Source organism: Empidonax traillii, unplaced genomic scaffold (assembly GCF_003031625.1).
Source record: "Empidonax traillii isolate 1590-97213 ecotype Southwest subspecies unplaced genomic scaffold, ASM303162v1 scaffold769:size436185, whole genome shotgun sequence".
NCBI classification, from domain to species: Eukaryota; Metazoa; Chordata; class Aves; order Passeriformes; family Tyrannidae; genus Empidonax; species Empidonax traillii.
Window position 1 is genome coordinate 186,377 of NW_020955962.1, and position 53,592 is coordinate 239,968.

Sequence of the window (53,592 nt, forward strand, 5' to 3'; positions counted from 1 at the left end):
TCCCATAGAGCCACAATTCTACCAGTCCGTTTCCTTGCCTTGCATGACACCTCTCAGCTTTGCCAGACAAGTTTTCTGCAGAACTTGGGGGTTGATTCTTTCAGGAAACTTCCCCAATTCATCATTATGGGGCAGGTGAAGCAGGAAACCCGAACCAGAAAATAACTGTAAAGCGTTTACAGAAACCACCCCAGCCCCTTTCACCGTGAAAGACGTTTCTTGTCAAACCAGTCGATCAGGAATAATTATCTACGAAACTTCAGAAGGTTAAAAATTATGCCTTTCCTTGACTGTTTTATCACACAATTGATGGGTGGATGTTTGCTGCAGGTAAACAACGTGCGCCCTGTTTATAGGACACAGAGCAAATATTTCCCAGTGTGTTTATTCTGCAGCCCTTGCAACTGCACAGGCAGGAAGGGACTGCAGAATAAGGACACCCAGGCTCTGCTCCTCTCCAGCTGTTAGAGAAGATCCATCTTTTTTTGGAGGATCAATCCTGCCTTGGAGTAGCCAAGGATGGAGAAGGACGAGGCCATACACCTGCCTGCAAACAAACAGGAAAATTATCCTTTAGGGTTGGGAGAACCTTAATTATTTTGTTAATTAGCAAAAAAAAAAAAAAAAAAAAGGGGGTCATCAAAAGAATAATGAGTTTTCCACTCCAATCCCATAATGACAGGATGGGGAAAACATGGCTGTCATGGCTCAATGATTCTATCTCACTTCTTTCACCACCATCCCAGGTTTTAGTGTCTCTCTCTTTCCTGTCTCTAAGAGCTGTTTTCCTTTCTGTGCCACGCTCCTCTAGAATTTTTATGGCCATTCCAGCACCAGGAGGTCTCCTAGAACCACCCTAGAACTCCTTTGCTCCTGCTATTCCCAAACAAAACTAAAAGTACCAACAGTCCACGTGAATTGGTAACTTTGCGATTAATTTAATTCCAATCAGCCCCACCCTCTGAAATCCTGGGGGCTGACTCTGACCTGAATGTTGAAAACTGCTCCACGACCAACCCCCCCCCAGATATCACTGCTGACAATTCCGTGTCACTCCCAGCCCTGGCAGCTCGGGAGAGACTTTCTGTGGGGTCAGTGGCATTCCACAAATCCCTGGATTAACGAGGCAAGAATGGCAGGATTGCCCGGGGTCAAGACACACAAACAGTGCTGGAGACGCTCCCCAGCAGTGGGCCCAGACAGGGTCCCCCCTGCTCCATATGGTAGAGTGAGCGCCCAAATTTGATGTAATGAGCCCTGTCATAATGGGATCAACTCCAGAGGACGATCTCCTAACCCCCCTTATTCCCTTTTTTTTTTTTTTTTTCTTTAAGGAGCCAGGAAACCTCTCCTGGAGTAGATTGGGCTGTCACTTCTTGTAGGGCCACGAGATCCAGAGAAAAGCCCAGAGACCTGAGAAATGTTGCAGCACCATTGAGGAAAAGGAGGTGGCAGCTTTTTATTTATTTATTTTTCCGAGTCTGTTTGCCAACAGCTCCCTTGCAACCTTAGCTTAGCTTTAAAGCCTGCCTGTTTGTTTTGGTGGCAGCAATGCCTTCCAGCACTTGCAAGTCTTGGGAATTTTTTTTGTTCCTTTTAATTAGCACAGCCTTCTACCACCAGATCAGAGAACTGGGCTCCTTCCTCGTTGGGTTTGAGCTCCTGATGGCTGGAGGTGCAAAGAGAGCAGTTCCCAAGGGCCTGCTTCCCACGCTGGGCTCTGCTGCTCTTTCCATCCCTCTGGAATTCTCATCCAGGGGCACCTGAACCGTGTCCTACCTGAGGAAGCAGCACTGAGATCCAACACAGGCACAGGTTGCCCAGAGAAGCTGTGGCTGCCCCATCCCTGGGAGTGTCCAAGGCCAGGTTGGACGAGGCTTGGAGCACCCTGGGCTGGTGGAAGGTTTAAGGAGCTTTAATGTCCCTTTCAACCCAAACCATTCCAGGATTCCATAATTTTTTTGTTAAAAATATTCATGTTTGCATTTAACTCACGTGGGAAAATGCAATCTAAGAGGTAACACAAGCTGTTAAACTCTGCAGCTTGCTCTGTTTTACACTCAGAAGCCCTTGGGGATGGGGGAGAAGGAGAGTCAAGAGTGAGAACAAGGATTTGCACCCAAGGATATTTTCTTTTTTCCTTCTGGCACCTTGCTCTACAAAAGAAGGAAACGGGAGAAATGTTTAAAAGCCACTTAAGTGGTTTTTATGCATTTAAAGGTGTAAAACCAGTTTAATGTGAATGAGAGTGAAAGAACATGAGTCACTTCCAAATGTGAGGCCTTGTCTGCCTTTGAGAAATGTGTTACTTATTACTTTAAAACCTGTACTGTGTACTGAACTGGTTCTGGGAACAGAAACTGTTTCAAATGCAGTATCATAATCAGCAGTGAAGTAAAATTAAAAAAAAATATTAAAATTTAAAATTAAATTTAATTAAAAAAGAATTAAAATAAGGCCAGTTTAGGGAAAAAGAACTGACAGCTCTATGTAGTAAATTTGGATTATATTCAAACTATTCCTTCCCTTCATTCAGGAAGTGAAGCAGAAACATTCAGAAATATTTAGCTGAAAAAAAAAATAAAAATAAAAATAACAAAACAGAAAGAAATCCAAGCAGAGACTTTAAAAAAAAAATTAAAAAAAAGGTCAGTACTGACTTCATTTCACAAGAGGAGGAGGACAGAAGTTCTCAGACATTAAACACTGCAATGAATCAAAAATGTTTGAAAAGGTTTGCAACAACCAAAGCCAACAGATCCCCCCTGTTAAGGAAAGGCACTAATTGATAATGCAAACCAAAACCTCCCACCAAGGCCAAGGGCTCAGCTAGAAATGCTTAAGGATAAAGATATTGTGACAGCAGGAAATGTAGTTCTGCTGGAACTGTTATCTACCCAAAACACAAATGTTATTCAACCTGAAAGACAAGAGATTATTCAAATGAAGTCCCAGCTCCTCTTCAGGCTGCACAATTCACGAGTGAATATAAAGCAGAACCTCGAATATAAACCCGAACTTATCAGGTTGGGAGGGTTAATGAAATGTTGCCCAAGAGACAGAGTAGGAAACGGCTCTGACTTTGTGCAGGGCTGTTTTCACTGGGTGTTCATCAGCCCAGGGAGGGAGAAAGAACTGAGACCGTGGTTTGGGGCCAAGGGCTCAGCCTGACCCAGAAACTTCAGCAGCGACTGGAGCAGGAACCGTCCCTCGCTGCTCTGTGTCCAGGGGGAGGGAGGTGCATTCCAGTGCTGCCCACAGCGGGATAACTGCACTTGAACTTGACCTCTGTCTATGGGAAGAGGAAAAAAAAAAAACCAAAACCACCAAAACACACACACAAAAAAAAACATTTCCTGGGCTACATAAAACTGCGGAGCCGGAGATGTGTGTGAGCCCCGGATGTGGTTCTGAGCGCACAGCCCGTCAAATCACACTGCACAGAACCCCAGGGCTCTTCAATCAGTGCCTGAGGGGCAGATTGAGGCACCTCCAGGGCTCTCCTGCACCCCTGGACAGCAGGAATTGAAGTTATTAGTGATATCTGTGCTCAGTCTATCACACTGTGTGGGACACACATCACAAATACCAGAGAACGAAGTAAAAACTCCAAGCTGTGCCCACTGCCCTGGGGAGCCTGTTCAGTGCCCAAAAACCTTTCCCTGAGATCCAACCTGACCCTCCCCTGGCACAGCTCCAGCTCTTCCCTGGGTCCTGTCACTGCTCCCACAGAGCAGAGCTCAGAAGAGCAGCTCTTCAAACCCACCCCAGCCCATTTACTCCTCCAAGGGCACCTGCAGGGCCCCAACAAGCTGTGCTGCCGCAAACAGATCCCGTCTTGAGTTCCGCCTTTGGACTTGATTTTCGCCCTAGAACCAAATGCTACCAAAAGGAACACAAACAGGATATTCCCCAGGCAAAATTCTCTCAGATTCAAACTTGACAGCGAGGATTGTTTGCCAAGGGAATCTTATTCCCCCTGGTTTGGCAGCGCTTGCTGGAGTTACTAAACCTTATCCGTGTCCACCGCTCAGATGCACGTCCAGCAAATCCAGAAACAAATCATTTGTTTCTGGTATTAATTCCCTGTAAATAACCACGAAGCCAATGGGAACTTTCGTTAGGGAAGTTTCCTTAAGTTATGCTGGCAAAGCATCTGCCAGCAGGATGGAGCAGTCAGGAAATCCAGCGGGCTCCAAAGAGCAAAGCTGAGGAGGAAAGCAGCCGAAAAGTGAAGTGGTGTGGCAGGACCTGAAGGAAACTCCGCTCCAGGATCAGAAATCCATGTCAAGACTGCAGCACAGGACTGCAGATGCCACAGCAGTGAGGTAGGAATACCTGGCAAGGTTCACTGGCTGCCCTGTTCAAAGGGAAAAGACAGGAATGCCATGAGCTGCGTGCTTAAACCACTCCATTCCCATTATTAAAGCTTTCCCTTCCAAAAGCCTGGAGCATCCCTGTCAGCAGCAGCATCCAGCAGCAAACACTCCCGGGTTACAGAGCCTCATTTTACCACCCTGTGGGATAAAAGGAATAGGTAGAAAACCCCTGCAGACAGACACAGAGATGGCACTTCATAAAGTGCCCCAAATAACCCCCAAAAGCAAATATATTCATGAACCACCACTTCATTTTGGCTGAGCATCCTGCTGACCTGGGGCAAGGTCAGCACAAGGGCTACAAGCCCATTTAGCCGTCCCAAACCTTTCAGGAAAACACTGGCCCTTCGGATCCATCCCAAAAACAGCTTCAGCTTAATCCCTGCGAGGAACAAACAACTCCAGGGGCTCGTCCTGACAAACCGCTTCGGTTTTTAATAAACGCACACGAGGACACACCATTTATGGCGCTGAGAGAACACTTCCCAGATCGCACCGTTCGTTATTCCAGAGCCTTTCCCGGCTCATCCCAAGGGAAGGAGGGAGCGGGGATGAGGCGCCGTCCCAGCGCGCCCCCTCCTGGCGCAGCGCGGGCAGGACACCAAAAATGGGTCCAAATCGGTAAAAACGGCTCTGAATTTACCGGGGCCGAAGATTCTGCAGGAAACGGGCTGGAATGGATTTATTAACAGCACAGAGGATGCGCCGTGACCCGCTGTGCCTGGGCAGACCCTCCAGGCTGTCCCAGGGGGATTTAGGTGATTTATCCCATATTCCCGATGAACACACTGGCCACTCCTGTGGCCAAAACCCAACTTCCCCTCGCCAGAAAACACATGAGCTTTCCAAGGGATTAATCCCCAAAACCATCACACATCCCAGGAGATAAACACACATTTGGCACCTCAACCAACCACAGGAGGGTGATACCCTTCAAGCAGCAGAAGAATTACACAACTCGTGTTCATGGGTTATAAAAGCCCTTTTATAAAGCCATTTTTAAACAAAACCAAAAAGTTTACAAAAGAAAATAAAAGATACAGAAGAATGAGTTGCTTAATATATTCCAAAAAGGAGAAAAATAAAAGAGGGGACACAATTCCAACATGCTGAACAATAAAAGGGTTCTTTTTCCTCGTGGTTCTTTTTCTTTTTTTTTTTCTTTTTTTTTTTTTCCTTTTTTTAATACAAAATACAAGCGAAGGATACACATACTTAAAACAGAGCTCAGGAGCAGGTATGCAGTCCTGGGAACCCTTTCAATAAAAGCAAAGCAGGGTTTTGTTATTTTTGTTTTTTTTCTTTCTTTCTTTGCAGGTACATACAGAGACTGGAATATGTAAAATTAAGTAGCACAAAAGACCATCACACAATTCTACCAATGAATGTTGCATCTATAAATTCACGAACATGGGCGACAGTCATGTTCACTTCAACCCCTTGGAAAAAAACAAAAACCAAGAAGAAAGTGTGGGGTTCATTTTTTATTTTAAATAAAGCATTAACGTTACATTCAGACTTAACTCCTAGTACCATGCTTATCTCAGTGTTGTCAAGGTATTGCAAGAGTTGCCAACCCCACTGGGCCCAGAGGTGACTGTTTGCAGCTGCCCCTTTTCTGTCTGCTCTTGAGATCAACGACGACGACAAAAATAATTAAAAAGGATGGGGAGGGGAACTGCAAAGAGCCTGATTTTTAGAAAAGCTCAGCAGGGGATTGCAAATACTCAAGACAAATATTCATTGCATACCACAGAATGACGCCTTGCCCAAGGCCCTACCTGGAGTCTCCTCCTCTACCTTCCCGCTGATTTATTCAGGGGTTTTGCTGTGACGCGACGTTAGAACGGAAAATTAACGCAGCTCTTATTTACAACTTTAATTTCGTTAACAATTGCTTCTGCGGGAGAGGAAAACCAAAAAAAAAACAAACAAAACAAAAATAATTAAAAAGAAAAAAAAGTCAAACTCACAAAGCTCGTGAACACAAAGGGATCAGATGGCAGACGCTCCCAGGCGCGCACTCACACCCGCGGCACTCACACACCACAGACCTGGGGGGCTTTTACACACATTTAAGTCTGGCTTAAGCTGATTTGAGGGATTTCCTCCATCCCACCCGCTACCCTCCCCCCCTCCCCCCACACACCCCCTCCCAAAATATATATATAAAAAAACCCCCCTCGCCCCAATATACAAAGCATATGCACAAGGGTGGTTTGCAGTCACACTGAGCATGCTGGGCCGGCTGCAGGGGCAGGAAGGCTGAGTCGGGGCCGACAGTGGTTGAGACAGAGTCAGCACGTGGCAGGACTTGACTAGACTTAGAAAGAGTGGTGGGTTTTTAGTAGAAAGAGTTCAATGAAAAGACATTCAAATGCCAGTCAACTAGCGGAGTGGGGAGTCTGGGATGAGGGCACGCTTGGTTTGGGGGAGGTCTCGGAGGGCACGGTCTGATGCTCCTCAGAGCACTGAAGGAACAAAACAGTTACTGCTGCTTCCTATTCGATTAGAACTGCCATTTGAACCTCCCAAAACTGTAAGGAAAATACTCAAGAAGCTCAGGGAACGTTTTTTTTTTTCCTATTTGATCATATACATATAGAATATATAAATTTCCACATATAGATGTCACCACCCCCCTCCCCAAAACTAACATCTCCTCTATGCCAGCAACTACCTCGTGACAGTGTCCCTTTAAATATCCATCTGCTTCATTTTCACATCCTGCCTCCCCTCAACAGATGAACGTCCACTTCTCAACCCAATATTAAACTCTCGGATCAGTTTTGTAGGTTTTAAGAACCATGTGTTCAACAATATGATCTGTTATAAAAATAAACACTCCACAAACAAATTACATAAAGCAAAGCACCAGTTTCTACAGCTCAAAAGCTTCCAGCATGTTACAGTTTGCTTCCCTCCCCTCCTTAACCTGGGTGCCTCAGGGTCTATTGTACCTTTGTGACCATCACCAGTGGAGGGAAAAAAAAAAGGGAAAAAGGAAAAAACCAGGAATTCCAGCACATCTTCTGCCACTGTCCCTGGCTGTCCATCACCTCCTGTGCTGGCACAGGAGCTGAGCAGGCTCAGAACCATTACCTGGCTCTGGTGTCACCCAAGGTGTGCTGGGTTCTCTCCCCTCTCTCTCTCTCTTCTGCTCTGATGAAGTTAAAACAGAATTCAAAGCCTCTCAGCTGCCCCGTTTTTGTCAGGCTCTCCCCCACAGTCCACTCAGAAACCCGCTCAGCTCAGCGTGGTGGGCACTCTGATGCTGATCAGAAACTGCAGCAAATCACCTTCAATATGAAATTCCAACTGAAACTGCCACTTCTGACTGATCAAACCTTCTCCGAGGCAGGACTGTCGGCATGAACTGCAAAACTCAACGTGGTGGTGTGGATTTAGAACGTCCAAAAGAAATTATAGTACAAGTTATAAACTGCCATCTTTTAATGGTGAGATCAGGGCAGGACTCAAGACTTGACTAAACTTTGGAATAAATCCATTTACCTCTCTGCAGAGGCTCCAAAACTACAGCTGTGCAAGAGAAGATTTTCAAAGCCTCCCGTGAATGAAAACTTTCTGCTCCACAGAGAACCATCCGTGCTCCCAAAGAAAGGCACTTGCACAGCTTTCCTTGGAGAGATCAGAATGCTGAACACTAATTAATTAAGAAAGGACATGGAAAAACGTGAAGCTGCTGCTGCTGCTACTGGAAAATGGTGTGTGCTAAAATTAATAGAAAATCATAAAAATATGAATGTAAAAGGGCTGCGTTTTTAACAGAGCAGCCAAGAGACCATCAGGGCTTAGTGTTGGCATAAATCAGAACAAGAAGATTTAGAAAAAAGTTACAAAATCCCCAAAGCACGGGATTTGCATCGTGTTTGGGATGTGACGAACTCAGAAAATCAGCACCGTGGAACAGCCACGAGAAATGAGTGTGTGAGGGGAAAAACAAAGAACAGTCCTGTGAGACAAAGGGCCAAACTCGCCAGGCATAAAACAATCCAGTCCCAAAACCTGAGCTGAGATCAAAGGAAAGAGATTTTTTACAGCCTGAACTTTCCTTAACCGTGTCGGGGAAAATAAAAAGACCCCAAAAAATACGTATTTTAAGCAGAACTCAAAAAAATACACTCTTCTGAAAAGATCTATAGCGGGTGAAGAACCGGTTGTTTGACCACATGAACTGCAAATATAATCCTCGCACATTTCAATACCAACTAAGAACCCAATGGACAAGAAGAGCTTGAAACATGGTCTGGATTGGAGGGGAACAACTCTGAGAAGCAAACACTGTCAGCAGTGTTTGCTCCCCCCCCAAATTTTTAAAATATGGCCATTTAATTTTTCCCATATTCCCCAGGAAGTGCAGGACTTGGAGCAGAGGGAATGCAAGAGGCTCTGCTCTCCCAGAAATCAGGGCAGAGGCGCTGGGAGAGGAGAGGGGATTTACATTCACTTCTTTCTCGAGACTGGGGGCTTCGCTCCAGGCCTGGAGGCTGCTCTTGGAAAAGTGGAACCACTTCAAAAATGAAAGATTTACAATCGAAACAACGATCATCTTTATTGTAACGGCAACAGTAGTTTCATGAGAGTAAAGAACGTTAAGAGAACTTGAAATTTTTTATAAGCCAAGGTAAAGTAATTTACCAGCCTCAATAAAAAACCAGGGCTATGAACCACACAAGATAAACCACTCAGCTGTTGCATTAATATTCCACTCCCCAACCTGAGGCATCCTCAGGCTCCCTATGGGTTCAGCCAAGTGTCCTTCCTGATCATATTAGTGTATGACATCGAAGAGCTCTCTAAAATCCAAACAGGATTACGAACCTGGTAGCATGAGCTACCAGAAATCCAACTAATTAGCTGCCTTATGTTACACCTTCAAGAGGCTGGTTACAAAAGGTGTAGTTCTGTGACAAAAAAAAAAACAACCAAAAAAAAAAAATAAGATGCAAAGCTTGTCAGCTGGAAGATAACCGTGAGCAACGTACAGAAGCACAGAGGGTTTAAAGGGAACAAAAAAAAAAAAAAGAAAGAAAAATGGCAGGTCCAGTTTTCAAATATTTCCACCAACAAACATGGCAGCAACCTCTGTTATCAGGGTTTGAAAACCAAGGCTTGTGTAGTTTAATGGAGGTTTAAAAATAACAAAACAAAACAAAAAAATATCCCAACAAGAAAGGACGTGGCTGCTTTGATAAAAGCACATTAAAATGCCACCACACACATCTCGAGTGTCTTGCATTTAGAGGGGCCTCCTGCTCTCCTTCTAAAACACAGTCCTGCTTCCAACACTCCCCTTCCTCCCAGCTCCATCCCTCAGCAGTTCCCAGGCTCGGGGGGCTGGCCCAGCAGATTGTGTGGCTGTGGATGGAGTGGGCTGGGTTGTGGGGATGGTCACTGCCTGCTGTCCCACTCTGCAGCTTTTCTGAGGACAGATGGAGGGAGAGAAGAGAAACACTAAAGCCTGACTCATGGGATCCAAGACTGACCAGAGCACTACGGAATCCTTTGCTTCACATTTACAGACGGACATCCCTCGCCCCCAAACCCTAAAGAATTTCTTTTTTTACACTATCCATTTTTTTTTTTTCCTCCTTGGAAAAACACTCTGAACGACATTTTCCACAAGACCAAATGGAAACTGGTTTCAAAAGTTGTTTGTAATTTCTCTTCCTTATTCTGCCCATCTACAGCCAACCCTGAAGAAGTAAAGTGGAGTTCATGGATGTGGGAAGCTTGTAAGTTGTATATCTGGGTTTGTACAGAATGGGCTGCAATTTGCCTACAGCAGAACAGTTTTCTATCCAGCAAAGACAAAAAAAAAAAAAAATTAAAAATCTCCCATCCTAATTGGAGGGTCTTTTCTAAATCAAAGACACTGGACCATCTCCGGGTCTCTTGATTGCTTTCCATGAAAAACGTGCCTGAATCCAAGGAATACAGGTTTCCTCCCTGTATCTCCTTTTCCTCCACTGGAATTATATCAACTACATTTTTTTCTGAGAGTGAACTCATCTCAACAAAAGTCTGTTAAAGCATAGTTTTTTTTTTTTTTTTCTCTCCATATATTCAAATACAGAATAATAGTTTTAAAACAACTCTTACCAGCACTGGGAAAAATCTATTCTACTTAAGGATTTGTAAGTATGGTTTCCACATATCAGTCGTCAAACCTTATTGCTTCACAACTGCAATATCCCTTGGAAAAAAAAAAATATATTTAATGGTCTGTTAATTTGTCTCAAATGGCTTTCAGATTTGCTGGGGGAGGGAGAACGGAATGGCCAACAGAGAACATTGACTTCAAAATATTACTGTATAAGGGTTTCCTCTTATTAAAAAAGGATACACTGTATTAAACAGCTGAAAGTAAAGACAGCATTCAAAGCCCATGAGTCAAGCCACAGCCAAAACCGTGTTCTACCCCTAAAAGTATGTTTTTCTTTTCCTTTTTCTTTTTTTTTTTCCTCTTTTTTTTTTTTAACCAAAGATTTCCTCAACTGCCATTTAATCTTCACCAGAGGGTGCTTCATCTTCAGATCCCTCATCCCCTGACTTCTCTGGTGGAGGGCTGGCTGATTTTTTCTTTTCTGGGGGGCTTTCAGGCTCTTCATCCTCTTCTTTGGGGGATGGGGTCTTTTCTTTCGTTGCCTTGGAGGCTGTGGGGCGACCTCCCTTCCCTTTGCCTTTCACTGGACTGGGGGTCACTGAAACAAGAGAAAGCTTGTAAAACTCTCCATCAGCAAAGGCAGAAAATAACCTGCAAAGCTGAAGTGAAAATCAGCTCACAAGATTTTAAAGCTGTTTCATGGCAGGTCCTGACTAACTGTGACATCACGAATGAGCACCAGCTCTTGTCAAACCAGAACATACATTACCTATTAAACTTCAAACTTGCTGCAGAAATGCATGGAGTTCTCCTTTGGTTCAGATTTCCCCACCTTACCCCAGACTAAAAACACCACAGAGTCCCCCAAAAAGCCACAAATTGTATTATTTGGCTACAAGACAGAAAAAAATCCCAATGCAGCACCTCAACAGGGAAGCTTTTGAATACTATGCAGTTTTAACCAACAAGATGTAGATTAATTCAATCCCTTAAGTAAGAATTAAAGCCACCTTATTATTTCACATTACTGCTTTAAATCATGGCACTTTAGCCCTTCAGCATTTATGTGGGTGCCTGCTGACCCCAAGATTTCTACCAAGTCCTTTAACAGCAGAAAAAGAAAACAACCCAAGGCAAACTGAGCAGCTTTCTTTGCAGACTCACCTGTAGCCTTTAGCCTGGGCTTGGGCATTTTCTTTTCTTTCCTCTCTGGCTTGGATTTCTTGGAGACCTTCTTATTCTTCTTTTTTGAACTGCCATAATCACTGTCATCATCATCTTCCATGAGGAAGTCTTCATCACTTCCTGAATCTGCTGGAAGCATAAAGAAATTTAAGTTTTTTTTGAGGGCAAAGAGGAAATGGAGCAGAAGATGAGAGACCTGCCAGTGACACAGGACACAGACTGAGACCCTGTGAGCTCCCACTTATCTGCTGGGCTAAAACACCTGGCTTGGTTTTTAAATCATCTGAGAGTAGCATCATCAGTGCCTTAAAACCAGAGGGACAGCAAGAAGCAGTGAGAGCTTTATAACAATCCTTGTAGGGCTGCTTACAAGAAACATACATCTGCAAACTCTGAGCACAAATTCTAGGGGTGAAAAACCGAACCTTGGTCTGTTGGACAGTACAAAGTAAATTAGTAAGAAGGACAATTGATGCCTTTGGTGTCATGGTCAAAAAGCAAACTGTTCCTTCTGCTGCGTGGCCAGACACAAACTCACACCTGCTACTACTACACATCAGTTCATCACTGATGTGAACTCTTTACAATCCCATTTACTCACTCTCCTGGAACTGGGCCTCATCATCCTCCTGCTCTTCCTCCTCGCTTCCCACGTCATCCATGAGCATCTCCCGCTGTTTGGAAGCCGCTTTGGACGCCGCCTGTCGCTGCTGACGGACGTTTTTGTGATCCTCCTTCTCATCCTCGCTGTCCTCTGCAGCAAAAGGCACCAGGTTATGAGGGATGCACAACACAGACCCCCTGTCTTGAGTCTGCAAGTCATCAATAGGAGAGTAAATCAAGAACTCACTGATAACTGAGCTGTGAGGACAACACAGTCACATTCAACATAATAAATACCTTCCTGTAGTCACCCAACTGCCAGTAACCTCCTTTTTTTTTTTTTTATTTTTCTTTTTTCTTACCTGCAGGCCTTTTCCTGGATTTGGAGGCTGCTCTCTTATTCTTGTCTGGTTTAGCCTTTTTTCCTTTTTTGCTTTTTTGAGAGCTCTCATAGTCACTGTCAGCCTTGCCATCATCTGCTCCTATATCATCATCTTCGCTGCCAAAATCTTCATCTGGAAGGAAAAGGTACCAAGATGAAGTTTCTTGTATCACTCTGAAACGTGGATGGAAACTACAAGTCTATCCACCTGTGAAGACAAACTTTATAGTACCATCACATTACACCAAAAAAACCCCACCACATTATCCCAAAGCAGGGTGGGAGGTGACAGCAGGAGAGGCAGAATCCAACTTAAGGTAAGTGTATTAGAGCAGTGCTGCTTTTCTAGTCAGAACTGTGTCAAATCCTACTCCTGCAACTCCCACAAACTGGTTTTGAAGAGACTCTGCTTGTTCTGAAGATGTGTCGGTACAATGGAGTTACCTGCTGAGTGTGAATCGTCTTTCTTAGTCTTCACATCTTTGTCTTCTGAATCCTCACTGGAAATGAGAGAAAGACAAAGTCTGACTGCTGTTATAACTTTGCTTTCAGCCACTGTTGTGGGGAAAATAAGCATTTTTAAAGAGCAAACTGATGTCTAGGCTGGGAACATGCACTTTTCCTGGATATTATCATGTTATACTTCAGGCTTACTGTGGGGTATGTGCAGAACAACAAAAGTACCAAATGGCCCCTGCAGCATCCCACTTAACCTGTAAGGCCAGGAATGCCCTGAGCACACACTGCAAACACGGAAAATGAACTGCATCTCACCACCAACTCACCTGGACAATCATCCCGGCTGCCAACTTTTGTACCTGGGATCATATTCCTCCCTATTCCAACTGTCTGGCTCTGGAAAGCTATTTCAGTGATGGAGCACCAGTGACAGGTGCTTCACACATGATTTCTCTGTCTGCTCAGATAAGGAAGAACCAGCTCACTGTCTAAGCTGGTTATGCAAGTTCTGAGCCCGAGAGCTCCCAGTCTCACCCTGCAGACTCGAATTCCACCTGCAATCACTCCTCCTGCAAGGTCCCTCTCCCCACACACCCACAGGGACACGTTCCCAAGAGCTGAAGTGCTGCTTTTACCTGTCCTCCTGAGAGTTCTTCCCAGATCTCCTCTTATTTTTGGCCTCTCGGGGAGACGAGCGGATTTTCTTGGATGGGGGCCCTGAATCTCTTCCATAATCTTCATCTGGACGGGACAGTACAAAATGGGTTTGAATCAAACTCCTACTTGCCAGCAAACTGCCTTCCTCAGCTCTAACTTAAAACTGATCATTTCATGCACAACAAAAAGAGGTCCTTCAAAAAAAAAACAAAAAAACAAAACAACAAAAAAAATAAAACAAAAAAATAAACCAACCAAGCAAGATCACAAAGCTTCAAAGGAGATGTTACAGAAGCAAAGTCCTGCCTTAAACTTGTGATTGGCCTTTTCTGGTGCCAACAAGCACAATAAAAATGCTGTGTACGGTCAGGTCTGACACAGGGGTGTTAAGAAACATTAAAAAAAAAACCTCACCAGAGGACACAGAATCTCATTTTACACTAGTCAGTTATGATATAAAGCTATTAAAAATTAACATCCATACATATTTCTTCATGTTTTTAACAGCAAACACTATTTACTGTCCTCTGCTGGGGAAAAGGATGTCATTATACAGGAGTTTACAGCACAACTTTTTACAGCTCTGACACAATACCTTCTTAACAGAGCTGCAATTAAGAACTAAGCATATTTGTTTCATATTAATTATCAGTGTCATCTGATAAACAAACAGCAGGATTGTGCCTGTCTTCTAAGAACTCAAAACATATTCCATATGGCCCCCAGAAAACATTCTTCAACTCACACAGAACATAAAGATTATTATTTTTTTAGATGCCATTCCCCAAAATGCCTGATATTATGGGCCCAACCAGAGTCCACTAAAATAAATGGAAAACATATTTTCCTGCAGAAAAAAAGTGGCATTAGGGAGATCCAGGACATAACATAGACCAGGGAAGGAAGTTGCTGCCAAGAGCCTCAAGGCACTACAACAATACAAGCATTAAATAATAAGATTTCTATCACCATTGTTTGTTTAATACAAAACATATGAAAACCATTACATTTTCAAATACTTATTAACAGTTCGAGCTGTGAAGAGCAGGAACTCCTCAGAATTTGAATTAAAGGCAAACAATTAATATGCAAGGCAATCATGATGAACTGCTCTACCCAAGAATATGAGATTGTTAAGAAAAAAAAAAGTCATTTACCAGCATCATCTGATTCCTGAAACTGGGAGTAATCGACCACCTTCCTGTTCCTGGTAAAAAGCAGGAAAAAAAAAATTAGGAATACAATTAGAGGTGAGGAATCAAAAAATTATAGAGATACAAAAGCTTTCTTTAAGAAACAAGGAAGTGCCATATCCTCGCTTCCAGTGCTGGATTTGTAGCCCAAAAATATCCCAAGGAAACTCTCATAATCAGCCACCTACACCTCTGAAGGCAGAAGTGAAGACACAGTATATTCCAGCATTTTCCTAAGGAAATAATAGTAATAATTTTCCTAAGGAAATAATTGTAATAGTCTGGATTATAATCTCAGGAGTCTGAGAAAACTTTTTGGTAAGCACACAAATATGTGCTTCTGCTTCTCACAGCTCAATATACCCCACAAAAACATTCTCCTGGAATGTTTGTTTTCCTGTGTGATCCCCTGTTTCTAAAATCACTTTTAAGTTTTCACTGGGGCTTCTGGGAGTTTTCTCCAGGAGTTCCAGTGATCCTCCAGGAAGATGCCACAGCTGTGCCACTGGGCACAACAAGGAACCCAGGCACACAATTCACCCCAGCTGTGTTTGTAATGAATAAACCTGTATTTTTTTTACCTCCCGGGCACCTCCTCTGCTCTTTAACCAAGCTGAGAGTGGCACAGGTACCGAGGGATCATCAGCTGTGCAAATGCAATGGCCAATTCTACACAAAATTAGTTACCTACACAAGCAGCTATTACTGAAACCGAAACCTCACTGCTCAAGAAAATTAGATCTGCTTCTCTAACTTACTGAAAGCTCAAAAATTAAATGAAATGTAAGGAATTGGTGGGTTTTTTTCATCAGCACCTTGTCAATTGAGGCCCAACTGCTTTATTGACAAGACATAAGTGCCCTGTGATGCAGCTACTTGAGGGAACCAAGCCAGACCCATAAATGAATTATATGTGAGTTCACTGAGAATGTCTCAGCCAAACTCAGACTCCAAACCCTTCCTGTAACCGCTCACATGGAATGGGAGGAGGAGGCACAGCTGGAAAAAGGCCCCAGAGGTTCAAATACCACTCCCCTCCACAGTCACTTTTTTACAATCCTTTTGGCCCAAAGCCAGCGAGAAGTTTGATTTTGCAGGGATCATCCCATGAGCTCACTTGTACAGCTCGGGGAGTCAGGAAAGCACTGATGAAGAGCCCTCCCCAGCACCTCAGACCTGAGGAGATCTGCAGGGGGAAGGCAAGAGCAGCTCCATCCACACAGGGATCCACCCTTCCCCTCCCTCTGGGCAACTTCACACCCCGCTCCCAGAGCTGAGCTGCACCTTGGCATTAACAGCAGGCACTGCTGATAAGCCTGTTCAGCTGAAAGACACCCAAAGTCATCACTGCTCTGGCTGCTGATCCCTCTCCAATCAATCTGAAGTTGCCCTCCTGTACAGGCACCTTCAACTCGTGGCTCACAGCACCAGCCTTCAAAAGGGGAAACAGCGAAACTGGGTTCCAACCCTGCACTGAGACTCTTCAAACAATTATAAAGCAAAAAAACAAAGCCAATCCCTCAAATTAAAAATAAAATCAAACAGGTAAATAGCAGTGATTGGATTTCTCCAGGCTGAATCCCATCCAAGCCTCAGAGCACGTGTGAGTACAGCAGCACTGTGGTGCAGAGCAACTGCTCACTCACACAGCCAGAGCAGGGTAAAATACCAATTCAGGAGCACAGTTATTGGCAAGGCTTGTCATGGCTCATCATCCAGGGATTTACATTCCTATTCCAACAGGTAGTCCTCCTGAAGATTGCCTCCTGACCCACCTCACGTGGGAAAACACTGATTTTTATCCTGGTGAGCAGTTACATCAAACCAAACATCTTACTGAATAACTACCAACTATTACAGTTTTATTTTTTTCCTCCAAAGGCACAAATGGGGGAAAAAAAAAAAAAAAGGGGCAAAATTTCCACACATTCTGTTCCAGCAGCTTTGTAAAACAACGGTTTTGGACACCCCTAATCAAACAGGATGGAAATTGTAATACTGCCACCTTGCAAGTTGGTCATGCACAGTTCCATCTTGCTGCCTCCAGTCAGACACACGTTACATCAGGTACTGAAAATGCAACAGTACCAGCTAAAACATTAACAAAACCAGTGTCCCTATGGAAAACATCCTTTCTCCAAGCACTGCCCCCTGTGTTTTCAGCTGGGAGGTGAACCCTGCTCAGCTTTCCCTACCTGGTGAACAGGAGTTGTGGTATTTGAATCAAAAAAACCCCCAGAAATCACTATTTCAGAAGAAAACAGGAGAGAAGGCTGTTTCCTTGTGCCATCATCTTATTTTGCAAGGGCAAGGAGAGGGTGGAGGAGAGAAGGAATATTTGCACTGCTAAAAATCTGCCAGATCCCAACAAAAGCAGAGAGGCTCAGAGGGACAGAAACACCAGCCAACCTGCTCCTGCCCTTCTTCCTCACTTTATCCTCATCATTCAGCTCGTTTGGATCAACTGATGGTTTTATTTAGAACTGTCAACAGCACTTGATAATTACGAGTTTGCAACGAGGGACTGCAACGTTTCTTACACCAAGGAGATAAATCCACACTGTGCAAGTTCACTGCAAGAGCCAGGAAAAGAGATTGCTGGTGTTGTCAATGAAGAGGCTCTTTGCCACGAGCGAGATCCAGAAAGATGTTAAGGCAAGCAACCAGACATAAAAATAAACTCTTTGTTAAATCCAGTTAGACTGAGCATAAAAAGACAGGCTAGTGGACAGCTGGGGTGGGTATTGTTCAATCTGGCTTAAAATATGCACCGAAATTTAAAGGTAACTCCTTGCTAATTCAGCTTAACATTTAAAGTGCGTGTGTGAAGGAACTGGGGGACAAAAGGTACAGAGAGAGGTCTAAGAGCATAAGTTTTAATAACACTTCTGGAATAAACAGCAACTTATCCAGCAAGTCATCAACGTGTTGGGATGGAAGCACTTAGCAAAGCAATAAGTAATTTAAATACAGCTCAGAAATGCAGAGTAATTCTTGCAACCTCTACTTGATGCTGATCAGCCAGCCATTTGGAAATTATGGAAACCAATGTCAACATGTCAAAGGATCACTAAATGCCTCTAAAACTGAGCAGGAATTGTACAGCAGTACCTCATCTTCAGCTACTGAGGTCCCTAAAGCCTCAGTCACTGCAAGCCAACACATCAGAACAGACACTACAATCAGGGAGAAATATTATGGGTTTTTTTAAAGGGAATGCTTAGATCCCCAGGTATTTCTGCAGGCATTAAAATCCACAGATAAAGGCCAAGTCTGAAAAAAAAAAAATCCACAAGACATACTCCTGAAAAGCTAAAAGGAGCCTTCAAAAATCGAGTCACTGCTTTGAGTCTCGTCCTGCACCGAAGGGGAATGTCCAGGCCAAATGACAACCAGCAGGTGCAACAACCTCCCCTCTAACACCACACAGCAAGGGGAGTGAACCAGATTAAATGGTTACTGAGATCCTGTGCATCATTTAACCAACATAACCATCACACCAGGCATTTGTGAACAAAGCTACAGCCCCTCCCCTCACCCTCAGGGCTGGGGCAGCTCTGGCTCGGGGGGGGGCTTCACCTTCTGGTTCTCAAAGGTGTCCCCTTTGGGGCCAACATTATCAATAAATACTGCCATGAAAAGCACCTTTTGGTGCCTTTTTTTTTTTTTATACACAGAAAATAAAAATACCTGCAAGAAACACTTCTGGCTGTCACTTTTTAAGCCGCACAAAGCAGTGCTGGATTTGGGCCTTCCATGACCGTGGAGTTCCAATCCCCATCATGGTGACAATTATGGACCCAAAACACGTCACATGTGACTTGAAACCCCATCAAACAGTGAAATGATTTATGCAGCAACAGTTCAAGCAGCCTTGTGCCCGTTCTCTAGTGGAATCTAACTATAATTGAGCAGATTTTAATACAGAGGTGTTCTGGTGCAGAGCACGGGGAAGGAACCAAACCCCAGCAAGTGGAAGTGAGCAGTGAGGAAAACCAGAAACAAACTCCATTAAAAGTCAAAATTCTGACTTGAAACACATTAATTGATTGATGGTGTATATAAAAAAAGTGGTTTAAAGTATTTCATTTATTATATCCCTATAATATTTGATATTATAGGGATATAATATCACCACCAGCCCCAGCTGCTCTTTGCAGTTCTCAGCTGAGTTACCCACAGGAGGTTCAGTAATTTCAGGTTCCTTTATTTTTCACTTCTTGCCTTTTTCTAACAATAGTGCAAATACCATAAATATCCATCCAGGTGAAATTTAATTGTGTAGAAAGTACTTGGCACACGAAGCCTGTAAATACCAACACTTTATTACTACTCCTTAACAATTTTAAGGAACTGACTTCAACAACCAGTCCCAGTTTTAAGGCAGCATTCCATGACAAGTGCAGTAAAAACTGGGGATATATATGGTGGATTTTATTAACTTCACTGTTTTAGGGGCATATATATTCACTAGAAACCAGCAGACATCGTAAATTAATTCAAAGAACACTGACTAGAGGAAAACTTTCCCAACACTAAATCCTACTCTGATGAAGAGCCTTTCACCAGGATGCCATATCACCAACCACAAGCTGAGATGGCCAGAAAAAAAAAATCCATTTCAGAATGAATTTATTAATGGATTTAGATCTATTAGCAGAGCCCTCCAATTAATATTTAGTAGGGCAATAAATATACTGTAGCAGGCCCTGAGTATTTCCCTTTTTCCCCCTGGAAGGGCTGTTAAATACAGGCAGAGAGAGGACTGCTACCTCTCTCCTGCCAACAGGTTTTGTGCTCCCAACAACCTGCTGGACTTTGGTGCTTTCCAAAATTTCCCTGCAGACCTGGGCCTGTCAAACCTTTCACATCCCTGCAGGACTGGATGGGGGAGGGTTACTTATTTTTTTAGGTGTCACTTAAACATCAAGTACATCACCTATAAATACATATATGTATCGTGGCCACAATTAATTTGTATTTATTATTTAGAATATCCAAAATATCCACACATCCACACCCCAGACCAGGCTTACTGGGAATAAAAACACAACCAGTTACTGAAGCACCTTGAGAACGAAAAAATTTCAGAGCATCAGGAAAGCAACTTGAGAAACCACTTTCCTTTCCTACAGAAACAACTTAAATTGGAAATTCACTCTGTAAATCACAAGTTCACTCTCTCTGCAGAGAAGAGTGAAAAGGAAGGCATTCCTGCCCCCTTGGTAAACTTTCAGCTATAAGGCAAGTTCACAGAACCAGAGAATTTATACAGAACGTCCCGAGTTGGATGAGACACACAAGGATCATCCAGTCCAACCCCTGACCCTGCACAGACACCCCAAAATCCCACCCTGTCCCTCAGAGCGATGTCCAAACCCTCCTGGAGCTCTGGCAGTCTTGGGGCTGTGCCCACTGCCCTGAGGAGCCTGTTCAGTGCCAACCACCCTCTGGGGGAAGGACCTTTCCCTGACACCCACCCAACCCCTCCCTGACACAGCTCCAGCCGTTCCACGGGCACCAATTCCCGCTGCTGCGGGTTTCCAACCCCACCACGCCGCACCAGCAGCTCCTCGAGGTCCAGCACCGCTTCACCACGGACACAACCACCCCACCTACCTCTGCGAAACGCACAGCTCCCAAACAGCACCGCTAAAAAGCTTTTCCCTCTCCTCCACGACCCAACCCCTCCCCGGGAGAGGCGGCGGGGAAGGAGGGGGGCACAAACACCAGCAGGAAAACGACCCCGGAGCGCTGCGGGCGGGCGGGCGGGAGGAGCAGGGCGTGTGTGTCCTCCTCCTCCTTCTCCTCCTCCTCCCGGCGGCTCCTCCCCTCAGCGTGGTTCCCCAGCACAGCCCCCGTGGCCCGGACCCCCCTGGGGGTGGCCCCGCGCCCCCTCCCCGGGCGGCGGGGCAGGGGCAGGGGATGGGCGGGCGAGCGGCGCCCGCCCCGCGCCAAGTGGGTCACGGCGACAATTCCCTTTTTTTTTTTTCCCCCCCCTCCACACAACGTTACAAAAATGTGGGACAAGCACACGCAGGGCCGGCCACCCCCCAACCCCGCAGCCCGCCCCCAGCCCCGCGTGAGGCGCACGGCGCGGAACGCTGCGTTTACTGCGGTGAAGGCGGGCGGTTACCGGGGGGCAAACAAGGGGAAATAGAGGAGAAAAATGGGCACGGCCCTGAAAAGCGCGGCCTGCGCGGGGCCGCGGCCGCCGGGGCGGGAGAGGCGGCTGCGCGACTCACCTGACGGGCCGGGACATCTTCCCGGCGGGTTCGTGCCGCCCCCGGGGGGTGGGCGCGGAGGGAATGGGGGACGCTGAGGCCGCCGGGGCCGCTCGGAGCGAGCGGGAGCGCTGGGCCCAGCGCCTCAGGCCGCGCCGCTGGAGCTGCCTCCGCCGCCGCCGCCGCTGCTGCTGCTCCCCTCTCCAGGCGCCGCTACCGCCCCCGCTGCCGCTCCCCGCCGGCGCTCCCGGGTGCCGGTGTGGCCGCCCCGCTCCCGGCCCGCAGCCCCGGTGTCCGCGCCGGTCCCGCTCCCGCCGCTCCCCCCCGCAAAATGGTCGCGCTCGCCCCGCCGAGAGGATGCGAGCGAGGGGAGGGCGGCCCCGCCCCCTCCGCGCGCCGGGCCCCGCCCCCTCCGCTCGCCGATTGGCCGCCCCTCCGGCCGGGCCCGCCGCCATTGGCCCGTTCGAACCATCACGGCCGCGCACGGCCCCGCCCACCGCGCCCCCGCGGGGAGGGCGGCGCGCGCGGCCCCGCACGCGGCGGGGGCAGCAGCGGCAGATTCGCCACGGGGGGACCCGCCGGGCCCGTCCCGAGTCCCCCGAACACCCCGCACACCCCGCACATCCCACACCGCCCGCAGGGTCCCGGCGCCGCCCGGGCACCGCTGGGTTTGTTTGGTTTTTTTTTTTTCCCGCCTTCCTCTGCTGATTTCTTCAAGGCGCGGCGGGGGCCTCGGGGCCCGTCCCGCAGATTCGCCGCGCGGGCCCGGCGCGGTTTTGGAGGGAAAAACGCGGCCCCGGGAGCGGGATCGGCAACGTTGATTTTTGTTAGGAAAAAACCCCAGGGAATCACCCTCAGCAGTCGATTTTGTCCTCGGCACTGATGTCACCACCGCCACTTTCCCCGTGCTGGTCTGCAGTTAAGGACATGCACAGTTCATGCAAAGCCCACTGAAGATATTTGGGGTTTTTTAGGCTTCAAATTCCCTAGAAGCGCCAAAATTATTAATTTTGTTTAGAAAAGGAGCTGCTTTAACCATGGAAAAATTAAATGTATTCCACAGTCATTAAAATGGCAACAACTCACTTTTGCTTTGCGCTTGGATCTTTAGACCATCCTTCCGTTTTATTTTAAAAAGCACTTAAAAAGGTATTTTTATATGCTGGGTTCTCTGAAAATACTGGTTTGGCAATACAAACATGGTCAGCTTTATGGCAGTAATTATAATGAAATGATAATTTGAGTTCATTTAATGCCCTGCTTGAGCTTCATTTGTCCCCTTTGGAATTATTGCCATTTTTCAGCCCGATCCAGCTGTGCCCTGTCCTTTGTGCCAGTCAATACCCATGAAAATCGAGCTGATCAGGGAGAAAAAGAGGCACTTGGAGCAACTGCCTGCACATCCAGCCCCAAAATATCCCGAATTACCGGGCCCTGGGGGGGAAGGTGCAGTAACCACATCAAGGAATTCTTTGCTCCCTGCTCCGAGCTGGATACGTTGGATTAAAAGCCGCTCCGGCTGACTCACAGATGCACCAGTTTTGCATGTTTATAGAGCAATAAAACTCCGGTAATTGGGGGTGTTTGGGTGGAAAGGCTCCGGTTTGTTTGGCTGTCACACGGGGCTGCGTTTCCCCCGTCCCTGTCGTGCCTATCGCGACTTAGGCAGCCAGGTTAGGGCAGGCTGATCCCAGCCCGGGGGGCATTCCAGCCCCGCAGCCCCTTTGTCATGGAATCCTTCCCAGACTTCAGAGGATCCCACCCTGGGAATGCACAGCAGGAACCGCCATCCCCTGTGAGATCCCTGCCAGGAGGGGACAAACACCCCGAGGGGGGGGACACGGTGACAGCCAGCCCTGGCACCACAAATCCCAGTGGAATTCCATTGGATTTACCACCCCATTCCCTCCTGCTCCTTCAGATTCGGGTCAAACAGCACCTCCTGTGCTCCGGGGTGACCCCCAAAACGGGGGCAGATCGTGTAATTGGATTAAATTTGTAATAATCTACACCCTTTACGACACTTGGGTTGTTTCATGGCACTGATCAGCCCCCGGGTTCAGTGGGATTCGCTTTCATTAGGAAGAAACACAAATTAATTCGAGCAGATTTTTATCATCAGCCCTGATTTCATCACCACGCTCGTCAGCACACGGACATGCAAAATTCATGCAAAGCCCACTGAAGATATCTGATTTTTAGACCATAAATTCTCTACAAACCTCCCAAAATCACTCATTCTGTTTAGAAAAGGAGCTGCTTTAACCATGGAAAAATTAAGTGTATTCCACAGTCATTAAAATGGCAGCTTCTACAATAACAACTCACTTTTGCTTTGCACTTGGATCTTTAAGGAGACTCATCCCTCCATTTTATTAAAAATAGTACTTAAGAAGGTATTTTTATATGCTGGGTTCTCTGAAAATACTGGTTTGGCAATACAAACATGGTCAGCTTTATGGCAGTAATTATAATGAAATGATAATTTGAGTTCATTTAATGCCCTGCTTGAGCTTCATTTGTCCCCTTTGGAATTATTGCCATTTTTCGGCCCGATCCAGCTGTGCCCTGTCCTTTGTGCCAGTCAATACCCATGAAAATCGAGCTGATCAGGGAGAAAAAGAGGCACTTGGAGCAACTGCCTGCACATCCAGCCCCAAAATATCCCGAATTACCGGGCCCTGGGGGGGAAGGTGCAGTAACCACATCAAGGAATTCTTTGCTCTCTCCTTTGAGCTGCAGATATTGGATTAAAAGCCACTCTGGCTGACTCACAGATGCACAAGTTTTGCATGTTTATGTCCTGCCTGTAGCTCAATAAAACTCCAATAATTGAGGGTGTTTCAGTGGAAAGGATCTCATTTGTTTTGCTGCAGTTCACAGTGTGTGTTTTATACATTCCTGTTATTGTTATTTTTAGTTTCAACTTGTGAACCCGTTTCTTGAGACAGGAAAACAACAACCACTCTAACCAAGTCGTGTCAATTTTTTATTTCCAACTGTTGCAATGCTGCATTAGTTACTGATTGATGTGGATTAAACCTCCCAGCAGTTTTTCCTCTTTACATAAACACGATAATACTGAAGTTTTACAGTCCTCAGGACCCTGTCTCTAAAACATTTCTGCGTAACAACAAGCCATTAAAATTAAAAAAAAAGCTAAGTTTTGAGACTGTTGACTTATTTATGTCCTATAAGCTGCTTTCCAATCCTATTGCAGTGAAAACCTCCAGCTGGGTGGACCCACAGAGCGCAGCCACCAGCACAGAAAATACACCTTTCAACTTCACAGGGTTTTGAGTCCCAGGGCCACGAATTCAAGTTACAGGAAGGAGGAACAACGTGTGGATGGGAGGGAAACGGGCACAGTGGACCCCAGAGTCACACAGAGGGTACAAAGTCAAAGCAGGGAGAATAAACACCTTCATTTCCCCACCAGCTCATTCCTGGCGAGAGGCACGAGGGAAGCAGAACAAAGACAAGACTTTTCTGATTCATACCTGAAAGGTTCAGGCTTTTATCCACCTGCATGAACAAGACTTAACTTCGTTTAAAACATTTTCCCTTTCAGTTGCTTTAAAAACAAGAATTATTCCAGCTGGCACTGCCCATGCCCACGTCCCTTCGACGCTGCCCAGCCCAGAAAGGGCATTTTTGATGGGGCTTTTGAAGCTGTTTTACAGAATTAAATCAAGGGATGGGTTGCTGGCTTTGTTTTGCCTGGTTTTTTTAAGCCCCTTGTGCCCCAGAGAGGTCTCTGAAAACACACACATCTGCACAGGGAAATCGTTTTCCTGTCTGGTTGGGGTTTCACACGAGCTCCAGCAACGGCTCTTTCTGCTGTGCAGCTCTTGGGGGTTTTCTTTTTAACATCTGTCTCCTGTGGCAGATGTTAACCAACAGTAAATGTGGAAAATAACCCCTCCCAAGGCTCCCACTGGGACTGGAAACCACTGGGCAGAACAGAAATGATGTAGAATAGGGAAAAAAAAAAAAAACAAAACCCACAAAAAAACCCCTTCCTTTGGCTTTTTGCTTGAGGCACTTCTGAAAGAAAAGAGGCAGGTTGGGAGGTGCAGGCACCAAAGAGGCACTGGGAGGTTATTAAAGTGACACATAAAAGGTGTAAAGAGGCTTTTCTGCCCAGGAATTCCCTGGGAGGGTGGCACAGGTTGCCCAGAGAAGCTGTGGCTGCCCCATCCCTGGAAGTGTCCAGGGCCAGGTTGGATAAATTTGGAGCAACCTGGGCTAGAGGAAAGTGTCCCTGCACATGGCAGGGCGTGGTATGAGCTTTAAGGTCCCTTCCAACCCCAACCATTCTGGGATTCTATAACTGGACGGAACAGGAACTGGGAATTCCCAGTTTCCACGAGCTGAACTGAGCAGTGGGTGGCTCCTGGGCAGGGCTTTCTCCACCTTTCAGGCTCCAACACTTGGTCTCTTTGCCAAAACACTTTAAGGTGCACGTACAAAACTCAATAAATAACACCTGAATCTCAACAGTTTCGTGACAGATCCTTTTAAAAACTCAGGCACGTCTCCTCATGTTCCACAAAGAACTAGAAATATTTGTAGGATTAAACCCCATTTCCTTTCCTTTTTTTTTTTTTTTTTTTAAACACAGTGAAGTAAAAGTCAGCAAGGCACTTCCATTTTGTTGCTAACCAGTTCTCCATGTTTCCACAGTGAAAGCAGCAGCACAGAAAAGGGGGTATTTAAGCACCCCTGACCCCAAATTTGGCAATATTTCCATGACACAATCCTAGCCCAGGTATTTCAGCTTTTAATTAAAACATTGGAGCACTGGTTCTACATTTATTAACACTTACTGTCCACTTATAAATTATTTCCGGCTTCAGAGAAGGAAAACTTGGATTTTTTTATGCTTAGTGAAGGCAATTGGTTCCTTTTCTACCACCTTCTCCCTCCATATATTATACAGAGTAAGAAAAGACAGGCAGGAGGAATAATTTGCCAAAGAAAACCAGTCCTAATTCACGAGGAATCAGGACAGAGCAATTTATAGTCCTGTTTTCAAGGGGAAAAACGTCACTGAAGGCCATTTGCTGAAATCCAACCCTTTAAAACATGGGCAGGACAATTCTGTACCATCACACAGCCATGGAAGATCAAAAACCATATCAAATCCACACACTCTTCTAACTCCAGCCCTGCAGTCTGAGTTTCCTGCTCTCTCTCCTGAGTTCTCTGCTGGGCTTGTCCCAATTTTTGGGCACCAGTTTTTCCCCACAAGCAGTACCTGGGGTACCTGGGGGGGAAGGAGGCACCAGAGAGAAGTGGGGAGTGGTTTCTTCACTTCCTTTTTGTCCCACAAAGTCTTTTCCTCCTCTTCCCCCCCCTCTCTAAAAGCAGTGGGGGGGCTTTCAGGGAGTTGTTTCCTGCACCAGCCCTGCCACCCCAAATTCCCTCCTGGCCGCAGGATAATGGTGGGAAGGCAATTCATCAGCACTTGCAAGGCTGTTCAAAAGGGGTGGGGGGATCCAGGGCGTGCTAAAAAGTGAAAAAGGACCCTTGTCCCGGCACACAAAGGGGTTTTACAGCCCCCCACCCCCCCATCCAGCTCCCCCTGCCCCAATAAAGGGGCAGCACACCAGGATAATGGGATGGTGCCAGAGGGGGAGAGAGCAGGGAGGACAGAAGGCAATTCCTGACCAGAGCTCGAGGTCTCTGCTGTTGAACAGCACGGTCAGAACTCAGGCCAGAGAGGGGCTGTGCTGCTCCACTGCCCAAATTCCCCCTGGAACCTGCCCAGCTCTGGTTCCACGGGCACCACGTTGATCCACAGCCCCCTCACACCCTCAGTGGTGATGCTGGGATGTGCTGGGTCTGTCCAGGAGAGACTCTTGTAATTCCAGAGCACGGAGCAGGGAGCTGTGATGTCACGCTGGGAATCCACAGGGAGATCCCCCTGGACTCTGTGGGTGGACCAAGGTCACTGCAAGGCCCTGGGCTGGTGCCTCTTGGGTGTGGTGGGTGCAGGAGGAGGGGGGTAAAGGTGCAACAGTATTAAAAATACACCTTCAGCAGCCTGGGACAGGCCAGCACCTGGCAGAAGGTGAAGTGCTCAAAAATTAAAAAAAAAACCAACAAATATAATCCAAGCCCTGTGCTTGGACACAGCCTGTGCTACATCAGAGCTCCAGCCACACTGGGAAAAAAGAGGAATCCTCCCACTCCTCTCCTTTCCACTGCTCACTCAAGTCACTGTAGCAAATGCTCTACTGAGAAAGAATATTCACTAAACAGGAAACAGTCCATGATCTTGTGAAAAAAAAAACACCCCTAAACCAGGGAGATAGGATGATGATAACAGAAGGACCATCAGTGCCAGACCCGAGGAGCTGGAGTGTCAGGGGCTCTAACAACACGCCCAGCCTGGTGGGGAGGTCTCTTTAAAGTTAATATAATCCCCACTCCCAGCAGTGGAGGAACTTCCATCACCCGTGGATGAGGACATCATCTTTTCAATCAGCACTCTGCAAGACAAACATTTGGGAGTTTGGTTTGGGGGTTTGTTGTGTGTTTTTTTTTTTTTTTCTAACCAGCAGCATTATGGGGGGGCCACCCAGCTTTTCAGCAGTGCAGAAAAGAAACAGCAAATTCGTCCCAGAAGATCACAAAACTCCAGAAAATGACTGAAAAATCAGGTTAAGGGACTTCACAGCACTGAGAAGAGGATTCCTAAGATCACCTGGCAGCAGCAGGAGACTCTGCAGGGACTGGATAACTCACAACACCTGCTGCAACCACCTCACCTCGGGTCCAGTTAAGGACTGGGACACATCAACAGACCCCCCTGGGTACCACCTGCCCAAGCTCAGCATGAGCTGTGAATGCCCAGAGCAGGTTTAGATCAGATACAAGGAAAAAAACTCCTCATGGAAAGGGTTGTAAAGCTCTGGAAGGGGCTGCTCAGGGCAGTGGTGGAGTCACCATCCCTGGAAGTGCTCTAAAAATGCGTGGATGTGGCACCTGGGGACGTGGTTTAGTGGTGAACGTGGTGGTGGTGGTGATGTTTTGACAGTTGGACTGGGTGATCAGTTCCAGGGATGGGGAGACCAAAACCTCTCTGTGCAGGGAATTAACTCTTGGATGCATCACCAGGCACTGTTCCTACCTCATGGCCTCGTTGATATTCTTGTTTTCCTTGACAGATGTCTCCACCCATCCCGAAAAGCCGTTTTCCTTGCTGAACCGATCCACTTCTTCCCTTGTCACTGCCCAGGGGGAAAGGTCACACTGGAAAACAGGAATCAGGCATTTCAGAATCCCAGAATCATGCAGTGGTTTCACTTGGAAGGGGACTTATACATCATGTCATTCTACCCCCTGGTACAGGCAGGGACACCTTCCACCAGCCCAGGTTGCTCCAAGTTTATCCAACCTGGCCTTGGACACTTCCAGGGATGGAGCAGCCACAGCTTCTCTGGGCAACCTGTGCCAGGGCCTCCCCACCCTCACAGGGAACAATTTCTTCCTAATTTTTAAGCTGTGAGGGCCATTTAGTGCCTTTGTGCAGGCAGCTCAGCCCTCCACAGCTCCCAGATCCCCAGGCTGAGAGAGGGCTCTCGGGGCAAGGTTCCTAATGGGATGTTGCAAGCAGCAATTTATTTATCTCATCTGAGTTACTGACACACCTCAGTCAAGCACGCATGGAATGGAGCTTCAAACACTGTCCCTCATCCCAAATCTGCCTCTCAGCAGCCAGGGAAGGAGTCCCAGGTGTGGTGGCACTGAGGCCACAGTGATGACAACAGGATGTACCAGGAGGCAGAGAGATCCTGACCTATAACAACTCGTGGGTCAGGCACACAGATTTCCCTAAAACAGGCAAAACTGTCACCTCAGAACAGAATCCCAGAACCACTGAGGCTGGAAAAGCCCTCCCAGCCCAAGGAGTCCAAGGGAACAACTCAGCGCATCCACACATGGAGTCCTACCAGTCCCACAACACACACACAAAACCACACAGAAACACCCCACAAACCCACACAGACCCAGCCAAACAGGCCCAGAGCACGCCCAGAGCTCCTCACCTTGTTGGCCAGCAGCAGGCAAGGCACGGGATTCCCATCTGGCAGCAGGAGTTTGCTGTCCAAATCCTGCTTCCACTTCTGGCTGTTGCTGAACGTGCTGATGTTGGTGACATCAAACATGATGACACAGGCTGAGGCCTCCCTGTAGTACAGGCGGGTCATGGACGTGAAACGTTCCTGTCCTTGAGGGATCAAAGGGAAAAAAAAATCACCCCCCTGGGGTCACTCTTTTGGGATGATGTGTTTATTGTGGTCCATCCTTTTCTCAGCTGACACTCATGATCCCCACTCAAATAATGAGGACATTCAGGCAACTCCAGTTTGATCCAGTGATGGAGCTGGAGCAAACTGGGCAGCTCTGAATGCCAGCACTCAGATCATAAAATCGCAGACTGGTTTGAGTGGGAAGGGACTTTAAAGCTCATCTCATTCCATCCCCTGCCATGGGCAGGGACACCTTCCACTAGCTCAGGTTGCTCCAAGCCCCATCCAACCTGGCCTTGGACACTTCCAGGCATGGAGCAACCACAATATTTGCATTATTCTGGTGTCCTTCAAGCCAGCCCTGTGTCCCCACACACCTCTGAGGTGCTGGGAGTGCCCGGGGGCTGTCAGCTTGGGCATCTCCTTCTCTTTGGGCACAACAAGGGCACAGTGCCAGCCTGGCCCCCCCTGCTTCCCACATCTGAAAAGCCTTTTTTTTTTTTTTGGTGCCAAAACTGAAACCAGTTTCTTGCTGCAATCCTCCCGCTGCCAACTTCTCCTTCCTGTTGCCTTTTTAAGGATTCCAAACACAGGCGGCCGAGCAGCCAAACGGGAGGAAACCACAGCCCTGTTTTTCTCATCTCTCCGGATCCAGAGGTGCCATTTTAGAGACGCTGCTGCCCTGTCCTGGTGCCAGGGAATTTGGGAAAAACACGTTTTCCTGCACCTCTCCAGGCAGCAGGGGCTCCTCCCTCCACCTCAGCACATGCAACACTGTCCCTTGGAGTGTGTCCTGCTCCCGACCTGCTCACCCAACATGACTCTTGCCATGCCTGTTCCCAAGGGATCCACTGGCCTTGCTCCCACAGCTCATGGAGCAGCCAGATCCCAATCCTGGCAGCCAAAGCAGCGTGAGCTCCATGAAGCTGCTCCATGCAAGGCTCAGGATTCCTGGCTGTTCACGCCAGAAATACAAGTTTTAGTACAAGATGTGGAGCTGAGAAGTCACATCTCCAGCTACAGATGAGCCTGTTCCCCCATTCCCTCTGCTCTGGCTTGGAAACCAAAGGAAATGCTCAGCAGGAATTACCATCTGTGCTGCTGAGCTCCTTGCAAATGGGCCTTTAATTAAATATTTAAATCGCTGTGGCAGGCTAGAGCCAGCCCTGCAAACCAGAGCAGTCACACCCCTGGAATGCACAGGCTCCTGGGATTTATTTTGGGAGCAAAAGGACTTACCTGCGATGTCCCAGAGCTGCAGCCGCACCGTCTCCGACTCCGACCACTGAACCACCTTGAGGGCGAAATCCACTGGAGAACCCCAAAAAGAGAAAGGAAACCTCATCAGGGGTGTTCTGCACCCCAGAGCTCATTCCTCCACAGCCCTTCCCCATCTCCCAGCACAGGCCAAATTGTGGGACCTTCCAGAATCCCAAACCAGTGGGTTTGTAACCAGCCCATGCACAGCTCCAGGTTGGACGGGGCTTGGAGCAACCTGGGCTGGTGGATGAGCTTTAAGGTGCCTTCCATCATTCCATGATTTGATTTAACTGATGCAGTGAGTCAAAAGGGGAAACCCTGTGTCCCTTGGATTCTGATGGGTCAGGTTTTCACTGCAGGGGAAAACCTGTGTGGCACCACTGGCAGCCAGACTCGGCAGGGCTGGAACTTACCAAAACCAGGAACTAAGGGGGGAAAAAAAAAAAACCTCACAAAAAAAAGAAGAAAAAAGTCTGCAGCTCTTCCTGCTGGGACAGACTGTGGGCACAGCCCAGCGCTCTGCCCACGGGGATGTGGCTCTCCAGTGTTTTCCACTTTTAATCCATCCCCTCCTCGATTCCTGAATAAGAAGACTTGAACAGCTCTGCTTGGCCCCCACTATTTTGGGCCCCTGGGGAGATTTCCAAGGAAAAGCCTTGTCAGCTCCTGCTCCTTCCAGCTTATTCATTTACACCCGTGCTGAACAAAGAATCCACAAACCCACTCAGCCCCATTCCCAGACCTGCCGCTGCCCCACGACCTTCCCAAGCACCACCGACACCCCAGTGGTGGTTCCAGGCTGCTAAATCCATTCCAAACCATTAATTAATGCTGCTGGTTTTTGCTGGGAAGAGCTGAGCCTGTAACCTCAGCCTGTCCAGGGCGCAGCTCCTGGGGGTGGTTATTCCCAGGCAGGGGGGAGAAGGATGGGGCAGAAACCCCCGGGGGGGGGGGGCTCCGGGAAGAGGCTCTGGGAGCTGCTGCGGGAGATGCTCAACAAATTCCGCCGATGGGAGCTCGTTCCTCTCCCAAATTCCCGCTCCCACGGCTGCGGGGGGAGCAGGACGAGCATCCCACGGGCGGGGGGGCGGCGGTCCCCGGGGAAACCCGGGGCGCTCCGAGAGGGCTCGGGATGGGAACCGGGGACAGACCTGGTGGAGAGGCCGGTGCCGGTGTCGGTGCCGGGAGAGGGCACCGAGACCCTGGGGACCACAGGGAGAGCACCGGGATCCCCGGGGGGAGGGCAGGGTCCCCCAGCTCACCTCCCACGGTGGATTTGTAGTGCCGGTTGAAGCTGTCGTTCGCGTAGCGCTGCACCAGCGATGTCTTGCCCACCGTGGCGTCCCCGACCACCAGCACCTTGAACATGCGATCGCGCTGCCCCATCCCGGCCCCGGCCCCGGCCCCGGCCCCGCCGGTCATGTGAGAGGGTCAGGTGGGGCAGCGGCGGAACCGCGGCGGGGCTGCCGGGATCTGTAGTTCGCTCGCCCTGCCTGCCCTGGGCACCCCCGGACCCGGCCCTCTGCATCCCCTGGTCCAGCTCCATCCATCCCCTGCACCCCCGGATCCAGCTCCATCCATCCCCTGCACCCCCCGATCCAACCCTGGGCATCTTCTGCACTCCCAGATCCAGCCCTCTGCATTCCCAGATCCAGCCCCCTGCACCCCCGGATCCAGCTCCATCCATCCCCTGCACCCCCACATCCAGCTCTCTGCATCCCCTGCACCTCCGGATACAACCCTGGGCATCCCCTGTACCCCCAGATCCAGCTCCATCCATCCCCTGCACCCCCGGATCCAGCTCCATGCATCCCCTGTACACCCAGATCCAGCCCTCTGCATTCCCAGATCCAGCTTCTGCATCCCCTGCATCCCCCGACCCTGCCCTCTGCATTCCCAGCCCTGCTCTGGGCACCCCTTGTATCCCCAGCCCCTGCCCTCTGCACCCCCAGCCCCTTTGCAACCCACAGATCAACAAAAAAACCCCAACGCATATTAATAGATTTTTATCCCTTCAGGGTCTTCACCTCCCAGTGTTTCTTTCTCTCTCCAACACGGGCTCCTTCCCCCATCTAGAAAAGGCCAACACACCCCCTGCCCGCCCAGGACACCAGGGTAAGGCTGATATTCAGCGTGTGGGATGTGAGCCAGCAGGGGCTGGGTGGCTGCTCCCCCACCTCTGGCACTGCCAGGGCTTTGTTTTGGGGTTCTGCACCAAGATCCTCTTGTTTGGGCGAGCTGGAGGCACAGCCCTGCAGGGAATCAGCGCCCAGCAGCTGGGGAGCACGGGAGTCCTTCCACAGCCAGCCATTCCTGCAGATCCAGGGGCTCAGCGTGCCCCAAAAGCTGCAGAACCTTTTTGTCCCACAAACCTTAATCAGCAGGCACAGGAACCAGTGTAAGCAGCACTCAGGGAGCCAGGGCTGGGCTCTGTACCCAGAACAAACACCCAGATTCCTGCTGGGAGCCCCCCCAAGGCCAGGTGGAGGTAATCTGGCACTTAACACTAATCCCACTTTGCTTCATGCCCAGCAATTTATTTGATTTTGCGACTCTCCTGCCACTGTGTGTCGAAAGAGCTCCAGCCTGAGCTAAAATAAGCTGCAAAATGTGAGAACCAAGCAGAGGCATAAGGAGGAAACACCCCACAGTCCACATAAATAAATGTCATCTTTATTTAACCAAATATAATTTATCAGTTAAGTCGACATCTGTCAGTTATAGGAACTATAAATAATTAAGACAGTCTTTTTTTTTCCTTTAATAAAAGAATAGACCAGGATTTTTCATCTGCAGGCAGCTGTAGAGTAGGCATGCATTTGAGTGGAACCAGTGGGAAGAGGTTTTTCCATCAGTATTCCTCAGTTTTAAATTAGATTCTTCCCTGCCCATGCCCCAAACGCACCTTTAGACCATATGTAACACAGGGACCCCCAGCCCAGCAGCTCCCACCCCCTCGGGGTCTCTGCACAAGAGGAAGATTGTTCCTCTTCTCCTGGGGAAGTGAAGAGTGATGTGACACCTAAAAGACCAGGAGAGCTTCTCTATGTACACATAAAAGCTGAAGTGTTAATGTCTCGTATCTATTCCTCAACATCAGGCAGAGAAATCGGGTGGGCGGCAGAGAACGTTCCAGAATTCTCCAGGCTGAGAGCCCAAGCACAGCAGCACAGTTGGGGTTTGGTTTGTGGTTGGGTTTTTTGGGGTTATTTTGGGCACAGCTTTGGCCAGATGAGATGTGTGAGAAGTCACCAGTGGGGGAGAGAGGAGGATCAGAGCTGCTCCCACATGGGACATGGTACAGACTAACTTTGGTCTTGGCCTGCCCCCCTGGGTGCATTGGCTCTGGCCTCTGGGAGAGGCAGGAACTGTCCCCAAGGAATTGCTCCTTGCCTAAAGAGCAAAGCTATTTCACTTAGGCAGCGCTTTGTAGAGCTCTGTTAGCTCTGGCATTGCCCCGAGTTGTCCCCACCTGCAGTTACTTCAGGTGAAGATCAGCGTTGCCACCACCACAACGGGGCTGCCTTGCAGAGAGCCAAAGGGAAGAGACGAGCGCTGGTTTGTGTGAGAAATCTGGAAGTCAGGCAAAAGGAGGAAGTGATACCAGCTAAGGATAGTCGTGCTGTGGTGGGAGGAACAGGTTTAAAGCAAAGCAGACAGCCCCAAATCCACGCCCAAATTTCGGGTTCTGCTCTGTGCCCAACATGGCGCCTGGAGCCCTCAGGGCAGTGCCATGTGGCCCGGCTGTCAATCAAATCAGGCCTGCCTGGGAGCCCGCCCACACCACACACTCCGGCCATCTGATTGGCCACAGCACCCATCACTCAGATTAGGTGAGCACTGAGTGGTCAGTGAACCAGCTGTCCCGCCCAGGGGGTGTGGCCACAGCAGCCAAACCCTATAAAATGGGGGCACAGAGGCTCCATCTTGTTTTTGTCCCTCGGCTTGTGACCATGTGAGTTGGTCAGAGCTGCTCGTGGGAACAGCCTCAGCCTCCAGAACTGATTCTGATCCAAATGGGAGCACTAAAGAGCATTGAAGGCTGAAAGAAGGATCATTTCAAGCACCTCAGTCACACAGATGGCCAGGTTTCCTCTCACTGTGTCACTGTAGGCTGTGTGAGAGCCCTTCCAACATGGATTAAAGAGGGGAAGGGAAGGAATTTCAGCCATCACTGAGCTGAGCAGCACAAAAAGCAGGAGAGGAAGAATCAGAGAAGCGAAGCCTGCGCTCCCAGTGCTCAGCCAGTGCTTCCAAGCTGGGCTGTCACCCCAATCCCAGATTTTACACCCCTGTGCTCCAGCCATGTCCTCAGAGCTGCACCAAGAGCCAGGGCTCCTGAAATCTGGCTGTGCCTGCTGACCTGTTTTCCAGCTGGTGCCTGTACAGAGAGAGGAATCCCGTGGCTGAACATGGGTATCCTTCTCTAACAGGCACCAAAAGACTAATGCTGACCAGCTTGAAACACCTTGGGCTCAGCTGGGAGAGGCACTGGGTGGCTTCTTCCCAGCTGCGCTCAGCAACTGAAAGAAAATCTGAACACGCAAAATAGGAGCTATTTTTCCATCCACCCCTTCCTGAAACTCAACAGCACTCAGCATAACTGTCCTGAAAACGGTGCTGTGCCCGCAGCAGCACGAAGGAGAGGCTGCAAAGAGCAGGTGGAAGGGGGATGATGGATGGGGAGAGCTCACAGCCCCTTAGGACGAAGCACAGAGCAGCTGAACTCAGCTCATAAGAGGCAGAACAAGCAGTCTGAGGTGCTGGATGGTTGGCAAAAGGGAGACTAAATCTGCCAGCAGAGACCAGCCTGCTCACGGCCAGGCTTGGGGGTGGACTCTGCAGTCCTCAGTCCCAAGATCACTCACTTCCCTGTGGGCACACAGGACCCTTCCTCACCTTCTTCACTCATCCCTCTCCCAGAAACCCCCTCACCCTTTGGGTGCTGGGCAGGGGATGGAGCTTCAGAGCCAACACAAGGCAGGAGGGTGTCAGGGCACAGAAGGCAGGAGATGCCCCGTGCCCTCCTCTGTGAGGTTGTACTTTGCTAGAAGGTGCCAGTTCAGTCAAATAAACCTGAACTTGAGCTCCAGGATTTAAAACGCTTATGAAGCGAAAAAGCAGCCCTTGACCTCGAGTGGGTGGGGCAGGGTGGGCTCCTTGCACGATCTGACTGATCAGGAACTTCACTGTAACCTTGGTTCAGACACAGCTCCTACGAAATTGCACTTGGTGATTGTCTCGTTACACTTTTGTTTTTGTTTTGTCTTTTTTTTGCCCTTCCTAAAACTAGAGAGATTTTTCTGTACAAACCGGGCTTGGAATATAAACCCCATAACATTCCCATTGAAAATAATGAGAATCCGGTACTAAAGGTGAAGTCTCAAGAGAGACGGGGGTGTGGGGAGGAAGCAAAGAAAAGTAAAGGTGGAGGAAAAGAAGCAACAAGAATGAAAGGAGGAGGAGAAGGGTGGGAAGGGGGGAGCAGGGAGGGAGCTAATCCCCCACATCGGAGTCCCGGTCCCCGATGAGCCAGAGGATGTGAAAGCTGACAGCGAGGAGCCCTGTCCCAATGAGGTCCCCCAGCGCTGTCAGGTATGGGATGGAGAAGTTGTCTGGGTCGAGGTCCCTGTTCCACATCCAGTGCACCATCCAGTCGGCGATGTAGAGCAGAATAAGAACCTGGGGGGGGGAGGGGGGGCAGGAAGGGAAGAGCCACACATCAGCCCCAAATCCCGAGCCCTGCGATCCCAGAGGTCAGCTCTGCCAGTCTGGCTCACAGAGGCACAGCCACATCCCAAAGAACCCCCTTCCCGAGTGCTGCGTCCTCCAACTCGAGTGAGGGAGCGGGTGCTGCTGCAGGTGAGGTGGCAGTGTCCCCTGGCCCAGCCTGGGGGCTCAGCCCCCCCCAGGGGCTGCACTCACCTGGAGCAGTGCAGCTGTCATGTAGAACACCACGAAGATCAGGGTGAGCGTGGTGTGGCCCCCCTGCATGGAGCTGATGGTGTAGAGGAAAACCAGGTGCCCAGGCACCACCAGGAGGAAGAGCACCCGGGCAGAGCGGGAGTTCACGTCTGCAGGGGGACAGAGAGGGACATCAGGCTTGAAATTCCAGCACAGAAACTCTCACCCACAGCTGCCTCCCAGCAGGCTTGGGCCACCCTTTCCTGTGACAGCGCTCCAGCCACTGCCCCAGGGAGCCCAGACAGCAAATGCAGCCGCTGCTGCTGCCACAAGTCAACGTATTTCAAGGGCTGACACAGATACCTGAGCTGCAGAAAGTGCTGCAAGGGCTGGGGCACTTCCAAGGGGCTGTTTTGGAGCTCTCTCCAGGCATCCCACTCATGTGCAGGTAGGTGGAGATGCGGCTGGCCTGCACTGCCACCAGGTTGCCACCCACACCTGCAGGTCAGGAGAGAGAGGAAGGTGATGTTTCCAACACTCTGAAGAGCTGTTTTCAACAACCAGCAGATCTAGAATTGCCAGGTGCTGGGATAATGTAGGACAGTCTATTTTTGACCCAAATTCCCCCTTTGCAGGATGTCAGGAGCTCAGACAAAGCACACTGTTCTGCAGCTTCCCTTCAGGCCCCTCGGTAAAAGAGATGCCATTCTTGGCTTGGAAGAAATATGTGAAACAAAAATGATGAGTCAGACACCAAAACACACACAGGAAGTTTAAAACTATTATTTTTCACATGAGGCGGAATGAAACTGTGAAACCTACCGGCACAAGAGGCACTGGCTCAGAATTAACCCCATTTCTTGCAAAAAGTAATTAATAAAAAGGAGTTTGCCTGGTTCATTAGGCAGAAAGGAGGTCAAAGCTTTATAGCAGAAGCAATTGGATTTCCTGACTCCCAGGTGCGAACACAAATCTCCACGTTGCCAGGTGCCACAAGGCAAATATTTTGGGAGGTGGGGGTGTCCCACCAGACAGGAGGAATGAGGAAGTGAAGAGGTCCCTGGAAAAGTGTCTGTTAGGAAGAACAGCCTCCCAGGGCAGCCACCCTTCAGTGAAAGGCTGGCACTGGGGGGAGCCACGGTGCTGTAAAGCTTGAGTCAAAGCACGGTGCCTCACTGGCATCCAAGAGAGATTCATTGTCCTTAACCTGCTTGAAATAAGGCCCAGGGGACAATTTCAATGTTTGCCAGGAGCCTCCAAGAGCTGCAACCCCAGCCAGGGTGGGAAGGACTCACCATTGATGACTGGAGTGAAAACAGCCATCCCAGCAAAGTTCGGATCCGAGACCGTCCTGTCCAAAATCAACCCCCCAACGCTGCAGGGGGAAGATGGGAGAGGTCAGTGCTGGAATGTTCCTGGAGTGAGGCTCTGTGTGGGTGTGTGTGGAGGGGGACAGGAAGCCTCCCACCTGCTGATGGCCATGGCGATGACGACGGGCTCCCAGCTGGAACAAAGCACCTCCCAGGTGGCAGAATCCTTCCTGGCCACGAAGACCCAGATGGGCAGCAGGGCCAAGAACAAGGAGCACACCAGGGGATTCACGTAGAACTTGCTCTCTGGGTGGGGGGAAATAAGAGAAATATCAAGGACACATCCCACTGCAGAGGGGCAGGTGCTGCTTCAGCAGAGCTCAGCGAGCCTGGCCACAGACTGCTGCAGGTGGGAATGCCAGGAAGGGCAGGGAAACTGGGCCAGTGCAGCCTCAACTCTGCAGGACGTGGTCCTTCTTCCTCCTGGTGTCCTCACAGGGGTGGGAGTTTTACTCATAGGGGTGTCACTACAACATCACGGGGCACGGGGCTGTGAGGACAACACTCTTGGGTCTGTTTATCAACAGATCCCAGTGAGATCTCTTCCATCTCAACTGCTCATTCCCACTTCCCGCTCCTGGGCAGGATCTCCCAGTGTTGCTTCACCTCTGGATGAACCTGGCTGAGTCACATCCCTGTATCCTGGCCCCGGGGAAGGAGGAGGAAGTGGAGAGGCTGCAGCTGCAGCCCTGCACTGAGGATCCCCAGCTGGTGCTGACTGCACAGCTGATGAAATCCAGACCTTCCTTCTCCCAGTGCTTGAGCCACAGACAAGCCCCCGGCACCTGGAAGGGGACAAGCCCTTCCTGACCACTTCACCCATCAAGAGGGAAGTGTGCAGGTCCCTGCCAAGAGTGCCTGCAGCTACAAGGCCCTGAGAAAGTCCATTTCCTCCCCTTATCAGTCTAAGTCTCGCTAACTGAGGGAGTTCCAGACCAGGAATCCCACATACCCCAAGCACAGAAAGGGCAAAGGAAGAGGGTGAGGTGAGTGGGAGATGCAGCAGCACAGGGAAGGACCAGGCAAAGGCCTTTTGTTGCTCCTCACCCAGGTCCTTGTACAAGCCACAGCTGATTCCTGACAGCAGAGCCAGGGTGACGAGATCCCCCAGGCTGGCAGCAATCGGTGTGGCCACATTATCAGGGTTGATCCCCATCTTCCTGGATCCGATGATGACCCCAATCATAATCATTCCTAGAGCCAAAAGGAGGAAAAGAGCAGGGTGAGGCCAAAGGGAGCCGAGCGTTTTAGGCAGAGGTGTGCACAGAGGGTGTTCAGCATCTGTCTCTCACCCAGAAAAAGGGAAGCAACGAAGGCAGTGGCCACGCTGCTGGCACAGAGCAGGACAGCATGGTACAGGCTGAAGTGCCCATCTGGGATCCATCCGAACACCACGGCTGCGATGGAGGCCAGGAAGCCAACCACGGTGGCCTGAACCTGGAAATGGACACCAGAGGGTCACCAAGAGAGCAAACAGCCCCAGGGTGAGGGAAGAGGTTGCTCAGAGAAACTGTTGCTGCCCCATCCCTGGGAGTGTCCCAGGCCAGGTTGGACGGGGCTTGCAGCAACCTGGGCTGATGGAAGGTGTCCCTGCCCATGGCAGGGGGTGGAACTGGATGAGCTTTAATGCCCCTTCCAACCCAAACCACTCCATGATTCTGTTCTGTGATTCTAAGAGGGAAGCACCACCTAGGATCCCGTGTCAGGTGGATTAGAATCCAGCAGGGAAACACCAAGTCTAACCTGTAGGGCAAAAAGGTGCCACCTGCCTCCCCATTAGACACAGAATATTGTCAGTCAGTAGCAAACCCAGGTATTTAAACCTTCTGCATTTGCCAGAGTTGGGCTTGCACCAGCTACCAATATTCCACTTCCTTCTCCTTTCCCTTTTTCTTACCAGTAGCAGAGCCATGTTTCCTGTTATCATCTTCCAGAACTCTTTGGGTGTGTCCATTTGGCCAATATTAGCCTGTAAAAGGGATATGGAATATCATTAAAGACTGACAGCTCTGCGCACAGGCCAACAAGTGAAATTCCTGCCTTGCAGCTCTGCAGAGGTGTGTTTGCAGGTGTGAGGGGCCAGCTGGGGCACAGGCTGTGACTGTCCCTTGGGGTCTACACCCTGGGTAACTACAGCATCTCTTCCAACTGCTGCTCTGGATTTACCTGCTGGAAATCTTGCAAGAGCACCGAGATCCCCCCCCGCTGTGTGTCCCTTTGTAGTCACACCCTGCTGCTCACTGACCCACCACAATTCACTGCCCTGCTGACACAGCCAAGCCTGGCTCAGGCCCAGCTGGGTCGTGCTGCCCCTCAGGTCAGCCAGACAGGGGTGCCAGGTCAGCTGTGCGTGCCCCTGCTCCGACACGGAGCGAGGCCAGGGCAGCACGTGGGCAGAGGAAGCTGGCAGCAAAAACACCCTGTTTGGGTTAAAAGCTGAGTAAACAAGGCCAGGGCCACGTGGGGATGGACTGGCGGGAAGCAGCCATGGCACAGGGGTCACCTGGCACTGCTGCAGCTGCGGGAGATGCTAATCAGGATAACCAGGAGAGATGGAAAGTTGCTTTAATTCCCTGGGGTGCGATCTGAAATAGCCCAGCGGAGTCGCTGCTGGTCACTGCGGGGCACCAGCTCTGCTCTTCCCGACCACCTTCTGGGGCTTTTTATGGAAGAATGGATGAGCAGAGTATATAAACTTGTACCTAATTTGTATTAGTAGAAGTTGATGAAGATGGCAGCAAGATAGAGGCTCAAATGTGTGTTGGAGCTGAGGGCTGACAGCACCGAACCCAAACTTCTGCACAACAGTGCAGCAGCAATTTCCTCCTCTCAGGTTTCCTTGCTGGTTTCCTTGTTTTCCTTCCAGCAAAGGAAAACAAAACAAGAAAACCAGGAGTCAATGATCAACTAATCCCTCTGCTCCCCTTGCTGCGTGTGCCTGAGAACTGCCAGCTCAGTTCAAGCAGCACTGAGATGCCCTCAGCTCTGGAGTGAATTATTCCAGGTAGTTTAGTGGAGAGGAGGAAGGAAAGGGGGATAACTAACAAAAAGTTGACTGGAGTAGCACATTCAGCACAGGAATTTGAGCTCCATATGAAGCCTGACCTTAAAATTCCAGCCACATGGCAATTAGGCTGGGATTAACATAGCCTAGCTGTAGTCACTGCCAACAGGATTTAAATCCTTTAACTAATGGGAGAGTTTTGCTTCTTAATTGTGAAAGGAATGTCTGAGGTGCCTTAATGCAGCACTAATTAGAAACCCAGAGTCTGAGAAACCACTCTGGGCTGCTTTGCTGTGGAGAGAGCACGGGATCCACACCGGGAAGCTCCGGTCAGAGGGGAGCAACCCCCCCCCCCCACGCCTGCACGTGGGACCCCACGCTGAGGGATGAGCAGGGCAAGGGGAAAAAAGGAAAGCCCAAAAGATTGTCCTGTCCCACCGTGCACAGACAAGAGGAGGCTGGTGGACTTGATGATCTTGGAGGTCTTTTACAACCTTAATGACTCTGTGAATTCCATGATTTGAAGGAGGCAGAGCAAGGCTCTGGGACCCCTGTGGAGGCAGATGGGGCAGAGGGACACAGAGGCCAAAGCCTGGCTGTTGGCCCACGAGGCACCAGCAGACCAAGCTGGTGGGTGCTCTCTGTGCTGGTGTCCTCCTGACCCTCCTCCAGCCACCAGAGCAGATGGGGCAAAGTTTTGCATTCCTGGCTTTCCACGTTTTGGGTTCTCTGCCAGGCCTGCCCCGACACTGCCCTGTGCCAGCCCCAGGAGGGAAGAGGACACACAAGTGCCCCTCTGCCTTTGTCCCAGGAGAGCCAAGCACTCACCCTCATGCTCAGAAAGGGCAAGCTGGGCAAGGTCAGGAGGGAGAAGGGCCAGTGTCTGGGACAGCAAGGATCCTGTCAGGATCCGAACAATGGAGAGCGAATAAAACAAAGGGATTTGTTTCCCAGAACCAAGGGGCAAACAAAGCTCAGCCTCTGTCCCTGCAGGCCCTGGCACTGCTGGCCCAGGGGCAGTGTGGGGCCTCCCAGCAGCTTTGCCCTCCCCACAGTGGCTGGGCAGAGGAGCCCAGCCCCGAGGGAAGCAGCCACAGCCCAGCTTTTGGCAGGCAGTGCTGGCACAGCCGTTCCCAAGGCCCTGCTCCTCCAGGGAACGAAGGGCAAGGGCTGCATCCAAGGAGGAGGTGCTCCCCACGGTCAGCAGGACCTGTTCCACCCTGCTGTGCCTTCTCCTGCAGCAAGCAGGAGGGGAAGGCTGAGGGGAAGGGAACATGCCAAGAAGGAGGTTGCTGCTGCCACCCAGGCAGACAGTTCTCCATCCCCACATCTCAGCGAGCACTTCCCAAGCAGCTCTCTCGAGCCAAGGTGCATCAGCACTGTGGAAGCCAAGGCCAGGCTGGCTGCTGCAAGGACTCTCTCCTCAGCAGCTCACAGCACAGAGGAGCCAGAAGCTTGGCAGCAGGCAGCTAACACCTCCTGGATGTAAAGTTCCAAGTTCCCATCATGGGGAACACAGGAACATCAGTCACTTGCTGTCATGCTCAAGCAGGAGATGCCTTGCAGCAGGAAGGAATGGTATTGTCCCTGTCAGGAGAGGGTGTTGGTGTCTCTCCAGCAGCTCCAGAGACAAGAGTGCTTGTGTTGGAGGGACATTTAAACACAAAGCCATTCATTTACAGCTGGACTAACCCAGTGCTCCGAGGAGCTCACAGAGCCTGCCCCATCCCTCACAGGGAGCTCAGTGTTCCACAGGAACCCGACTCAATGGGAGCAGGAGATCTCCATCACTTCAAGAGCCTGTCAATCCCCCTCTGAGCTCTCAGTGCAAGGTCCCCTCTGCTTTGCTGTACAATTCCTCCCCACCCTGGCTCCTTCCAGCCTGCTCTGATAGCATTCCTGCACCAGCTTCCTCATAAAAAAAAACCCTGGATCCAAGCACTCCAAAGCCATCTCTCACCGTGCCCTCAGGCCCCTGAGCAGCCAGCACAAGGAACTGAGCTGTCAGCAGAGCTTAAGGACCATTAAACCTTCAAATCCCATCAGCCCAATGGGATGAAAACACCTTCCCAGCATGCTGAACTCCAGGCTCTGGTGTCTGTGGTCACCGGCACAGAGATTTTCCTTCCCACCTCTTCCCAAACCCGGCATCCCACTCCCTCCCTCAGCTCCCTGGACACTCACAGCAGTGGACAGGCGGGATGCCAGAGTCATCTCCAGGTTCCCCTTCAGGCCCAGCAGTGCAGGTACTAAGATAAACAAATTGGTCACGTTTTTGAAGACGTCCCAGTGCTGCAAGATTAAAACACAGGCCGTTAAATCTTGGCATGGCCCATATAAACCCCTGGCACTGCCCCCAGCAGCCATCCCAGTCCCCTTCCTGCTGCCACACTTGGGAATTTTGCAGTGGTTTTACAATTCTTGACATGTGTGTAGCAGGGACCACTTTTTCCTTTTCCTGCTGAGTTTAGAAAGCAGCTCTGAGCTGGCAATTTTCAGTGAAAAATTCCCCCAAGATTCCCCAACTGACAAAATGTTTACACACAGGGAGGCCAAAATAGGGAAAGAGGAAGAGACTTTGCCCAATATTTGCAATTTTTGGCAGAATCTGAAGCTTGGTCACACTCAGCTGAGAGCCATTCCTACATGTGTGCCTCACAAAGACATTTTGGAGCAAAGCGTGGCTGCTCTCTGATCCAAAATCCAGCCCACTGTGGCCACCTTTCCCTGGTACCTCACCTGGCACCTCCATTACAGGTATTTCCTAACTCTTCTGGCTCTCCAGTCAAGTCACCTCCCCTGGGATGAGGGAGGGAGGCAGCCATGGTTATGTATGAAAAAAAAACAAAGGGTAATTGCAGGGTAAGCAGCCTTATAGAAGAGCAGCTGGCTTGCAGGAAAACACAAAACCACTCCAGAAAACCTCCCAGTTGCATTTAAAAAAAACCCTCAAACCTCACTGCCCCTTTCTGTATTGTCGTGGATGTGTTGCAAGAAGGCCCTGTGTCCAAAATAACTCCTGCTTCCCACACTGGTCTGGCTGCCACACTCCTTAAAGGACACTGGAATCACACTGGGCATGTTAAACATCCCAGCTCTGCAGCTTTACCTGTCAATGGAACCTGCAAAAGTTACCTGGGAGAGGCTCCACCTCTCCCAGAGCTTTTCTTGGCAGTGTCAGACTTGCCAGGCTCACCAGGGACGTGGATTTCTTTCTAGGACAAGGAAGACTTGTGGGCCAACACCTCCCAGCGAATATAATAAGTCACTCTACCTGGGTGACTAATACCTTCCTGTGGGGAAGGGTTTCAATCACTTTTGTTTATTTTTCCATCCCTCGCCACTAAGCCAACAAGTTGCAGTTTCCTGTAGGTCCTTTGCAACACCCACATTCAAGCTGCACTCACTTGAAAAACCACGGGAGAGAAAAGTGCTTGAGATGAATAAACTGAGACCACTTTAAGGTCCCTTCCAACCCAAACCATTCTGGGATGCTCTGACAAGCTGACCACACCTCCAGCTCCCAGGTACAGGGATAAAAGCTGCTCAGCTACCTCAGGCACAACCACAACCCTCTCTCTCTGCTCCTGAGGATCCCAGTCTCCAGGGGAAGCCACCATCCCTGGAGGTGTCCAAGGAAGGACTGGACGTGGCACTCAGTGCTCTGGGCTGGAGGACAAGGTGGGGGATTGGGCACAGGATGGGCTTGATGACCTTGGAGGGCTTTTTCAACCTCAGTGACTGTGACTGTGTGTGATTTCAGTGCTCACTGCTGAGCAGAGGAGGACAGCAGTCTCAGACACTCCATCCAGCCCAGCCTCATCAACCCAGTCAGGCTGAGCTTCCTTTAAGACACATCCAGGCTCTCCCCACTCTATTTTTAGCAGTCACTGTGATTATTTTGCTGCGTGGTCTACGGGTGAATTCTTTGCTACAACTTCCCTCAGCAGCATCCAGAGCTCAGTCAGTGAACACCATGCTGCCACTTCCCAGCAGGACGAGCTGGGTGTCACCAGAATCACTTAATGAGAGGAACATCGTCATTAGTCAGACCAGGGGCTGGAGTGCAAAACTTTCCTGGCTCCAGAGATCACAGAGGCAGGATCAGGCTAGAGCCAGCAGCAGCTCAAACCCTCCCTCACCTTGTCCCAACCCTGGCTTTGTAAATGAACCTTTAAGGGGGGAGGCTGCACTGCAAACCCGTGCCAGAAGCAGCTCCCTGAGCAAGACAGGGCTGTTGCTGGAGAAAGGAATAAAAGCCATCTTTGGGGAAGGAAAACAAGGAGATTTCTGCAGAGATCAGCAACTTGCTCACTGCAAAGAGCAGGACCCATGGGCTCCTGCCAACTTTCTTAACATAAGATGTTATACAACACTGGGCTTTGGGCATTTCCTACAGCCCCAAGGGCTCTGTGGCTCCTGCAGGGAACAAAGGCTGACCTGTGCTCATGATGTGGCTGCAGGGGCAGAGCCAGAGCCAGGCTGTTTGGGCAAGACAAAAAAAAATGGGGAAGAGAAGAGGAAGTGGGGGACTTTAAAGTTCAGGACATCGAGATGATAAAATCCCTTTCTGCCTGTACCAGCCTCTGGAGGGTCTGGATGAAACACCAACCCCCAGGTGCTGTTTTGCAGCTCCCTGCCTTTGGGAAGCTCTGCACTGGCAGGCAGATATTCCCAGGGGATCAGCTGCCCCTCAGCCGTGTGCTTTCAGTCCCTGGGTGTGAAGTCAAGGCTCTCAGCTCAGGAGGAAGAGCTGGTTTTGCTCAGATCGCAGCAGGGCGGTGATTCACGACTCAGGGGAGGGGCTGCTGCATGTCGGGGCTGCGACTGCCTCGGTGCAGCTGCTTCTCCCGGCATTCTGCCTCCAAAATGCCACGGAATGGGCAGCCCTGACAGGAATCCAGGGCTGGCAGTCCCTGACACCCCACCCTGGAGGGGTGGGAACACCAGAGGGGGTCAAGCAGGCTCCCCTCATCCATATGAAATCCTGTCCATCCAAAGAGCCTCCAGGGAGCAGATAAGTGTGGAAAACAATCGGGGCTCTCCTGGGAAAGGGGACTGTGCCAACAGTCCTGCACTGTACACAAAACCCAGCAGGGCACTCACATGTACCTGGCCTGGAGTCTCCTCCATCCCAGAGGCAGCAGAGGCAAATCCTCCTCCTGAGAGGCACATTCCCAGGGACACGTTAATGGGGCAGCATGGCCAAAGGCCAGGGCTGCTTGTTTTCCCAGTGGGGAGACCAATTACAGCTGGCTGATTAGTCCAGTTCTCCAAAACACAGGACGTGGAGTGCGTGGAGCCCCCCAGCCAGCGCCAACCACGGCTGCATCCAAAGCCACGGGGCTCCAGTGACCCACTCCACATGCTCCCTCCTTTCATCCAAGGCTCTGAGCCTTTGGAAGCCAGTTATCAGGATCAGCTCCCCAAGCCAAGCCAACGAGCTTCCCCATCCCCCCTTTCCCACCCTATGGCATTTGGATGCCTCATTTAATCCCAAGGCTGGAGGGAGTTAGAGCTGCTGGCAGGAAAAGCTGCCCGGCCACACGCTGGGCTGCTGTGGGACACAGGAATTACAGAGTTTTATTTGCAGTGGCCATAAAAGAGAAAGGCAGGAGAGAGCACAGGGCTCAGCTGCAGTATCCCAGCTCCTTCCCAGCCAGGAGGAGCTGCTCCTTCTCCAGGAAAAACTTCAGGTTGGGTTCAAATTCCTGGCTCTGGGCGACTTCCAGGAGAGCCAAGCACGAGTTTTCAGGGACCTTGCCGAGGGAAACACTGCTTGAAATGTCTTTCTTTTTAAGAAAATGATTCCAGTAAATCTCTCTCCCCCGGATTAATTTAGCACATCCAGCCTTTCCTGTTTTGAGTCACTTCACGGCTCTCTCGACGGCCAAGAGAGACCGTAAGGATGACCAGAGTGCAAAGGCACGCAGGGAAACTGCTGTTACGGGCAGGACACCACGAGGACTGTGTGCTTGACCACCCACGAGTCCAAAAAAACCCTCTGACTGAACTTACCCTGGCACAGGGCTGGGGAGGGGATGATCTGAACTGCCAGCAACACCCAGGACTGACACTCGAGCCCTTCTCTGCCAACACTCCAGGGCTTGTTTACCTCACTGGAGCAAAGAGAGGAGCTTCAAGCAGAGCATTTTTGGTTGACCACAGCTCCAAAATGGCTGCCTCCCCCATCCAAAGAGTTTCATAAACCTGCACTGCACAGATGAGCGAGTTCTGAGCCTCAGTCACCGCTTTGGGCTGGGCATCAGACAGCTCTGCCCAGCCCGTCTTCCAGGGCAAAGGAGAAGGGGTGAAGCAACTCCTCTGCTGCCAGACACACATGCATGGAAAACGTGTCAGAGACCAGTGCAGGAGCCACAGCTTCCAGAGGCACAATTCCCACATAAAAACACAAACAGGCTGCCAGGCTGTCAGCTTCCCACAGTATCACCTGCCAAGGTAACACGGCTTTCATCCAGAGCTCACTGCCAGCTCTCTATGGCAGGCCTTTCCTAAGGATCACCTCCACACACCTCCCAGGAGGAACCACTCCTTTAGCCCTGGTACCCCTGGCCACTTCAGGAGCACGAGGAGGAGGTGAAGGGGCCACACGTGGCCTTTAAGCTCTGGAATGAGCCCCCACACAGGTGTCCAGCACACGCTGTGGCAGGAGAATCATTAACCTGGCTGGCACGAGCCTGGCACAGCAAGCACCCAGGATGGAAAAGGGACACAAGTGGAACTAGTGACCGGGGCTGGGATGTCACCAGCCACCATCAGGGAAGGGCTTTATTTCAAGCTGTGATGCAGCGTGGTCTCAGGTCCCACGTTGTGCCAGCTGTGACCTCCTCCTCTGAGCCACAGCTGTGCAGGGGTGCCCTCGGCCTCTCCTTCCCTCATTCCACACATCACCAAGGTCTCCCTGTCTCCCCCTCCCCAGACCCAGGGAGGGTCTCCTTCCCTCCCTGTTGCCACCTGCTGAACTAGCCCTGGCATTCCAGTCCCTCCTGGCTCCAAGAGACAGGATTCGGAGCCCAGTGCCATGCCAGGGAAGCATCAGTCCTACCTGCACAATGTCCAGCACCATTCCAGCAGCAACTGTCCCAAAGCCTGCCAGGAGGAACGGGAAGAGGACCTGCAGCCCGATGGAAAAGGAGGTCTCCTTGAGGGGCGAGGCTGGCTCCGGACTCTGGTGTGTGCTGGTGTCATCGCTTTCATTGCTCTGGCTGCCATTTTCCAGCAGGGCATCGTCCTCCCGTACCCCTTTGGCGTTGGCACGGGACTCCAGCACCACTGCTTCCACTGCAGCAGGGCCCAGGAAATCTGAGGGCTCCGCCAGCTGCCCCTGGGCCGCACTGGTGAGATGGTCCACAGGCACAGCCCCGTTGGCCTGGTGGGTCTCCTTCTTGTCAGGCTTGGAAGACATGCTGTTCGGAGGCTATCCTGACCCTTGGCTCGGTGGGCCTACAGCCAGCAGCTGTTCCAGAGGAGATCTTCTGCCAGGAGCTTACACAAATGGCCTTTCCGGCATCTAGGAGTGACCTCTCCTACCCCTGCTCGCCTGCCTTGGAGTGCAGAGCCTGCTCCTGCAGCAGAGATCCCCATCAAGCAAAGTCCAGGAACGGGGGACACCAGCCACTGAGAGAGCAGGAACTGGGGACGATGGCCAGTTAATTCCCTCTGGTTCTCCCCTCCAGTGCTGTGTTACTACAGCAGCCTCCAAGGCAGGATCCGAGCTTTCCTTCTTTGATGTCTGACACTTCAGTGCATCTTTCTCCAGGTTCTCTTCCCGCAGCGCGGCTGCTGTGATGGGGCACCCAAGGCAGGGAGAAAACCTGGCTTGTAGAGATGATCCAGCCCAGAAAAGCTCTTTCTGCTACCTTCTCTTGCTGTCTCCAATAGCGCTGTGCCCCTGCAGGATTCCAGTCTGAAGTCTCCTGTGGGTTTTTTGCTCTGTCTCAGCCTGGCTTGCACTCTCTGCCAGCAATCCCAGCAAGCTCCAAGTGTCACTGCCGTCCTCCTCTTCCAGGAGAATTTCTCACCCAGCAGCACAAGGCGACCACAGCTCTTATTCAGAGCAACAGCAGGTCCCCAGTTAAGGTCGCTCACTGAGCTGGGCAGGCTGCAGGGTGGGCTCTGGCATTCGGACAGCCCTGGATTTGACGCGGCTTTCCAAGAACTCGCCTTTCACCTGAAATACAAGGGAGGAAAACAGATACTCTCTTGGAATCCACGGCAGCACAACAGCCCCTTCATTTCTGTGCCGAAGGTTCAGCCTCCAGCGCACCCCGGACTATCCCCTCGGCTCTTCTTCCCCTCTCAGCGGGGCCGTGCCAGGGGACAGAGGGATCCCCGGAGCCCCCGGCCGGGGCTGTGCCCCCGCCCGCCGGTGCCGCAGCGCCCGCAGAGCGGCTTGGCGGGGGGAGCGGGACCGGAGCGGCCGCGGCGGGGACACCGCGGGGACACCGCGGGGACACCGCGGGGATGCGCTGCCCGGAGCGGAGCGGAGCGGAGCTGCCGCGGCCGGTCCCGCGCCGTGTGCCCGCCGTGCCGCCGCTCCCTCAGCGCTCCCTCAGGGCTCCCTCAGCGCTCCCTCAGGGCTCCCTCAGGGCTCCCTCAGCGCTCCCGCCCCGCGCTCCCTCAGCCCTTTCTCACCTCCCTCTCGGCTCCCTCAGCGCTCCCCGGGCCGCTCTCCCCGCTCTGCCCCGCCGGGCCCGGCGCGCGCCGCCCTGACATCACCCCCGGCCAATGGCAGCCCTGCCCAGCGCGCCGCGCCGCGCTCCTATTGGCTGCGGGCGCGTGGCGTCACTCCGAGCCCCGCCCTCCATGCGAGGACGGCGGCGGGGAGGGGATGGAGGGGAGGCCACGCCCACTTCGCGGCGCTGGGCGTGGCCAGGGGGGTCACGTGGGGGAGAGTCCGCGTGGAGCAGGGGTAGCGATCCCTGTCCGTCCGTCCATCCATCCATCTGTCCATCCATCCATCCCTCCATCCATCCAATCCATCCATCCCACCCATCCATCCATCCCTGTGCTGTGCCAGGATCCAGTGATCCTGCTGGCCATCCACCATCCTGCTCTCCATCCATCTGTCCATCCCACTATCCATCTATCTGCAATCCTCTGATCCATCCATCCATCCATCCATCCATCCATCCATCCATCCATCCATCCATCCATCCCACTATGGATTTGTGCTTTGATTATCCCCCATCCAGGGGGTGTGGCTGGAGCCAGGCCCAGGAACACTGACACAGTACAAGTGGTACCCACTGGCTTTCAGGCCTCTGGTGGAGTTCAGGGAAAAAAAAATCAGGAATATTGTCACGTCCACACTTTGCCTGTTTACGCCAAACTGTTCCCCAACAAACAAACAAAAGCTTTAAACCTCCTGCTGCAGAGGTCAGTTCCTCAATGCTCTGCAGAATGTCATGTTCTTGAATGACACCAGCTCTTCTGATTCATGTTTTCCTTTTATTTCCCCCTTTTTTTTTCTTTGTTTTTTGTTTTTTGGTTTTTTTTTTTTTTTTTGCATGAGTGGAACTTATGAGCAGTTGTTTTTTCCTTCCTGCCTTTCCTTTCCTCCCAGGAAAGAGTCAGCAGCAAGTCATTACTCAGGGTGATGACGTGATCCCCAGCTCCAGGCCTTGGAGACAGGTTTTGGGCCAATAAGGGTGGCTGTGACACAACCACCCGTGCAGGGGGAAGGGGGAGGGCAGCACAGGAACCACATTCCCCCATGGATATGGGGACACAAGTGTGACTGGAGCCGGTGACTTCATTCCTCGAGGAAGCCAAGGCAGTTGTGGGCAGCAGGGGATCCATTGTGATCTGAAGCTCTGGGCTCTGCTGCTCCGTTTCTGTCTGCTCTCGTTAAAAATTGAGCAAGGGGAGGGTTTTTTTCCTGAAATATTTGCTGCTCTAGGAGAAGAGGGTGACTGGAACACGTGGAGCTGAGCAGGAGAACTGATCACAGAAAGCAGCTCTGATGAGGGACTTTACACGGGCAGAGAATGACAGGACAAGGGTGATGGTTTTAAACTGCCAGAGGGCAGTTAGGTGGGATATTGGGGAGAAATTCCTCCCTGTGAGGGTGATGAGGCCCTGGCACAGGTTGCCCAGAGAAGCTGTGGCTGCCCCATCCCTGAAAGTGTCCAAGGCCAGGTTGGACGGGCCTTGGAGTAACCTGGGCTGGTGGAAGGTGTCCCTGCCCTTGGCAGGGGGTGGAAGGAGATGATGTTTAAGGTCCCTTCCAACCCAAACCATTCTGTCATTTCAAGGGCTGAGGAGCCTCTGGAGTCACTTCTCTAATTCCCAAACCTTCCCCTTGTGACACCAGCAAAGAGACCTCAAGGAAAACTGAAGACATACAGACATTTTTTGAACTAAAACCACAACACACTTCCACACTCACGCTGGGATTGGAGCTCCAAATCCTCGCTTCCAACCCCAGCCTCTGTTCTTTGTCCAAATAAACCTGGGGAGGGCTCTCCTTCCGCCTGCATCTTTCCTTCCTGACTCGGAAAATCCGTATCTGCCCCGGAACAACCGTTCTTCCCTCACCTCCCCAAAAACAAGGCACACCAAAACGTGACCTTGGTGCTGCCCAGGCCACCTGCACACTCAGGAAGTGGAAGTGTGGAGACAAAAGCTGCCTGAGACAAGAACACAGAAATAGATAACCCCCCCCCACCGGAGCAGAGATCAGAGAGGCAGAGGATGAAAGGGCAGGAAATGGGTTTCCAATTGCAGGGAGCAGGTACCAAGGGCAACAAAGTGTTTGGAAAGGGAAGGGTTTACCACTGAGCTGCGTTGGATCAGGGAATGTTGTTGGATCAGGGAATGTCGCGCCCGTGTGTTTTACAGCAGCCACGTGATTTTGGCACTGTCAAACTGTCCAGCTCTGGGCCAGCACTCAGGAACAGCCTGAGAGCCCACAGTGGGTACAGGGTGACTCCCCCGTGCACAGAATCCAGCAAAATAAAAGGGTTTGCCCAAAGTCACTCAAAACATCCCCCTAATCCAGAGCTGAGAGTGCCCTGGGAGGTGCCTTTGCTCCTGTTCCAGCTCCACCACTCTGTCACACATATCAGTGCAGTCCCAGCTGCCTTTGACCAAGGATCCCGAAGGAACTGAGTTCCTAATGACTTGCAAACAGAAATCCCAACAGGCAAACGCAAAGACTGGTCGTGACTTACCCCTTCAGGTGTCAGTCCAGAGCAAAAACAGCTCACGAGGGCAGGCAGCGATGTCAGAGGCTGACCTGGGAGAAGAAATGCAGACCCTGGAAATTCTGCTTTGCCAGCCTGGAAGCAAACCACCCCATCACCACCCTTTTATTTTTCCCAAGGCCCACACAAGCAGTGCTCCCAGCTGTGTTCCTGTGTCACCCACGTGCTGTGACAAACACAGCTCAGCCCCAGCCAGGTCCGTCCCTTGGGCTTTTGGCCACGTGAGAGCTCCTGGCAGAGAGGAGCTGGAAGGTCCTGGTTTCCTGTGCTCCACAAGGCCAGTGGTTCCGGTGAGATAGCAGGGACGTGGACACCTGTCCTGGAGGCACTGAGGATGTGCCTCACATTTCGGTTTTGTTCCGGATATGGGCTGTCAGCTCATTTATATTCAGCAGTTGGGCTGAAGAAAACACCAATACCACAAGGCTGGTATTAAAAAAGAATAAATGAAAATCAACTCTAACTCCCTTCTGTTTTACAGAATCACTGAATAATTGGGGTTGGAAGGGACTCCATGGGGGTCACCTTTCTACTGCAACAACAGGCACAGTGTTCAAGTGATCTGACTATTTACAAGGCTGCAATAAACCATACGTTGTGTTGGATTGAAAACACAAGTTAAAATGCATGAAAAGCACCCTGGGAAATGCTGCATGCTGCTTCTAAACCTCACTGCCCAGGCTGTGGGTAAATCCATCAGTGCCAAAGAGCGTTTTCCCTTTGTCCCCTGCCCTCACCACCCTTCCATGTGGTCATTTTCCTTCCTGCTGAGAACTGGCTGCAGCTTCCTCTGGGGCCCACCACCACATCTCTTCAATCAGCTCAGTGATCTGCAGCGAGCAGGGGGCAGGTCCCTCCCTTCCCCACCACGCTGAGCTCTTTATCTCCACCGCCCGCTGCCCCGGGAAGTGTGGGAGCGGAAAGCGGAGCCAAACCCCTGCACGGCAAACCTGATGTCACACAGCCTGCCCTGAGCTGCTCAGCTGGGCCAAACAACCCCTGGGCAGCACCTCTGCACCACTCCAGGCACGGAGATGGTGGTGCTGTAGAGAGACCTCACAGGTAAAGGCCAAGAGAGGAGCCAAGAATGCAAGTGTCAAATGCCAAGCTGGAGGAAACAACTTTGTAAACACCTTGTTCCTGCGTCCTCCTGCAGCTCTGGGCCTGCACTCCCCACGGTCACTTGGGGCTGAAAATAAACCAAGCCCTGTGAAACAGAGGCCAGCAACACAGCTTTCTTTAGAAAATGCAGGTGTGGAATGTGACCTTTTCTCCATGGTGTAGCAGGTCCTCGTGCCCCTAAATCAGCTGGCCCACAGCAGGCTGGGATGACTGGACAACTGCAGATACGTCATT

At 50.5% G+C, this 53,592-nt stretch overlaps 3 protein-coding genes across 5 annotated transcripts; all 3 read right to left on the reverse strand.

The window, feature by feature from the left end:
• Positions 1–10,198: 10,198 nt before the first annotated feature.
• On the reverse strand, positions 10,199–21,356 carry NUCKS1 (nuclear casein kinase and cyclin dependent kinase substrate 1). Of its 2 annotated transcripts, none has more exons than XM_027901271.1 (8): positions 21,231–21,356; positions 14,950–14,999; positions 13,771–13,876; positions 13,121–13,176; positions 12,657–12,809; positions 12,293–12,445; positions 11,671–11,820; positions 10,199–11,104 (listed from the first exon to the last, which is right to left on the reverse strand). In XM_027901271.1, exons 1-8 carry the CDS (start codon positions 21,245–21,247, stop codon positions 10,905–10,907), a joined length of 885 nt encoding a protein of 294 aa, XP_027757072.1. In that variant the 5' UTR covers positions 21,248–21,356; the 3' UTR covers positions 10,199–10,904. The 2 variants fall into 2 exon arrangements, with proteins under 2 accessions (XP_027757072.1, XP_027757073.1); XM_027901272.1 differs by having other exon boundaries at positions 11,671–11,817; positions 21,231–21,355.
• A 6,168-nt stretch (positions 21,357–27,524) lies between these two features.
• RAB29 (RAB29, member RAS oncogene family) lies at positions 27,525–32,152 on the reverse strand. The gene is made up of 5 exons (XM_027901292.1): positions 31,993–32,152; positions 30,710–30,781; positions 29,267–29,448; positions 28,348–28,469; positions 27,525–27,706 (listed from the first exon to the last, which is right to left on the reverse strand). Exons 1-5 carry the CDS (start codon positions 32,150–32,152, stop codon positions 27,589–27,591), a joined length of 654 nt encoding a protein of 217 aa, XP_027757093.1. The 3' UTR covers positions 27,525–27,588.
• Positions 32,153–36,005: 3,853 nt separating this feature from the next.
• On the reverse strand, positions 36,006–52,660 carry SLC41A1 (solute carrier family 41 member 1). 2 transcript variants are annotated; one of them, XM_027901264.1, is made up of 11 exons: positions 52,204–52,660; positions 48,075–49,199; positions 43,193–43,300; positions 39,902–39,973; positions 39,297–39,441; positions 39,052–39,198; positions 38,103–38,250; positions 37,930–38,009; positions 36,998–37,132; positions 36,656–36,804; positions 36,006–36,412 (listed from the first exon to the last, which is right to left on the reverse strand). In XM_027901264.1, the coding sequence occupies exons 2-11, from the start codon at positions 48,432–48,434 to the stop codon at positions 36,227–36,229; spliced, it is 1,530 nt and encodes a 509-aa protein (XP_027757065.1). In that variant the 5' UTR covers positions 48,435–49,199; positions 52,204–52,660; the 3' UTR covers positions 36,006–36,226. The 2 variants fall into 2 exon arrangements, with proteins under 2 accessions (XP_027757065.1, XP_027757066.1); XM_027901265.1 differs by lacking the exon at positions 52,204–52,660 and adding an exon at positions 49,296–49,316.
• Positions 52,661–53,592: the final 932 nt, after the last annotated feature.

What these genes read in the sequence shown, in the direction of transcription:
- SLC41A1 (XM_027901264.1), bottom strand. Translation starts at nt 48,434, where the DNA reads ATGTCTTCCAAGCCTGACAAGAAGGAGACCCACCAGGCCAACGGGGCT. An exon ending in GAAACATGGCTCTGCTACTG is followed by an intron (nt 39,442 to 39,901) that starts GTAAGAAAAAGG and finishes GTCCATTTCCAG; the next exon opens with GTTCAGGCCACCGTGGTTGG. An exon ending in CGTTGCTTCCCTTTTTCTGG is followed by an intron (nt 39,199 to 39,296) that starts GTGAGAGACAGA and finishes TTTTGGCTCTAG; the next exon opens with GAATGATTATGATTGGGGTC.
- NUCKS1 (XM_027901271.1), bottom strand. An exon ending in AAGAACTCTCAGGAGGACAG is followed by an intron (nt 13,177 to 13,770) that starts GTAAAAGCAGCA and finishes TCTCATTTCCAG; the next exon opens with TGAGGATTCAGAAGACAAAG. An exon ending in AGACGATTCACACTCAGCAG is followed by an intron (nt 12,810 to 13,120) that starts GTAACTCCATTG and finishes TTTTCCTTCCAG; the next exon opens with ATGAAGATTTTGGCAGCGAA.
- RAB29 (XM_027901292.1), bottom strand. Translation starts at nt 32,152, where the DNA reads ATGACCGGCGGGGCCGGGGCCGGGGCCGGGGCCGGGATGGGGCAGCGC. An exon ending in CTACAAATCCACCGTGGGAG is followed by an intron (nt 30,782 to 31,992) that starts GTGAGCTGGGGG and finishes GGGGTTCTCCAG; the next exon opens with TGGATTTCGCCCTCAAGGTG. An exon ending in GCAGCTCTGGGACATCGCAG is followed by an intron (nt 29,449 to 30,709) that starts GTAAGTCCTTTT and finishes TGATCCCTCAAG; the next exon opens with GACAGGAACGTTTCACGTCC.